The sequence below is a fragment of the Argiope bruennichi genome, chromosome 1 (assembly GCF_947563725.1).
Source record: "Argiope bruennichi chromosome 1, qqArgBrue1.1, whole genome shotgun sequence".
Taxonomy (NCBI): domain Eukaryota; kingdom Metazoa; phylum Arthropoda; class Arachnida; order Araneae; family Araneidae; genus Argiope; species Argiope bruennichi.
Window position 1 is genome coordinate 1,330,604 of NC_079151.1, and position 72,089 is coordinate 1,402,692.

Consider the following 72,089-nt stretch of genomic DNA (forward strand, 5'->3'; position numbering starts at 1 on the left):
CATAGTAACAAGTGTCGCTACCCATTTTGTGAGAAAACTACGATGTGAATAGGCCGCATTGACAATGCAATGGTTTGTCTTTATATCATTACAATAGTCTTACTACTGAAAAGGGCTTCTGATGCTTGTCCGAAAAATAAACAACGTGTCGGTATCCTTATATAACATTCATCGTTACCAGAGAACTTCAGTGGAACATTTCTTTTATAAATGGCCATAAAATCTTTCCAATTTTGAGCTAACAACACGTGAAAATAGAAACTAAAACCCTTTCAAAATACAAAATGTACGCCAACAACCTATTTAGTGAATTCCTCCTCAACCCCTACCGCCCTAAGGCAGAGGGGAAACTACTGTGAAAAAGCCGCGATTGTCGAAGATAACGAGGACCTCATTGAGTGTTCAGTAGAGTAGCCTCTTTTAATACCCATCTCCCCTAAAACGGCTAACAGCCGCTCCAAACCGCCCCGCTGGAATCGAGAGGGTTAATCTCTCAAAATCAAAGTAGTTACGGTTTGAAATCTACTGTGCATTATCTATTTATCATATTGTTTATATTTGCAAGAATATCAACCATATTCATTAATTCAAATAGAATGAGTAATTGTGATTTTAAATTTTGAAACAACCTATTTTTAGATTGTAATTTTTGGAAAAATTTATTTTGTTTCAATATTGCTTTTAAAAAAACTTAGTTAAAAGAATATTAATTTAAACACTATGTATTTTTTTTCATCTAAACGATTTAAAAGAAAATGAACGAACAACAGTTATTGTTATAGACTATGAATCACCTGTATTGAATATGGAATGCATTTGTTAAAAACAATCTATTTAAAATTTAAGTCAAATATGACGTTAACTGCGACATTTGTAAGATATTAGACCAAAAGAAATTGCCTTCAAAATGCAAAGGTTTTTGAATTCTGAATTTTGTAATTATAGCTTTGTATGTTTTTATAATGAAATTATATTTATAAATATACATTTATGCACTCGTGAATGTTTTAATGCAATTGCTTAACTGTGCATGTTCAATGTTGAGGGAGTTCTATCCCTCTGATTCATGTCTCGATTCGACTTCTGACTCCGCCCCATCACTATCGTTCTTCGAGCGTTTCGGGGGATTCACCCACCACGACATTCCTTGTGACTGGGAACGAATCCTACAATGCTCGGCAGACCACAGTTTCTGTTCTTGCATCTCCGCTCAGCAAATGAAATGTATGCAATGAATATTCATCACATTTGCAGGGAATTGAACGGTATAGATTATTTTTCCCCTGCAGTCTTGGCCAAGAGTGGTGAAACATACACGATGGGGGGGGGGTAACTCAGAGGCGGCGGCAGAAGATAGTCTACGGTGGGGGGGGGGCACGATAAATCCAACAAGAGGGCAAGCTTATTTTCTCTTATTTCTCTTTAAAATAATTCATAATAATTCAATTTAGTTAATGGACATTAAATATTATTTGGCCTTTTTTTTTTAATTCAGATACTCAGATTCTTTTCTGCGGAAAATCTGCGGACCTGACGTCGTTGTCCAAAAAACGCCAACCAAAAATTATCGGTGATATCAAACGTCCAACCAAAGATTATCGATAAAAGCGACATCCTATTGATTTGACAGCTTATCAATTTGCCAAATGTAGTCTAACCTCTTAAACCTTATTCGGATGTTTCGATTGTATACAGTATATTAACTTTAAGATGGTTTTTAAATTGTTATAATCGTTAATACTCAGCTCTCCATAACCATTCTGAAATGATGGAACTCTTAAATTTCTCGCAGACGGGGAGAGGGAAGTGGTTGCCAACAGAGTAAATGCCCCCTTGCTAATGCCGCCTCTGTTAACTTAAAGCCAGTTTAACTTAATAATAATGGGATCGGGTTTAACTACTGTTTAACAATGAAATGTGTATCATAGCCGATAAATATGCAATCGCCCGAATTGTTTAAAATCGTGGGGGGGGGGCGGATGCAGGCATTTTGTTGTTCCAATAATAATTATAACCCCCTCATTAAAAACTAGCAAATTTAGTGAGACATTTAGCAGAACTTTTGACTTATCATTGTTAATTTTTTAAATAGCTTCGTGGCAATACATAGATTAATTTTTTGCCATCCAAACAACTCAGCTTTCACTAATTTTCGTGTTCAATTCAGAAGTCAATAGCTCAGTTTTATATGCATATTTTCTTAAAATTTCAGAACTGAATTATTCTAAAGACAGATATTTTGTTGAATAAAAAATATTTCGAGTTATTTTCTTTCAAAGGTTATATTTTAGATGTTGACCCTCATCATTCGGATGCTTATCCCTCATTTTCGCAGGTTGTAATTCAGTCAGTATTTTACTGCATCCCGTTATTTTTTTATCTTCATGTGCTTATCTTTTTTACTGTTACAGATTTGAATCGTATCATATCATTATCGGGTGCCATATAACAGCAGTTCCATTCTTTAAAAAATTGAATTTGTTAGCAAACGCAGCATTTAAATAGTGATTTTAAAAATGCGGCAGTAAGAAGGTTAAAGCTATATCAGATCAAAAGAACGAACTTTTATTATGAAGAAATAATAAATTTCAAACAAATGTAATTTTAAAAATTATTTTATAAGACTTGTAAAATTGAATATGCCATAACCAATTAATAATTAAGATTCAAATAATTATTCTCAACTTTATTTTATGATTTTAGGGATTTAGTGTTAACAAACATTATAGCCCTAATATTTTATAGTTCATGGAATTTATTCTTTTGACGAATTTATTTACAATGATGTATATTTTTAATAGACCTACCTGCATTCTGCCCCCCCCCCATCATTCCTGAAACTCAGCAATTCTAATCATTTGCCTAATTGAAAATCCGAATACTCGAAAAGGTATTGTACTAGAGCTTTAGAAAATTTATGACTTAGTATCAGAAGCTCTACTTCATTCATTTGTTATAAATAGTACATATCAGATTGCACCCTATTTAAAATAGCCTTCAACGTATTGGATAATTGTGGCTTTAATTAATATGATTTCAAAATGAATTCGGATTCAAAATTAATATTATAAAAGAACAAATTTTTGAATTTTAAACCGGCAGTTAATATTATCATTGATAAAAATGCGATGTCTTTCATCTTTAAGTACACAAGTCTTACTAGTGTACGAATGTGAATCACTTAATTAAGCTTTTATGTAGTTAAAGCACAATATTTGCCTGAAGAGGTCGGTAAACATGAAGCATATCAAATCGCATCACGCTTGTGTAAGAATGAAATGCTCACAAAAGTTTCCAGCTCTGGATTAAACACTTGATTATAAAATGGATTCAGATGTGGTTTTCATAGGTTGTGGAAAGGCTGCACCAACAGATTTTCGTTCTTTTAGAGGGAATGGAGTGTTAAAAATTCACCATCTTGCCAAGACTGTAGTTCCTGCATATGCTTTTTTTAGTGCTTGAATAAAATTTATATATTTTAAACAGATACAGTCTTCAGAAATTTTTTGTTGTACAATGAAGTTATGAAGCCAATTAAACTATAAAAAGCCTGAAAACTCACATCTCATTTCCATTCGTACTTGAAATGTTGTGAATTTTATTGTGTTCCATATTTCGAGTAGCAAAAATTTTGAGTGATGAGAAAAAAATGAGTTGAAGCTTTTTCAGTAAAAAAAAAGTTTGAAAAGACGAATAAATAGGAATGTCATTGCGTTTCTTAATCTGTCTCAGAACTAGCATTAGTTAAGCACTGGTTTTTACTTGTAAAATTTGGAGTTATTGCCTTTAAATAATACATCCTAATTAATACAATGCTCATGTTAGGGATAGCAATGACTCATCTCGATCGAATAAACGAATAACTTTTAAAAGAAATTGATTTTAGCGTATTGGGCGAGTCAGTATTGGAATTTCAATAACAGAAAGTTGCTGTAATGTGTATCAACAAAATATTATAGCCAACAGCTAGAGAGGTTGAAATATTTTATAGTAAATATTATAATCATTTGTAAAGAATTTTTGGGAAGTCTGAATTAAAATGAACCAAATCATTCGGTTTGAAATGAAGCATTGGAATTTTTCGGAAATTCATTCCATTCAGGTATTTGCGCTTGATATAATATGTACACATAGTTATTTCGTGGGAATTTGATAGTTGAATGATGTTTTCTCATGACATCTAAAATACCATAATCGAGTCACATCGTGCAGTTTGAAATTAATAGAATACGGAAAATGGATGCCAACTATTTTATTCACTTTTTAAATATTCATTTCAATCAGTTTTGAATAAAAACTTAAAATCTTCAAGTTACAAAGCAAAAAATGAGATTATAAAATATCGTTCTTTACGTTTGCCATTTATGTTATCTCATAGCAGTTCTGATTCATTTGTTACCATTCTAACAATGTATTTCGTATTGACGATTCAAAGCTTCATTTATACGTTTTCCTTTTTATAAATTTTCAGCTTTAATCTTGCTTCTCCTCGACTACTAAAGGAGAAATCTTTAATTCAATAATCGTAGACCAAATTGTCTAGTATTAATGTAAAAGATAATAAAGAAAAATGTAAAATTGCACCACTTTTATTCTAAGGACACTGCAGAATCTACTGAAAAACCTGGAACTCATTTTGTTTATCAGAACTCCAGTAAAAAAATATTAAATGCATTTATTCGATTTATTCTATTCAGTTTTACTTCTAAACACGGTATTAATATAAACATATTATTCTTAATACTTAGTTAGAATGTCAGACGATTAAGTTTTTTAAATCAAACGCTTATTTGTATGCATTTAAATCTCATGCATTAAGAACATAATAATTAATAAGCAAGATAAGCAATTTAAGTATGAATTTTCACTTTTATTAGCTTAACTATTTAATTTTAAAACCTATTCTCAATGCCAACTTGTAACATATTAGTATTATCTTAAAAATTCTTTATAATATATTAGAGTATCTTTATATATCAAAATATATTAGTAGTTAGTCTTTGTATTAATAAAATTAAATGCTTAATAATCAAAGTTAATTAAGCGTTTTAGTTTATACCAATCCGTTAAACGATGTACAGTATTTTATTGAAATTAGAAAACTGGTTTTCTTTCTGAAATTTAGAACATGGTAAAAAACAAACTTTATTTATTTTTTAATTAACGATTTGTTTGTGATTTTAAATAACGTAATTTGAAAAAATGTTTCTGGAAATAGCACAGAATTGAAATAACTAACCTCTCTCAGGTAACAATGCTAAGCTTTTCGAGCAATAATGTTTTAATCTATACTTATGATAAAGCTCAATGTGTGTGTGTGTGTGTTGGCGCTCTACAGGCCAGACCGTTTGACATACAGCTACCAAATTTGGTACATGTATACCTTGGAGGTTGGGAATGTGCACCTGGGGTTTCTTTTTTCGAATTTTTAATTAGAATTTTAATTATTAATTAAAAACTAACTTTCCCGCCAAAAAAATCTTCCATTTTCCCCACCGCCAACTTTTCCGCCAAAAAAATCTTCCATTATCCCCAGCGCCAAACGAGAAAGGCTTCAGTTTTTTTTCTCCCAACAGTAATGAGGCTAGGGTTAAAATTTTTCGGCGGATTATTTCAATCGGTTCTGTTTATTTTCTTAATGTTTGATGAATTTAAAATTAAACATTGTTAATGAATCAATCTTTCAGATTCATTCTGAAGTACTTTTGAATTAAAATAAAACAGAATAAAGGAAATTAAAAATTTCTAATCCGCATAGCGTTACCCCAACTGGCGTAGAAAAAAATCACGTATTTGCGTTACGTAACCGGCGAAGAAAATTCACGCATGCGCATTCTGTTCTGATTGTTGCCATGACAACGTTATCAATGGATTTAAATTATTTTTGGGTTAGTTGCATGCGTTTGTAAGTAAATTGTATTTATGTTAGTTATATATTTTTTGTATATACTTATAGTTTTAAGTACATCGTTTTTTAAGTAGTTTTTTTAAAACCTGTTTTCAACCGTTTATTTTAATCGATTCGTTTTATTTTCTTAGTGTTTGATGCATTTAAATTTAAACATTGTTAATTAATCGATCTGCTCATAATGAATCTAAGAAAATTTTGTTGACCAACTCTTGAGATATTACATAAATTAAAAAAGATATTCTTTAGTGCCCATAAAGTTTAAACGCTGAGTGACTCTATTTTCAGTAATCAGATTATAAAAAAATGCTTTGTTTCAGTAAAAAATATTATTATATTAATTGAAGATAAATTCTTTCCACTTTAATTTAAAGCATAAATTCTACGGGTGCTAACAGAAAATGAGATACATATTACGTTATGACTGAAGGCCTTTATAATATTATGAATGAATTATATGATAATCAAAATTTGAAGTTTTAAAATATTTTGATGAAGAAGCTATTAAAGTAGAAATTGCATAAAATATTTAATTATTAAAATTTTAACGGACATTAAGATTGGCGAACCTGCTGGTCGCCAAAGGCGGCTAGTAATAAATAAAATAAAATGATAAAAACTGAATATTATTAATTATCAATATGCTTCAAAATTTAATAGATGTAAGACCATCACTGGTCATTAATTAAATTAATCAAAATTATATAACAGTTAAATTATCAATGAGAATGCACAATATTTTTGATCATTCATGCTTATTATTAAATTAGGTGATGATATGTCTAATATACAATGTTTATTAGTGTCTTGTAAATTTTTTTAATAAGATTATGAAAGCACTCAGTTCAAATAAAATGTATTAAATGAGATCTTATAGCAGGAATATTAATCGCTTTCTGCTTATTTAATGTAACACGTAGATTTTTTAAAGTAAAATTTTCTAAATTATATAAATTAGAAATTAACTAAATTTAAATTGATAGTGTGAAAAAAAATTAAATTACGAAAAATTTTGAATTTTTCAAAAATATTGAAAAATCATTTAAAACTCTTTTAAATATATGTAGGATTTTTTTTAATATGGTGAAATATTGAAAAATAAAATTTTAAATTCCTTGCATTATTTCAAAAAATATAAATTTTTGAAGTGACTGTGCATTGACTTCTCAATCTAACGAATAGTCAAATATGTGCCAGCTGACAAGTTAGAAATATATATATTGACTTCGAAAGTATTCCACTATTTTCACTTTTTTCAGTTACGACAGTAAAATACATTATTAACCTTCTGACGTTGTACTAAATATTGATTTACATTTAGAATGACTGTTATCTACAACTAAATTTTTTCAAGCCTCGTGTAATATTTTAGATGATATCATTAAATTGAGTCTTTAAAAAATCTTTAAAATTATTGTCTATATTCTTACACAAAAACTTGGTCTAAATTCTTAGTTTAAAATAGTGGGCGATGTTTATTTGTTTTATTTATGTACAGAACCTGCCTATTCGAAGTTATATTAAAGAAAAATCGAATCAAATTCATGAAAATCATGGCGGAATGGTTTAATTAATGAATATGACAAAGTTTTAATCAAAATGCATTATTTGGATTCTTATTTTTTGATACGTTTATATGTTTTTAATTCTTTGATGGAGAGGTTATTCTCTCTGATCTGAAGTTTGAGATTAAAACAAAATCTTACCTCGTTTCGGAAACTCTTACATGCATTGCAATTTTGAATTCGTATTTTTTATAGCCTGCATAACTCCTGTTTTTTGTGCTATCTCCTCGGGGTATAATAATTTAGACATGTTCATTGGATGGATACGTGAAATAATGTGTTGTGTAGAAGATAAAATATATAAATTTTATTTATATATTTTAAGCTTTGTTTCCATTCTGATAAATTAATATTTTGATGCTTTAGTTGACGAGCTTCGAAAATTTTCGTATTTCTTCAATTGAAATTTAAATCTGTCCGGAATAAAAAGAATAAATTATAATTTTTTGGTTAAAGTTCAGTAAAGTAAATTCAGTTTTTCTGCCCCACTGAATCTTTTGATGTTAAATAAAAATATTGAAGAGAAATAAACGTTGCTTCTTGTTTTCTTGAAAATGTAAATCTAAGGGATCTTCTGTTCTCTTTAGTAGATGCTTTAAACTGGAGTTTGAAATGGGAATTGTTTTAGATTTTGTTTTAGATGTTATGCCTTCGTGAAAATTGTTTTTCTTTGGTGTATAATTGTCAGGCATCGAGATGATGATTTGTAAGGCCTTGTCACTTAATGATAATGTTTTATTCCTTTGCTTGAATTATGTGCACATTTTTCGAAATGATGTCGTTGCAAAGTTTAAACATGCAACCATAATCACTTTGGTTTTTTAAATTTTATTTTTGATTTGATTCATTTCTTGCGTTTACTTCAGTTCTTTTTTGCCATTGAACAACATGAGCTCGAAAGTAATGCTCCGTTCATTTACAATTCGATTTGCTGTTCAACAGAAAATGTTCTTGTAGTGATCTAGATTCTTTTTCCATTTCAGAATATTTATCAAAGTGAACATTTTGTATTTCCCAAAATTGTAGGGATAAAATTTCAAACATTTTCAGAAGTATTGAAATGTATGGCACTTGAATGGAATAGGTTATACTGATATGAGGTTAAAACCCACGATGAAAACGATTATGGAAAAGTATAATTCTTTCATAAGATTTTTTACATAATATCTTATTCCAGATGTTAATATATTTTTGTAGTTCAAAAACTATGACAATAACTTCTGTTCTAGCTTCGAAATTTAAGTCTTTCAAAAATGCTTCAATTAGGTATGATGCAATGCGAAACTTTCAAAAGAATTTCTTATACAACGTTCGTTTCTTATCTAAACTAATTTTTAGTATGGATATGTAGGCGAATTTCTGAGATTATTCTCAAGAGTAATTTGATTTTTCTGGAAATAGATTAATTGTGTATGCTGCCATTTTTGTTATTAATCTTTCCAGATGTTATGCTGTGAAAATTAGATAAAGATGTTTTAAAAATAACTGTTACCCCCAATTTAAAAAAAAATGCGATACTATTTTTCTTTGTGACATATCTATTGTTACCACCCACCTTCATTTTTAAGATAATTTTAAAGGTCGAATTCTACCTTTAAATTTGAAAGCATTAATGTGATGTCTTTTTAAAAATGTTATAATTATTCATGTTTGTTTAACTAGTCGAAAATCAGAATCGGTTTTATTTTTTAAAAACTGAAGGAACTCACACATGAATGTTACTAAATGATGTGCAAAATGATCAATGAGTTATAAATATCAGTTATTATGCGCAACTAAATTTAAGTGCAAAGAAAAACCCCTAAAATTGGTAACGTCCGATATTAAAATGCATGAATCATCAATTTAAATATATAAATAGTTAAAATGGGTCGTTCACGTTTTTATAGCAAATCCTTGAAAAAATTCTTTCCGTTTTTCGCAGTTTTAAAGTAACGCCTTACACGCTGACTGATATGTACCATACAGGCTTTGATCTGTGATTCGTTTTTGCACTTGCATGCATATAAATGATACCTTATAATGTCATAAACGAAAAAAAAAAATTAGATCTCTAAATAATTCTCAGCGGACTATAAAGATAGATATTCTTTACAGGGTGAATTAGACGCCGAAAGTATTAAATGCATTTAAAACTAATTTATTGTTTCAGAAACAAAAAGAAGTTTCACATGAGGGGGAATTAAAATCCTAAATTTTTTTAAATACCTAGATATGTGCAAAAGCAGATATTTGCGATTTCTTGACATTTTCGCTTCTGGCACTTCTTACATTTATCATCCTTAATGAATAAAATGAATTAAGCCACTAATATTTAATTTTTAATTTAAAAATATAATTTTTAAAATTATTTTACCTGGATATCTTACTTTTATTCATTTGAATTACTGTTAACTGGAAAGTACCATTTAGTGGAGTATTTTTGTATCCAGTAGAATGTCCATCAGTAATGCGTTTGGAAAATCTTATTTCTGTCTGTATTCAAACCTCTCATTGTCCCAGATTAGCTGAGAGAGTTCCGTTTTCCGATTCAATCTCTGCTTTTCCTTATTTTCCCTTATATCTAGAGTTTCCCCCTAATGATATTGAAAAGATCTTACCGTTTTATAGTGTAAATAACCCGAATAACAGTAGAAAATTCGAAAAGATAATTTTCAAGCATAGCCATTAACAGATATAAAAGCGTATTTTGACTAAGTGGAAAACTAAATAGATAACATGGTTCGCCTGAAATCCGACAAAGATTGAATACCTAACAAAATTCAAATAAAATGTACAGTTTTTCAATTTTATTATGGAAATTAAGATCATAATGAATAATTTAGGTATCAAGTTCATCACTAAAGACTCGATCCATTCCAAACCAAAATTTCGCGATCTTTAAAAAGAAAATTCTAAGAAAAGGTGTTTTCTGTTTTATTCCAAGAAACCTTTCTCAACATTTCCTTGGGAGTCTCTTGGGGGGAGAAGAAACTAGTTTTAGCTTCAATATTCATTTCATATATAAACCGGGTAAAAACGATATCGGATAGCAAAATATTAAGGATTGCGCATTGATAACAAAAATAAGTATTGAACTTAATAGAAATAGACTAGTACATTATAGACTTTCATAAGTCCTAGGTCCGAAATCTAATTTCTGACATATGTGGGCATGGTGACCTTGGACGACAGGTTTAACATCCACACCTACCTTCAAATCGTTGTGTTTGGAGGGGAATTTGCTCAGGTATCGTCCACGGCATCTGTTCACGATGTAGAATTACGAAATTTATTTCAAAATAATCCTTGTGTTCTTATGTAGGATATTATTATAAAGAAGAGCAGCAATTTCTCACTCCATCAAGACAATTAAAAATGCTAATAGTTCAATGATGAATGGTAGCATTGTTTCCCTTGAATTCAAGCGTATCTTTAAAAAGAAATAAACGCGCCTAAATGATCGGAACCGCTATATAATTATAATATATTTACTCAAAAAGACTTGCGAGCAACCTTTATTTTTCTTCATAGCTTTAATCTAAAAATGAAGAATCTTGTCAATACTGCAACCAATTACTAAAAGTCATGATTACTGTATAAAATATGGCGCATCTATATTTACTTTTAATTTTTATGGCTTCTTTTTCAACCATAAAATATATTTTAATCAAATTTTAGGAGAACAATTTCCCAACTACCGACCGATCGAAGTTATTGACTTCACGATACATGTTTTCCGTGAAACAGATAAAAAAAATAAGTCGAAGGCTATTCTAAGCAAGGAAATCTTACAAGGCTGCCAATGAATCTAAATATGTAATAGCAATTGCCTCCGTTGTGATTTTAGTGCAAAACTAAAACATTTCCATATTTGAAAAAAAAAATACGCAATTTAGTTTCTCATTAGTATGTTAATTCCATCACTTGATCGAACAAAGGTAATTCTCTTCTAATATCTAAATGACATCTTTTCAATTTGCCGTGTTTTCAAATCGCATTAGCAACGAAATCTTAAAAATATCAAATGTCGATGGGTTAATCATGAAAATACTGTAACTATTAGTTAACATGACTCATTTGTTAATTAAAGAAACGGTTCTGTTGTAAGTTTCGTCATATTTTCTTCAGTACATTAATGATTCTGCTCATGTGTATGTCAACCATTGATCAAATTTCTACAAATATAATTCTGCGATTTTCTAGCATCATATTTTTTTACAAGAAACTTAGATGACAGGATTTATACAACTAGAAAGGACGTATTATTTCATTGTAGTTTTAACGATTCTTGCCTGTCTAAATTCCTTTTCTGGTTTACTCATCAAGCATAGTAATTTTTTCTTAAAATTTTAATGTTAAGATGAATCTCGATATAGAAATTATTTTTTAACAGAACATTTTTTCGTCAATTGTTAATTTATAAAATTTTAAAGTCTAAAAAATCTGGATGGGACTCAATGATTTATATTATTACAATGATATATATTTAATATTTGGATGAATCTCAAAAATGAAATATGTGTAAATAATATACTTAAAGTATTCCTTTGTTAGTGATTTCATCTTCCCGAAATTTTATAGGCTGAAGTAATTCGCTGATGTGGATTATAAGAATTATTAACATTCATTTCCATGAAAATATCTCATTGAACGTATAATGGAACGTATTCGTATTTGATTTAAGAAAACGTTCGAAATTGTGGGAAATCTTATCATTATCAAGTTAACTAATGATAATCTTGAGCAATTTTTTTTGTACTTCTATTAGTTTTTGTATTTTAATTTGTGATCCTTACAAAATTTGGCTTAACTTCCAACAATTTATTCAATTTAGAATGTTCATCTGTTTTGTAACATTTTTGCAGTGAACTTCAGTATTTAATGCTAAACAAAGGCTATTTTACTATAATGGACTGTCTTCAAATTCATGTAATAGAATTGAAATTTTCTATGCTTATAAAATTTTCGACTGCCTTATTTTGAATTTGTGAGCAATTTTGTCGAGATGGATATAACGGAAATGTCTTGAAAATTAAATATGGTACATTTAATGCTGATGATAAATAGATCTCTTCAGTCATTACAGCAATAGGAAATACAATTTTAAGTCCCAGGAGACATCCTTAAATATAGGAATATAAAATTGCGGAAATGAATAGTGTGACAAAAATATGATTAGTAAGCTTAGGTGAGATTTTATTTTTGGTTTAAAATATCGGTTTCGAATTTATTGCAAAAAAAATGTGTTATCCTGAAAATTTTTCTCTATGATCACAATTTCATTTTTATGGATTATGGGAATGAATTAGCTCAAATATGAAATCTAAATTGCTAAAGAAAACAAATGTTTATTTGTTTGCTGCATTATTTCATTTTATAAGTACAAGCAGGTATGTTAAGACTTCATGAAATTGATTAAATATTCTTACAGCACATTAAAGAAGTTATTGATTGCTATTTATTATTATTAATTATGACTCGGTTAATAATAATTATAAATAATTCTATGCATTTTTAAAATTAATAATTGAAATTAGGACATTTGTCTCATGAAATGAATGCTAGTTTGCTCATGAAGTAGTAATAATTACGAAAGTTTACTTTTAAGAACTTTAAAAAGTGATTTTAGATATTAATATTTAAAATTAGTAATTGGATATAAAAATGTTAAAGAAACTTCTGATCTAATTTTTTAATTTTTTTTATTAAATGTTTTCTTGTATCTAATATTTTTTATTTGAAATTATTTTTTACTTAATGTATTTTGCACTATTAAATGTATATTGCACCAATTAAATGCATATTGTAAATGTATATTCCATAATTATTTGATCTAGAAATGCAAACTTATTGTAAATTTGAAAGTGGAAAAAATTATCAAAGTGTTTGTATCGATGAATGATATAAATTATATGTGTATGTTATGTGCGAAGCTTTACGTTTATAGTTTCTGCAATATTTTATGTTCGTTGAATTAGAGAATGTTATATGTATTAATTATATTACTGATTATATAATTATATTATGTGTAATTATTTTTCCTCGTACCATTGAGACTCCAAAAATATTATTTATAAAGGAAATTAAATTTACATTATAGTTTTTTGCACCAGTGCATTAAGCATTTCTATGAAGTTTCCGAAACATTGTCTTGAAATAAAAACTATTGTTTATCATAATTATACAAATAATATACAAAGGATATTTATCAAATGTGATTATTCCCCAGTAAAAAAAGATGTTTTTTTTTTGGAAATTCTGTTTATTTTATAGAAGGTGTTTGGTGATAAATAATTTTTTTAAATAAAAATAGCATTTCTAATAATTCAGATAACCAAATTTTAAGTTAAATACATGTGAAATGAATATAGTACTTTATATTTCTCTTTTAAAAATTGCAGCATCAAAATTGTTTCTGTATATTTCAAATGTTCAATTAAATGTACAAATTAGTTTCTGTTCTGCAATTGTATATATAACACTAAACTTATGATTTTTGCAAGTAGTAGTAAAACGATTATTGGAAAAGAACTCTCATTACTGTAAAGTTCTTCTTTGACTGCATCAGTGTACCTTACCAGTTATTCACCTACGGTAATGGAAATAAATTTGTCATGGTTACCAGTTAATTGTGACATGAACTGAACTTACGCCGCTAATGTTTTGTATTGATGCGTAGAAGTGATGCGCATGAGCATAATGTTTCAAAATTACCAGCTTTTCCACAAGTGAGCACGAACGAATATGCAACTTAAGAAGAGAAGGAAGGAAAAAACAAACACGATTTCGAATGTTATTCAGTACCACAAATACTACTTTCTTTACTTTCTTGTCTTCTCTTCAACTTATAATGCATTATGTGAGAAGGTTAGTGATATCAGATATATGAATTGGTGAAGGCTTTATTGGTTAATGGAATGTCCACCCATTATAAACTATATATCGAATATGTCGTGATCAAGTGATGATGGCTGTTGCAAGGGGAAAAAACCTCTTCCTTCGATTAACCATTGCAAGTAAAAAAAAAAAAAAAAACTTGCCTTTGATGAACTGTTGCAAATAAAATAAAAACTTGCCTTTGATGAACTGTTGCAAATAAAAAAAAAACTTGCCTTTGATGAACTGTTGCAAATAAAATAAAAACTTGCCTTTGATGAACTGTTGCAAATAAAATAAAAACTTGCCTTTGATGAACTGTTGCAAATAAAATAAAAACTTGCCTTTGATGAACTGTTGCAAATAAAATAAAAACTTGCCTTTGATGAACTGTTGCAAATAAAATAAAAACTTGCCTTTGATGAACTGTTGCAAATAAAATAAAAACTTGCCTTTGATGAACTGTTGCAAATAAAATAAAAACTTGCCTTTGATGAACTGTTGCAAATAAAATAAAAACTTGCCTTTGATGAACTGTTGCAAATAAAATAAAAACTTGCCTTTGATGAACTGTTGCAAATAAAATAAAAACTTGCCTTTGATGAACTGTTGCAAATAAAAAAAAAACTTGCCTTTGATGAACTGTTGCAAATAAATAAAAAAAAAACTTGCCTTTGATGAACTGTTGCAAATAAATAAAAAAAAAACTTGCCTTTGATAAACTGTTGCAAATAAAAAAAAAAAAAAACTTGCCTTTGATGAACTGTTGCAAATAAAAAAAAAAAAACTTGCCTTTGATGAACTGTTGCAAATAAAAAAAAAAAAACTTGCCTTTGATGAACTGTTGCAAATAAAAAAAAAAAAAACTTGCCTTTGATGAACTGTTGCAAATAAAAAAAAAAAAACTTGCCTTTGATGAACTGTTGCAAATAAAAAAAAAAAAAACTTGCCTTTGATGAACTGTTGCAAATAAAAAAAAAACTTGCCTTTGATGAACTGTTGCAAATAAAAAAAAAAACTTGCCTTTGATGAACTGTTGCAAATAAAAAAAAAACTTGCCTTTGATGAACTGTTGCAAATAAAAAAAAACTTGCCTTTGATGAACTGTTGCAAATAAAAAAAAACTTGCCTTTGATGAACTGTTGCAAATAAAAAAAAACTTGCCTTTGATGAACTGTTGCAAATAAAAAAAACTTGCCTTTGATGAACTGTTGCAAATAAAAAACAAACAAACTTGCCTTTGATGAGTTGTTGCAACTGAAAAAGAAAAAAAAACTCTTGCCTTCGCTGAACTGTTGCAAGTGAAAAACTGTTGGCTCTAATAAACTGTTGCAAATAAAAAAAAATCTTGCAAGAAGAAACTAAAAAATCTTTGTCTACAATTAAAAATAAATCCTCTTGCACAGCTGCAAAAAAAAAAAAAAAAAAAAAAAAAAAAGACTACTTTAATGTAAAGGAAAGAAACTGCTGCATGAATAAAATCTACTGCAGATAAGTTTCCAGGCTCAAGACTGATTCTTCACAGTTAAATCTTCTCTTAATTCATCTGGGAACTCTAAAAGCCATCCTCTCAGGTCAACATCCATAATCTATTTCTACGTGTATGTAGAAATAAATCGGCCTTCTTTCACCAGCAGATGATCAGTCTTAAAATTACAAGTTTGAACTTCTCAACTAGTTGACGAAATTGCCTGTAAATTAGAATCCTTTAAGCGGAAACGGCGAGAAAAAACTATTCTTGAAAAGAAAGACGGGCAATTTGGTGGGAGGCAACTGTTAATGCCACATCTTTCTGCTATTCATTAGTCGAATGCATTGTATCGACCACTGAACGTTTGTGAAGTGAAATGATTCTGAACGCTTAAAATTGCATTATCAAAACGAAAGCGTTGCATCGAAAATTTATTTATGCATCCGTTGAAAATGCTATTTTTCAATCTCTTCAAAAAATATATGTTCCATCATTACGGACAAATTAATCGCACTTTTCCATGCTTGTGGAGTGGACTTGGCACACTAGCAGTCTCATAAAGTAGTTCTTCTTTTTGCATTATTTAGTTGAATGCTGCAGTGTTCAACCTAGTATTGTAGACTGTAAAAGATGTTTTCTGTGAACATTGCTTCTTCGAATAATTTTGCTCTGCTTGTATAAATATTGCTGATTTATGTGCGATAATGACCATATCATATATTCATAGTATTTATACTTGTTGACCATATTATATATTTATGATGCTGCAATTTCGGATGAATACTATGTGTAATAGCGTAATAATGATTTTATAAAATAATTTGCTATAAACTCGTAATAAAAAAAATATTTTTAGCATAGAATTAGTATGAAATTGAAAGAAAATGTTCGTTAAAATATTCTTAATATTGGGAGATAATACTTGAAAAATGCAGTTGTATTGCGCTGGTGCAACAAATAACTCCGATGTCTGTTTAATTCGAAAAGAATTAATCTGTTTTACATAATGAACATTTCAGCAAATGTTTTTCTGAAAATGAAAAAAAAAAATCATTTTATGATACTTTCTTTGATAAATTTTATATATTTTTAAGTAATCATTTAAAAAAATCTAGTATGTAATATTAAAATCATTAATTAAATATTTTTTTAACTGTTCACAAAGTTAACCGACTTTTTACTATGTATATCTGCTCAAGTCATAATCTATAAAACCTATTCCAGCCGATTTATACTTTGGAATTTTAATTCGTTTCCAAAACTTACCATTTAGGGGAAATGCAAGATATTAAGAATCTTTGCATGTTTTGGAGTCTCAGTCTCAAATCAACATTAATTTCAAACATGTGCAAGTGACATGAACATCTTTTAATGTTGCCTGTTCAAACGGACTGCATGGGACAGGCCAGAATTTTAGGCTTGTTTATAATCTTGCATTTAAAATATTTCCTTTTAATAAAACAGGAAATACTTTAATTGATATCGAAGTTTATTCTATTCGAATTATATTGAAATTTATTAATTCTATTAACATTCATTTTCATAGAGGGCTTCTAATAAAATTAAAAAAAGAAACTTCTAGATATTTCAGAAAATTTCTCTTTTCCTGAATTTCATTGTTTTTTCATTATGTATTTCCTGCAAGTCAGAAATACGTTTATAAATCGATAAAAATATTTGAATGAAAAGTTGCATTGAAAATTAAAATCATGCAGGACAGCTAAACTAAAATAAAAACATTATTCCTAGAAATCTGACCACATTATTTCCCATTTTATTGTAAATGGTAATGATTTGTGTTCAGATTAATGAAATATTATTTATTAAAATTCATATATTAACCCTATATTGCATAATTATTTACATTATTTAAAATTTTTCATTCATTTATATTTTTATTATGATTTTAAAAAATTTGTTACATTTTAAATTAGGTGTAGGGAATCTTATATACAAAGAAATCTTAGTTTAATTTATAAGAATTTGAGTTCGTTTTGCTTTAAAAAATCAATTTTAAATAACTAAGCCGACAAGTTAATATTTGCAATGTATTCTAACTATTCATTTACATTTGTTTACACAGTTGTGATTGAAAAAATAAATTGTGCAATATGGGGTAAAACTTTGTCACGTTACTTGTGGAAGAATCTAATATAAATGTAGTTATTTCGTAGCTGTTATTGTGCATTTCTAACTTGTATTTATGATGTTTAAGGGGGAAATGAGAAATATTCAAAAAATATAAAAAAAAGAAAGAAAATTTTAAAAAAATGAAAGAAAAAAGAAAAAAATGAAAGAAAAGAAAAAGAAAAGAAAAAAAAGAAAGAAAAAAGAAATTTAAAAAAAATGCAAAAAAAAAAATGATCATTAGAAAAAGAAAATAAAAAATGAAAAAGAAAATTCCATTCCCTCTTCTTTAAAATGCTTATACTTGTAACCAGTGTATTTTGATATTTCCTTTATGTTTCATAAATTTTGTGCTTAGTTTATAAAACATACTATATATTTATATTCTTTTTATAACAATTTCAAGTTCATGACGCTTGTAGCACATTGACTGCCACGAAAATTTTGCGGAAATGGATGTAAAAATATTGAATAACTCTTTATAATTACTATAATCTGAAGACTATTATAATCGAATCAGAAGACTATGTATTTCAACATGTTCAAATGATCTAATGTATGGAAACCTGAGTTACAATGTTTTTTATGCTAAAATTGTGATTTTTGCTATTTGAAATGATAATTCTTTGTTTAATGAAATGGTGCAAATATACAAGTATTCATTGTTGGATTTTGAGGCATTAAGGCTATCAATCTATTAATTGTTTGAACCAAAAATCAATCATTTCAGTTTTCAATAATTAATGCGATTTTTACAATTTAAACTGTCTAAACAGTGATTCAGGAAAAAATTGCCTTTATTGCATATTTTTAATGTCTTGTTATATAGCGTTATTTTTTTGCACATGATGCAGTGTGTGCACTTTCTTTAAATATATAAATTTTATTATTAGTAATACTTTTACAATAATTAAAAATTGAAAAAATACTGATGTGCTAAATTTTATTAAACGAAATAATTTAACTTTTAAATGCATCACTATTATAAAAATGTCTAGTTTGGAATGATAGGAAGTTTTTTGTTACTAAATTTTATTATCAATATGACATTAAGCTTTCAGAACTTTTTGAGCAAACTGGATTTTCTGTAAATTAACAATATTTATTAAATTATTATATATGTGACACGAATCTTATTTTTGTTTCATAATGTGCTGTAAGTAATAATAAACTGTTCTCTTCAGTCTTATTTGACAAAGATAAGGCTGAATTGTATTACTGTTCGTTTCAGTATTCTGAGACGACTATTATTCGATGATTCTATCTCACTAAGGGGTTAGACGCAAAATGATGTGCGCATTTCCAGAATTTACTTTATTGTTAAATATCATCCTCCTTTCTTTTCACCTCTATTTTGTCGAATTAAACCCATCCTAACGCATGCGCAAAAGCACGGAGGATTTTAGAATCCGTTGGTAAACAATGTTTTTATTTGAAAGGCGACTTAAAACAAACTAGCTGTTTATAATCATAAATTTAAAGAAGTTTATCGATCATAATTGTAGAAAAAAATCTCATAAATTTAATAATATTCAGGATTCTTCAAAGCTTGGATAAATATATTTTCTAATAAAATTTAAACACCTTCGAACGTCAAATATTTAATCTATTGTTTTAAATATCGCAGGAATTTTTCAGTTTAATTCACTGCAAAAATGTGATATGTGTGCCAATTGCTTGAGACTACCGTTAATACAACTAACCTTCTTTCTGTCTTTTTAAATTCATGTTGCGAAATTATTAGTCACTAATTAACCAAATTTTCCATCGAAATATTATTTTGCTTTAGTAGATTTGAATGATAGAATAATACTTAAAATGAGTCCCATCTTAATATTTGCGATTACTTCTTGTTCTATTTTAATCAGTTTCTTTCGCGCTGTATATTGAAGAGCAAAATTTGCGAAAAAATCATTATTCATCTTTTTTAATGCAAGACCAGGCCGAATCAATTGTGAATTAGACAAACAATTGACTTGAAACTTCTTAATAATCTTCAAAATAAATAAAAAATAAATAAAAAAAAAACCTTGAAAATTCCTTTAAAGGTTTAAAAAAAGTTTTTTTTAATAATATAAATTACCTGTCTGTAGTTGAATACACAACCGGATAAGTGATATGAATTTTTGTAATTGAACTGTCGAGAGGTGGTTTTTACCGTATTTGCATAGTTGAAAGTTTACATCTTAGATTACTAAAGCATTGACTTCCATACTATTCTTGTACATGACTATATTGATTAAGTTGCCAAGATTTGCGAAATTGAGAATTTTATTTTAGTATTTTCCTGATTAGCCCATGGAATAATTTCAGAATTTGGATATTCTATTGTCAATTTAATCCACTACTTATTGTGCATTATGTTATATACCTAACAATGTTTTATCGCATGAAAGCTGAAGCCAGTTAAATTTGTTTTTGTATTTTGATCGCATACAAATCTTTTGCAATATAATACAGTGCCTAATTAAAAAAAAATGTTGTTCTGATTCAAACAATTTTCTTCAGATTACTCGCAATAAAAATATTTAATCGATAATCTTTATTGTTCGGAATGTTTTTTATTTTAATTGGACCACAACTGAATTGCAGTTGATGATTTAATTATTCATTGGCAGACGATTTGGTTTTTTTTATTCGACTTCGTTGCAGGAACTAAATGATAGTTTCGCACTTAAATGGTGCTCACAAATTTAAATTAATAAATAGTTTTTCATTAGTCGAAATGGATGCTCTTTTAGTTGCTTAAAGCATTTGCGACTCCATTTATAATATAAAATGCTTAAATTAGAATAGGAAGATATTTTAAAACATGTAATTGTGCTAAACTTGTAGTATCGAAGTTGGACATAAGGAAAAAAATTGGGTAAATACAACGAAGATATATTTTTGGGGGGATGTTTCAGCGAAACGTTAATTATTAGGCCTAAATATGCACGAGTCTGCCTATAATTGTGCGGAAATTTTTTAAGAGAATGATACTTTCAAAATAAGGCTATTTTTAGTATTCTTTTTATCTTAAAATTCTTCGAAAATTCTAAACTATTTCATATTATCCTTTCTACAGATTACGAGTGTTCAATATTCAACATTAATAGTACGTAAATTTAGCAAAGTAATTCATATATATTTTTAAAAGTTTTTTTCTGTTGCTGCCTTGTATGAACTTAACGAAAAAAGTAAATTTTTTTAGATCTACAATATACTTAAAAACTACAAGTTGGTTTCTTGTTCTAAAATCATTTTCATCTCATGAATTTTAGAAATGGAATTTCAGTTATTAAATCATTGATAATTTGCAGAAATTTACAGGAAAAATAGTGTTTAAAAATTTTACAGAATAGTAAATATAAAACTTGTGATAGAACAGTTTATATCTATTATAACCCATATTCTCTCATACCCGAAATTTGAATCGAGCAGACAACAATAAAGCCGTGAATGTAACTTTTGAATTGAAAATGCGTCAATCCGAATGATTCGATGTATTGCAGTTCCACAATTCATATATTGAAGTGTTTTAACGTATAAATTTAACCGTTAATTTTTTTTGCTCATAATTTTTAAATCGATCAATAATAAAGAAAGCACGGGGGAAGCAGTTTCTCTTCATATAGGTAAAAGTATTTCGTAGAACTTTATTTTGCTGTCCTAACTTCTATCTACTTGGCATGCTAACAATACGTGGACTTGCTCCCCATCATATGGTTTGAAATAATTTTTGAAATGCACTGCACCACATATGAGGCTGCTAGTATGTTTTCTCGAACAATTCGAAAATATTGAAGGCGATAAAAGTTGATCAATGATAAATATTTTTAAAGATATTATTGTATAAATAAAATTCTTGCAAATATATACGAAAATTTTCCCACGCGAACATTATAATTCTAAAATTTTTTTTTGTTCAATCCCAGTTCTGCTATTGAGTGAAAACGAGTAAGAAACGCAGGGGAAATAATTTAGAAAATTTGTTTTAATGATTTTTTAGGTTAAAAATGAATGATTTCTTAATTAAAACACCTCAAAGAAAGACTTGGGTATATCGGATTCAAAATCTAATTTCCATTAATTTATTGCTAAATTATTCAAAATTGAGAGGTAAGCTCATGTTATATAAAAATGCAGAACTAAGCAATGCTGTGCAAGTTATGAATATAAAAAAAAATTGCATCATATCCAGCAAGATAAAAATATTTTACTTATTGAAATTTTTAAAAACAACTATAATCCATAATTTTTCGTTTCTGTGAGAATATTTGATCAAAGTATGGAAATACGAGACACATATCAAAGTTACGAATTGTACGCAAAAATAATAAAGATATTTACCTAATTTTTGTTTTCCACGGCTTTTCATTCATTTCGAAGAAATTTTCCTCAAATAACTCATTCTCCTTCATTCAAAATTAAAATTTGCATATTTTAGGAAAATAAAATGGTGTTAAAAGCCACAAAAAAGACTTATTTTACAAAATATGAAACGACCTCGTGATTCTATTTGAACTTCTGTTTATATTTAAAATAAAATTAAAATTCTGATTTGAATATCACTTTTGAAATTCCACTGCTTGGCAAGAGCTATGCAAAGTATCTTATTTTCTAAATATTTTAAAAAATAGAATAACAAAAATAGTTTCCACGAGCTTTAAATGATATTCAATTATTATTATTTTTTTCATTTTGAATTCTTATTAAAATCTGAAGATCTGAAATGAAGCATTTGAACTTATGTTCATGGTTTAGTTTAGTATTTCATCTATAGAGAAATGCGAGGAAGTGGCAATTTATTTTGGAAGATGAAACAAAAACAATTCCGATATTTGGATGAATGATTCGGCTTGAGAGCGAAGATAACCGAAGATTATTCCTGAGTGCTTGATCAAATGTGGTTTTAGGTTACCAGCACTACAAAAGTAAAGATTTAAACATTCCTGTTTGTGCCTTTTTGAGAAAACTGTTGTTTTTCTATAATTTTGGAAAATAAATAAGACATTGAATGTATGTTAGAGAAAGTTTCTTGCTTCATATTTCCATGTTCAATGTTTACACGTTTGAAGTCCTGCATTTATCTAGAGAATTTCATCAATGACAAATTGTTTATGTCATTCTTCTTTCAACCAACTAAAATTCAGCTAGATCATTGTCACTTAACGGAATATAGAAGAAACATTTATTTAGCATGTAAATCAAATTGAAGAATTTTTTTTCAAGTGACTTGCTAACTCAAAATTGAAATTTCTTTTGAAAATGGTATGGGGTATGCTTTCCAAAAACATTTCTCATCTTATGAACTTGGGTAACTTTTTTAGTTATTCAAATACTTTCTCTTGAGGTAGTTATATCTTATTTAATATTTGTTTGGTTACGAATGAAGCAATCTGAAGTCCGCGTCATTGCTAATAGTCAAAAAAATTTTTTATTCCCACATATGGTAAGAAATTCTGTTTCTCAAAGGCTGTTCTGTATTGTTTATAAATGCATCCATTCATGATTTAGATTCAATATATGTGAATACTTTTTGATTCACAATGGTAGAACAGGTAATGGTTCTCGTATTCTATTAACAACTGCTTTCGAGCTCATGTTTTCAAATACAATCGATTTTTTTCTCGTTTTCTTGGTCGATTTAGACTTTGTCGCTATTTTTTCACATTGATATTAGTACAAAATGCCTGTTTACAAAAAAAAAAAAAAAAATTGTTTGTAGATTTTCTGTGTTTGATAGTTTATATTAGCTCGGAATAGGATCCATTTTAGAGGTCAGATGACATTTTTCAGGTACTTCAATTATTCATTTACCATATGCGTAGAATTCCAAAAGGAATATTCATTTTGCAGTGCTTAGGAAATAATTGCCTTCTATCAAAACTTTGTTTTGTTATTTTCAAATATTTGCTCCATTGTTAATGTTTTCCGTAATGTATATTTTTATATTTATACGTTTTACAGTAATTTAAAATAAAGGAAACTCCTCTATTTCTAGGTTGTGGAGAACCGTCTCATAGAATATGTAATTTAATTAGAATTATCTCAAAGAAATAATTCTGATCATCGGTTTGTGATAAAATGACTGAAAATTAAATAGCATTTATGATTTTCTGAATGGTTAAGGAAAATAAAAAATTTCATTTTTACAGAAATAAAATATTTTTTCAATATTTTGCTCTCGCTTTAGCGTTGTCATTAAAATCATGAGCTCAAAAAACCGTTTCCCTAAATATCCGTCTTACATATGAGCCAGATGCATGTTAATAAAGTAATTTTGAAGGATTAGATGTATTTTTTTTTTTTTTACTTTTAAAATTTGTTAGTGCCCTCATAATGAATTATTTTACGTTTTGACTGTTTCTTATTTAACATCTGAGTTTTACAGTTATTTACTGAATTGCGTGCTTGAAAGTTCGTCTTTTGCGGATTTTACTGACTGTTCGTTCTTCTCTTTTCTCCATCTATATCCCATCGAAAAACAAAAGGAACTTTTACTGTGAAATTAACTTTTCACAAATCGCCGCTTCGGATTTGGACGTATGAAAATACTGGAAAATTGAGCTGTACATTTAACATGCTTCGAGGGAAAATTAACTAGCGTTTCAGGTGCAGTTGATTTGTTTCCTAGTCAGTCGAATCCATTAAGATATTTTACCACTCTTAAAATGGGTTTTTAATTAATCTGAGATTTAATATTAAATTTTCATGTAACTGTACCCGACGCGTATGAATTAAATAATTTTTCTGATAATAAACTCCTGAAATGTTAAGTTTCGTTGAAAATTTAACCAGCACTCTCAAATTAGGAATAATTTTCCTCATTATAATAAAATATCCTCATAATAATAATCATACTTTTATTTCTCTATTAAAATACGTATGACATTTACAGTTTAAATTTTTTTTCCCGTATATATTAATCGTATACTAAGAAACAATTTAAAATTTCTGTGGTAAAAACCAGCACAGAATGTTAAATATAAATCAAAATAATTTTGTATTGTATGTTAGTGTAATTGACATTGTGATAGTGGGTACCATGGTTATTTTTGAATAAAGAGATATTTTTAATATCTCGTTATTCAGATATCCCATACATGATCTTTTTTAGAAATCACTTTATCTTATCCTTCTGATCTCAAAAATAATCTGGAGATAAAAATTTCGAAAATTCTTTTAAAGCTTAAATTTTACATAGAAACAGAAACTGTTTCTAACCTTTTAATATTAATCTTGATCTTAATATTATACGTTTTCGGTTTCCTTCGTCATACTTTGGGATGTACGGTAGAAAAAGGTAATAAAACAATCCAACGGGCAATTGATTTATAGATTTTAATTCCGAATGGAAATGATAAGTTGAAGAAGCATAAATTTCTAAGTAATGCAGGATCATACGCTAAGAATAATATCTCTCAATAATAAGCTGTAAAGAAAAGGTTGAATAAATTTTTTCTGTATAAAGATTTAGAAAGTTTACATAAAATGATTAATGGTTATAAATTTATTATATTGATACAAAAAAAAAAAAAAAACCCGTTTCATAGTTCTGTAACATTAGTTCAATTTTCACTTCTTGGATATCTGACCTTCCAATATCTGATTACACTAAAAAACGCAAACATTAGTTCTGTGGAGCAACAATTAAATAAGGTATTTAATTCGTTTTTTATTAGTCTATCACTAGGAATACTGATGCCTGTTTATTTTAAAAAGAAATCCTGATTTTAAAAAAATAATACATGCTAGCAACATCTTAAAATAGAAAGTTAAATATGATTTTTTTTCTTTTCACTTCAGGTCAGTTAAAAAGAAGCTTGGTTTAAAATCAAATCCAATTAAATTAAATATTTATGAATGATGTTTCGCCATATTCAAAATATCCATAGGCCGCAGTGGCCTCGTGGTAAGATCTTGTTTTCGGGACTAAAGGGTTCCAGGTTCGAGACCCGATTACACCTAAGTGCAGTCATATAACTGAGTTTGGTGCACGTTAAATCCATCGGGGACAATAGTTCTCCCGCTGGTTTGGAAATTTCTAGATGTGGGGTGCCAGATCAAGTGTAAACCTCATCATCTCGCCTTGATTTAAAATGATGAGGTACGTCCCATAATAGCCCTAGTGTTGCTTTAAAACGAGACGTTAATATATGTAAACCAAACTAAACTCAAAGTACCCATTGGCTTCTTTTCGAATTTGTGAAATGAAACAAAATTCTAAAATCATAGGTATACCCAAGTGATAAACTTATGCTTAATATTCTGAAGAGGAATTTTGCTGCTTAAATCCTATTTACTTCTCATAATAGATTTTATTGCAATATTTTATTTATTGATGCCTTGTATTGTTATCTCTGGTGTGGCGACACATTTTCAATGTAGGCCCAAAGCTCAAGCGGAATTCTCCGCAACAATTTAGCAAATGAATGAAAATAATACTTTAGCGTCTTGTCAAAGTAGCCTCGATTGGAGCTGAATTCCTAACATCGCCACGCCTGGGAATATCATTGTTATCTTTTGTTAAATCAATGTGAATTTATCAAGCACTAAAGCAAGCCATAATCATCTGTTAAATAATTTCGGAATTGGTTTGTGTAGTTGTCAGTGACGTAGAGAGTCGACTATTATTATCTTTTTGCTTCTTCCCTTTTCATATTTGCCTTGGCTCAATTAATGTAATGAGCGGAATGATCCGCACAGTTCACCATGAATGTTCAATCATTACCAGGCAGGGAATAATATGCTCTCGCTTAATGTCAACTGCCGTTACACATTTCTTGAGCATATTACGAAAAATGTCCCAAGATTTAGGGCCGAAACGATTATCATACTAATTAAATAGATCATATTTTTGAGTATAATTCGAACCTTTGCCTTATTATTATTCAGAATTTATAAAACCATTAAAAAAGAAAGGGAAAAAAGAACTGTTATACAGCAAAACTCGTCGATACATGCCATTTATTTAATGAACATCCTTAATGAATAAAGTTTGAAACATAGTCGTGTCTCTGACGCAATAGTAAATATACTATAGTCAGTGGCAACTCAAGTTCTCAGTGCAGTGAAAAGTCGCATCTCATTACGCTCCGGTAAATATCCGGCACATATAGTATCCTCTCCTCTGTCCATCTTGCAGAATTGCAAAATCCATCACTAATAGTTTTATAGTCATTAAGTTGGTTATCTATAAACGTTTTTCAGTAATCTGAAATATATCAGATCAGTGAAGGATTAGTGATGCTTTTTGTGCGAAATATTATGTAGAAAAATTTACTATATTTGATGAGTATTACAAAATATAATACGAGTACGTTATTGGCTTCGTTACAAGATCACTGAAATTTGTATGCAATGACTAGTTTTCCATTTATAGCTTTCCATTTGTGTTTTTGAAAGACCGAGAGGGACCTGGTTATAAGAAATAACAATATTTATAATTTGTCGAAACTACATCACACTTCATCCGGGTCTCTCTATTCTGGATTGAACATTCGGTTATGTCTCATGCAGACAACGGAATCGCAATAACCCTATTTAAATTTGATATATTTAAAATATAATAGAATCATATACTGAACCATTTAATTGAAATTTAGAACATTTAATTTCACTCAACAGGAGTGCATAGAAAGTATAATAATGGAATTTTATATGAATTAGTTGTAAAAAATGGATATTGGTTTTCAGGCTGAAATGTGGGGATATATAAGCACAATTAGCATTTTAATATTTTTGTACAATTTTTCTATTATTGCACTTCATGATGCTAAAGGGATAATTTCGCTATAAATGATAATATATCTATCAAATAATATTCTCAGTCGAAATCTCAGCAGTATGTAGAAACGCCACATCAGTCACGCAATATTATGAAATACAAAGAGACGAAAAATATTAAACTAATGACCAACAAGGACAACTATTGAAATAATTAAACGTCAATCACCATTGACCCTTTTAAGACTAATGTATTAAGCCTTAAATGATTCATTAACTGCTTTCATAATTGAAGACTAAAAGGGATGAAGTAATAAAAGCTAAAAAGTTGGGGATCGCAACACGTAAGCAAATCACATTAGTGACGTCTGTATAATTAATCCAGTTTAACTAAATTTAAATGAAGAAGACTATCATTTACTGTTCACGTTTACAAACACAAGAACGACGTCAGTACTTTACTTTATTCGTTTTATTTTTTTCTTCTTGCGAAATGTTTAGAATAATTTTATTCATTTATTATTTTTAATTCTCAGCTCTTGCCACTGACTATAAATTGTCTTCACGACGCTTTTTTAAACAAATGCACCATGCAGATACAACCGGGCAGTAATCCTTCCTTTCTCTCTACGGCACTGACCGTTACCCTAAAAAAAATATCGTTCAAATACAATCCATTTGTACGCAATAAACATTCATCACATTTCATTTGATAAGCGGGGATGCACGAACAGAAACTGTGGCTTGCCGAACATTGTGGGATTCGTTCCCGGTCGCAAGGAATGTCGTGTCGGGTGAATCCCTCAAAACGCTCGAAGAACGATGGTGATGAGGCGGAGCCAGAAGTCGAATCGAGACGCTGATCAAAGGGGTGGAACCTCTCAGCATTCTACATGTACAGTTCGGTAACTGTGTTAAAAATTCATCGCTTGCATATGTATATTTAGAATATAATTTTATTATAAACATTTGAATTGTGATTACAAGATTTTGTCAATAATATACAGTAGACTCTCCTACAACGAGATTAACAAACCGCGTATTAATGACTACACGTTATGAGCAACTTGGTACTCTTTTTGTAAATGAATTTGTCTAACAGGGCGATTCCTTGTAATGAAACTTCTTAACTTCGTTGTAGAAGAGTCTACTATATAATGTATGATTCATAAATTTAGAAGGTAGGTTTTGTAATAGGAAACCAACTATCATTTAGCTTAGTTCCTTGTTTCAAAGCTACCTTAGATGAAAAAAATTGATACTGTAATGATGAAAATGTTCAAGGAGCATTTTCTCGGTAAGTTTGATTATATTTTCTTTAATCCATCGTGCCCTACTTTCATTAAACATTCTCATAGTGCTTTCCTTTCTATATCCTTTCCGTTTACAATAAAAATCAAGAAAACTGCTCTGGCTTAAAATATTTCATTAAAATTAACGGATGAACTTTATTTAAACTGAGTTACTTTTTAAGTTGTTAATTAATGTTTTTGCATTTTTAATTTTTCGCATTTGTTATTGGGACTAAATTTTCGGGTTAAAACAAGACTTGTGATAAGTTCTGAGAAGCCTGATTTAATGTTTTAAATGAAAACTATTTTATTTAGCCAATAACAATAATGGAAGTAGTTCAATAGGTAAATAAAAGTATATTTATTAATGAATTTGATTGACTAATATTTCATCAAGGCCAAATGTGTGAGTTTAAAGTGTCATTTTCTTTAAGAAATATATGGCTATAAAATTAAGTCATAATGTTGAGAGAGTTTTTATGTTGTGAGAACGCCGTTACTGTTACCTTCAACTTTTTAATTTTCTACTTAATTTATTTTTAATTAAAATATCTATAATCCTATCCATAAATCCGTCATTTTCTACTAGTGTTATTTAATGTAAGAGAATATTTTTGCTGTTACCCTTGTTAGACAGAATATAATGAATTTTCATAATGTTTTGAATAATCAATTATAATTTGCAAAATTCCTAATGATGCGTAATCGTTATTCAAATCACCACATCCACGCATCAATCGTAACGTAGAAATATCAGATGAAAGTTCATGGGAAAAAAAATGCGGACAAATCGGAACTGGATTATCAAAATGGTAAACTACTGCTTAAGAGCCCCCCCCCCCCCCCGACTTTCGGGAGGCTGAAAACCTCAGATTTTTTCTTTGGTATTTTCAGAGTATTCTAATTGTGTACCGTAATTTATTTTATGAGAATCGCGCATCACTCTCATAATCGTTCATCATCTTTTGAGAATCTGCCCCCCTCCCCCCCAAAAATCATTTACAGACTTGTGCGAATTTAGTTTTTTCCGTATTTGGTTCACTTACATACAACAGAATATATTTTGTTGTATAATATATAAATTTTCAAATATTTAATTATTTCACTATTTTATTTAAAATTATTTCTACATTTTTTATACGCTGTTAATTGAATCTCATTATTTTAAAAATGAGTTCTGAAGTTAAATAATTTATTTCGTTTAGTCAAATTTGTTAAACTTGTAGGCTATAATGGTTAAACTTGTAGGCTATAATTTCTGATATGTACATCGAATGATTGAATTTTTAGTAAATAAATCAATGTGTTACGTCATTTAAAACGCCAAAATCGCTTATTGTCTCAATATCTCAAGTGTCCTTCTTTATTATGGAGATTTAAATAACAATGTCTCAAATATGTATCATCTAATTAGGAGGTCAAATAAATACATAAATGCAAAGTTTAATGGCTGTTTATATTAAATTTAAAATCAATAATAAAATAAAATCTGATTTTGGTTCTTTGGAAGGAAACTTGCATTGTCTAAGGGCTCCTACACATTTGAATTCGGCCCTGTTACGAGTATATAATCTAAGTTAAAATAATTAGTATAAAAAATGTGTGGGATTGCGAATTTTTTCTAAATGCCAGTAAGAAAGAATTCGAAGTTGTCATTATTTGATGATACCGGCGAACAATGAAAGAATGAGAATTTTATTCTATTAAAAGATTCAAAGAAAATGGTTTTATAAACCAATTCAATGGAAGCATTGCTCGCAAACTTTAATTAGGTGATTAATTAAATGGTGATGATTAGGTGATTAAATGATGATGAATGATGATTAGGTGATTTAATTACTCAATAAATATAGAATGGGTAATTTTCTTCTACAAATAGTGGATGCGAATACATTGTGCAGATTCGAATTGATAACATAATTCGAGGAATTTAAAGCGCCTAATTTTCATAAGTATTTCTACTCAGATTTAGAAGTACGCAGAAATTCGAGTACGTAGGTTTTTGTTCTTTTTATTTGGCATCACTAATTTGCTATAAGTTATCATATTTATGAAAAAAATTCATATTTCAATATTTCTTTTATAGTTTGCGTTTGTTTTTAAATGACATTACAAATAAATTAATAGTAGACACATGACTGCTAGCAAATATCAAATTGGAAATTCTTTCCTTTCTATTTATAATTAGTTTTTATAATGTATAGTAAAAAAGCATAATATTTTTGTTATACTAAGTATAGAAAAAGTAATGTTATTGTGGCGAGTTGGTATAAGCGGGGATAGAACCTGGGACCTTGTGGTTCGCAGCCCAGTAACATAACCGCAATACAAAAACAACTGCTCGTGTAGCGTAGCTGTTAACTGGCTTATAAGCTATTCACTACATTATTTTAAACTATCCCGAGTTTTTGATGCATCTCCACGTTTTATTTTGACTTCCTTGTGGCCTAATATATCATTTTTGGAATGTTATTTGTCTGTGAACAAAATCACTCAAAACTTCATCGAGCTAAGTGAATGAAATTAGATATCTAAGTTCTATCAAGAGAGTTTAAATACTAATCCAGTTTTGGATCAAATCCGTCTAGGATTGGTAGTCTGTCGATCTGTGTATTTGTGGATGTAATAATTCAAAAACATACGAGAGTAATTTTGTTTTTTTATGAACTTAGTCAAAATTGTAAATGTTGGTAAAATTTTGGGGCCAGTCAATCAAAAGGAAAGAGTCCAAATGCGCTCTCAATGAAGATAAACACAAAATGCATCATATTTTTTACGTGTACTAGACAGTGTTCCAGCTTTTTATTCCCATAGAAAATTATAATCTTTATTTGGGTATCCTATCTACTAATGAATTTGATATGCCAAAGGGAAAAGGAATTACTGAAAAATTGAAAATTTCTACAGCCATAAATTATTGGGAGTGTTGAATATCTAGGATGTGACAATAGGCACCTGGTCTTGGTCTACCCAACGACCAGCCTACCCGAAAGAGTGTAAGACCTTGAAGGTTGCCGGGGAGAGAACCATTATTTATTGAAGAGCTTACAGTCAATGTCAAAACATTTAGAAGGCAATGATTTCGCTGACATTATAGAAGTAATGAAAGAACTTAAAAAGGTAACGACCGAGTACCCTTTACTCTTCTCACAGCTTAAAAAACTAAAAACCGCAAACACTTTTATGGAAAAACTGGACATACTCATGAAGGCATTCGATAACCCAAGTCAACCTGTCATTAACTAGTTTTCTCCTGCAATAGCCTTCGCATAGTCTACTGGAATGCAAATGGCATTAACAATAAAATAATTGACCTTCGTCATTTTGTAAATAAGTATAACCCCGATGTAATCCTACTGCAAGAAACCCACCTTAGGCCACAAAGAAAAATTTTCCTGGCAAACTGTTTCTCATATTACAGTTACAGAGCTAACCAGGCTGGCGGCGGTACTGCAATTTTAATTAGAAACGATTTACCTCACAGTGAGGTAGTGAGGTAGGTCCCCCCACCTTTACTACAACATGCAGAAGCAAGCGTGGTAAAATTAAATTTCAAAAATCAAGATCCAATAACCCTAATCTCTATTTATATCCCCCCTAGTGCAGATAATTAAAATTTTATTTTCGCCATTGAAAACCTGATGCAAACAGGACCTAATCAAATAATTTGCGGAGACTTTCAAGCTCACCACGTTAGTTGGGATTGTAAGCATAACTGCCCAAAAGGTAATTCCCTAAAATCATTCGCCCTTCAGGCCGGATTAGACATTATAGCACCCCCCCCACACACACACACACACTAGATTTGGACCCCAGTCAGCCAATACAATAAACCTCACCTTAAAGACTTCCTGTACCCATATGAAATTCACTACTTACCTGAACTTAGCTCTGATCATAATCCCATCTTACTAAATTTTTTTCATTAAATATTCCCTGCCCAATAATCTTACTAAACAAACTGGAATAATTTTAAATTAAGCATCAGTCAATCAAAAACCCCAAACATCGATGAATTTACAAACCCAGATAAACTTGATTATTTTGTTAACATCTTCGAATCGCAAATTATTAACAAAAAAAAATCTACCGTCAAGCCCCATTATAAATAGTCAAAATTTAATTCACCCCAAAATTAGAGACCTTATTAGGGATAGAAACTTTGGCAGGAAAATTTTTTAAAAAATCAGAGACCCAGTCTTCAAGAGACTAATGAACCAACTTAATAAGGAAATTTAAAAACTTAACAATAAAACCCAAAACAATGAATTTATAAACACAGATGACGGATCAATTTGGAAACTTGTCAAAACTTTTAAACGTAAAATACAAAAAATTCCGGCCCTTAAAGGCCCTGCTAGTATTGCAATAACTGATAAAGAAAAAGCAAACTGCTTGGCGGCTAGCCTTGAAAAACAATTTAAACTTAATGAATTGAGCGATTTCACCACACAACATAATGTAAATAATATAGTCAAAAGTTTTCTCGACTCACTGCTACAAAAATTTATTGATAAACCCCCTCCCTCAACTGATGAATTAAAAGATCATATTAAAAAAAACTTAATTTCAAAAACTCCCCTGGCCTTGACAATATTAACAACAAAATGTTAAACCACTTCCGGACAATTACTTAAAATTTTTAATATAATTCATTGTATTCTCAAATTAGGACATTTTCCCATGTTATGGAAAACAGCTGCAGTTATCCCCATATTGAAACCTGGAAAAGACCCAACTGATCCCTGCAGTTATAGACTCATATCCCCTCTGTCAGCAAAATTGCTGAACAGATAATTCTCAATAGATTAAATAATTACCTAGAAGAACATAATATACTAACTCCTGAACAATTTGGATTTCGTCGTAACCTATCTACAACCCACCAATTAATTAGAGCAGTAGAATTCATTGAGGAAGGTTTTGAAAATAAACAAAAAACGGCAGCATTTTTCCTTGACATTCAGAAAGCTTCTGACAGAGTGTGGCAAGATGGCCTTATTTACAAGCTAAATAATTACAACATACCCCCACACCTTATCAAAATTATAATTTCTTACCTTAGTGATAGATCCTTCAAAATCAAAATAAACAATGGATTTTTTTATGTAATACCTATTCTTGCAGGTGTACCTGAAGAGTCTAATATAGGGCCAATTTTATTTTCCTTGTTTATTATTGATATCCCCAAGCAATTTAACACTATGCTGTGTATGTACGCCGATAACACTGCAATACTAGGTAGAAACAAAAATCCAAATTTCATCACCATAGCTTTAAACAGACATATTAAATCTTTTGAGGACTGGTTCGTTGAATGGGAAATTGAAATAAATGCTAATAAAACTGAAGCTATAGTTTTTAATAAAAGTAACTGTAAAAAGAATCCCCCACCCTCAGTCAAAATTAAAAATCAAATTGCCCCGTGGTCTAATGAATGCAAATATTTAGGCGTTATCCTAGATAGGAAATTAAGTTGGAAACCCCACTTTATTTACACAGCTAAAAAGTTTCGAGACCTAACTCGTAAATTTTATCCATTAATTTCTCGAAACTCCAAAATGAGTAGACAAAATACACTGCCTACTTAAGTCCAGTATTAACTTATGGATGCCCTGTGTAGGGATATGCTGCCAAGGCTAATTTTAGACTTATTGAACGCCAGCAAAATAACTTAATTAGAAATTTCTGCAATATGAAATACTTCATGCCCAATACAAATATGTACCGATGCCTAGACTATCCCCTTCTTAAAAAATTCATTAAAAAAACTAGCTACTAACTTCTTTAAAAACATGGATAAGAATGAAGCAATAGTTAAAATCCCTAAATATAAACCAACTGCAAACTCTAGAAGACCCCGTAATATACTACTTTAATTTATCTGACCGCTCTAGTTTTTTCTTCCTAACTTTTATTATTTCAAACTGAAACTATATCTCAATAGCCAATTCTAGCTCACAAGCAGTAAAAACTCATTAAGCCCAACGGCAGCGTACCCCCGCACCCTCACACTTCTATCAGACAATCGCAATGACATTCGCCATCTCCAAATCTCATCGAAGACGGCCACGGCAAAATAGTGACAATAAAGCTCTGTGAAGTCTCTCCTTACCATGGATAATCCCCTGCCGGGGCTAGGCCATCCGTCAACCCAACCATTGACAAAACATGGGCGATAAATAAGGGTTCGTATATTTTATAGTTCATTTGACTAAAATGGAATATTTAAACTAAACAGTTAGCAAACCAATTCTGGGTTCAGGAGACTAAGTTCAAAAGTACGTGCAGAAAGCAATAACACACATAAGCATAAAAGAATCACAATGTCCAAAAGACGGAAGACGCAGTATACTGCACAGCAGTATCAAACAAGACACCTGGTGGTCACTAGTGGATTGATTAGTATTTTAGAAATCTATGTGGAAGCAAATGCAACTTTTTTTTAGTAAATATAAACAACAGGGCCATATATTTATAGATATATTAATATATGATTTATAATAGCTATTTATTTGTCTGGACACTTTCGAAAGTTTCATTTAACTTAGCTGCCCTTTTGGAGATGGTGAGCTTCGTTATGCTTATTTCTTTCATTATTTGTTATTATAATTTGATTTTTGAAATCCTGGACATTTTTTTAATATAAGAAATAAATTGAATGTATAAAAATCACGAGTATTATAAGCATTATTATTATTTGCATATCTGTAATGCCAATTTCAACTATTTGTTCCCAAAATATTTCACGAATGTATACTTGTGCTAAACTCGCCTCAAAATACCAATAAAGGAAAGAAAAACATGCAATTATTGACTGCAAGACTGCAATTATTTTCAGTCACTCCAAAGAACTGATAACTGATGAGTCATACAAAAGCTTTAAGATGTTATATATTTTTGAATTATTAAACTTTTTTATCTTATATAACAAATATTGGTGCAGGTGAATGATAATATGTTACTAATTCTTCCTTTTCAATTCTAAAATATGAAACTACGGAGGGTTGTATGTTGGAAGCTGGAGGCTGACTCAAGACTAAGAACACCTAAGTTAACCAAGAATTCCTCTGAAAAGTGTTCTCAGTGCACAGATGTTTCATCATGGTGGAAAATATCTGACTGCCTTAATTTCCTGTTGATACCACATTAAACCTTAACTTTCGTCCTGCTGTATCATTGGACAAATTTTCTTCGTCTACGAATGAGCTGAAAAAATTCCAAGGTAAAGAATTTTCATAATTCTAAATTTTTTCTTTTTTTTTTTATTTTCACTTTTCAATTGTTGTTCTACGACGGGTTCTTGTATAACTCGCATACTGATAAATGTGGGAAAAAAATTTGATTATCATACAGAATAAATTGTCCTATATTAAGTGTAAAATTTTTTAGGCTTTATTGTTTTACCTATCATAAATAACTTTTTAATTTTTACTTTTATAAATAAATAATTTTTTATAAAAATTGGCAGTTACAAATACATTAGTCACCTTTTAACGAACAGCTGGTTCGCGAAAAGTAATGCTTCTGAAATTTTCAAATATTTATGTGCCGTTGTCTCTTAATAAGCTTCTTTAGTAAAATACTTTTAAGCTTCAAAGTTATATGAATAGAACTCGTACTATTATAGAAGTCTTACGATATTTAGAACATTGTACTATATATTATCTCTCTAATTTTCTGTTAACTTACGCAAGATTTAAATTTAAAATGGAAGAGATAAAACCTCAATACATACATACTTTTTTCATGAATTGAAACGTATTTTTTTAAAACATAATAAAAGAAAATCTAATCTTTGAACGCTATAATCTTAAGTGTACCACAGAATATTTTTTAAAAAAATGTATGCAATATTTCCAAGAATTATTCAAAAAAGAAATTCTGATTCAATTTAAAATTCAGTTTATCTTCAATCTATAAATGTATTTCTGAAAATAATTATGATGTCCAAATTTTGTACAGTTCTTCGTTCCTCTAAATCCTATTCAGTAAAATGATCTTGGTAGTCTAACGTTTCAATTTTCTGAGATTGTCTTATCGAGTTATAGAATTTTTATTATCATTATTTTAGAACAATCAACGATGAAATTTTTTAGGCAATCAGTCTTGGTGAAAGTTCGTTCAAACCCTGAATGGGCGTATTTTTTTATCAAAACTGTGGACGGAGAGGTCTAAAATCACGCGTTCCCGGACTTTTTTTCTAAAGGTATTCCAATAAATTTTCGATGGAATTTATATCGAAGCTTTGGGGTGGAGTATTCATGACATAAGGACAATTATATAGAATTCAGGAAGGCGTTCGATAAATTTTGTTTCGGGGATCATTATTCTGATAAAATCACCACTTGTTGCCAAGAGAAAGTTTCCGCACACATTGTTGTAAATTTTTCTTTTAAATGTCTAAGTATATATTCTAAACCAATCTCCCTTCAATAAAATGCAAGGTTCCTGGGCCAGTAGCTGAAATTGAGCCCCAGACCACTACCGATCCACCAACATGCTTCACAGTTGCTTTCAATTTTTTTGAGAAATTCCTCGTTTAATTAAGACGTAAGGTTTGCCATTCAATCCAAAAATGTCGAATTTGCTTTCACCAGTAAATAAGTTATTTTTATAATAAAAAAAATCTGTTTTCACGTTCCTTACGAATTTAAGTCCTTATTTTGTAAATTTAAGTGTTAGATTTCGATTACTTATGTTAGGTTTTTTTGTCTGTATTTTTTCAATTTAATGTCTGGATTTTTTTACTATTAGTTCACACTCCCCCTGTATATATATATATATATATATATATATATATATATATATATATATATATATATATATATATATATATATATATATATATATATATATATATATATATATATATAATATACTTGCCGCCTTTGGCAACCAGCCGGTTCGCCAATCTTAATGTTCGTTAAAATTTTAATAATTAAATATTTTATGCAATTCCAACTCTAATAGATTCTTCAGAAAAATATTTTAAAACTTCAAATTTTGATAGTCATATAATTCACTCATAATATTATAAAGGTCTTCAGTCATAACGTGATATGTATCTCTCTAATTTTCTGTTACCCCTCATAGAATTTATGCTTTAAATTAAAGTGTAAATGATTAATCTGCAATTAATATAATATTTTTTACTGAAACAAAGCCTTTTTTTAAAAAATATGATTACTGATAAGTCACTGAGCATTTAAACTTTATGGCCACTAAAGAATATCTTTCTTAAATTATGTAATATCTCAAGAATTTGTCAACAAAATTTTCTGAGATTCATCATGAACAGATCGATTAATTAACAATGTTTAATTTTAAATGCATCAAACACTAAGAAAATAAAATGAATCGTTTAAAATAATCGGTCTAAAACAGGTTTAAAAAAACTACTTAAAAACGATGTACTTAAAACTATAAGCATATACAAAAAAAATATATAACATAAATACAATTTACTTACAAAAGCATGCAACTAACCTAAAAATAATTTAAATCATCCGTTGATAATGGTTGTCATGACAACAATCAGAACACAATGCGCATGCGTGAATTTTCTTCGCCAGTTACGGTAACGCAAATGCGTGAGTTTTTCTACGCCAGTTGGGGTAACGCTATGCAGATTATACATTTTTAATTTCCTTTATTCTGTGTTATTTTAATTCAAAAGTACTTCAGAATGAATCTGAAACATGGATTCATTAACAATGTTTAATTTTAAATGCATAAAACATTAAGAAAATGAACAGAATCGTTTGAAATAATCCGCCGAAAAATGTTAACCCTAGCCTCATTACTGTTCGGAGAAAAAAAAACTGAAGCCTTACTCATTTGGCGGTGGGGAAAATGGAAGATTATTTTGGCGGAAAAGTTGGCGGTGGAGGAAATGGAAGATTTTTTTGGCGGGAAAGTTAGTTTTTAATTAATAATTAAAATTCTAATTAAAATTTCAAAAAAAAGGGACCCCAGGTGCACATTTCCGACCTCTAAGGTATACACGTGCCAAATTTCGTAGCTGTTGGTCGAGCGGTCTGGCCTGTAGAGCGCCAACACACACACACACACGCATTGAGCTTTTATATATATATATATATATATATATATATATATAATATATATATATATATATATACGTGTTCAAATTTTCAATCGTTAATAAAATACTTTTTATTCAACTCAAGTTCAAATACATTTTTGTAAACTTGTAGTGGATGACACTTGATGTTAATACAGTTTTTTAAAAATATTAATTAAATTTGTCCAATAATTTCTATTGGGTCACCAAAATCGCCAAATCCGTCGTCATGTCGCCTAATGGTTCTGAGATTATTGACGTGAAACCCGATCATAAATATTATAAGATATAGATAAATAATATAAGAAAATAAGTTAGGATTCAATTAAAAAAAATTTGCCACTTAATATTGTAATTCTTTTATATATATATATATATATATTATATAATATTAATTGTAATTAATTAATAAAAAGAAACTAAAATAATAAAAAAAAAATTGTTGATCTAAGTAGGAATTGACTTAAAAAAAATTATATTACTTGTTTCCACTGAGATGTGTCTTATGGCGCACATTTTTTTTTAATTGTTGATGGGCTAAATTTTTTTCCTAATTCTTTTTTTTAGCATTAATAGATAGGTTTGGTACACTAAAAAAATGGATTTGCTTTTACTTTTCTGATTAAATATCGATCAATTGCTTCGTTGTAAATCTTATTCTGGGTTGTCTTAGGCTTATTTTCCACCTGATTATTGGTTTTAAAGCGTTTTATAATGTCATTAACCTTGAATGACTTCTGTCGGCAATCTGATATTTTTGGCACATACTTTCCATCTTTTAGTATGCTTAGTAATCAGTTTTCTTAACTCAATGCTCCTTTAGCCCCTTTGCCTTAATATTTTAATTAAATTAATATTTACTTGCAGTAAATGAGAATGACACAATTGAGAAATTCCCCTGATCAATTATAACGTTAACCATAAAGGCGGTAGTACTTTTTATCCAGGATTGCAACTATTTGGTGCTTAATTGTGAGATGTCCGAGTTTGGCTTACGGACTCTTTTTCACAAATTTTGCTTTTATGACTAAATTGTTAATTATAATTTATGAATTGGCGCTGTTTGGATTTGTTTTTAGATGTAAAATAAACTCAGTTTAAAAAAAATTTCTCGTTTTTTTCCAATTCATTTTAATTAATGTATCCTGGCAGAGAAAGTTATTTTCCTATGGTGTCTGAGTTTGGTTTGTAGCGACTTTATATTGAAAATTAATAAAGTTTTAGAAATTAGCTGCCTAGCCCTGATTAGAGCAGAATTCTGTATATATCAAACTATGTATGCCTTAAATATAACAGAATAGAATGAATGACGTAGCCATTTTAAAACGTCGCAGAAAACTATTTATATCGTTTTTATTTTTTAATAGAAGATGTATTTCATATTTATTTCATTTCTTACAAACACGTGCTGTAAATTGCGCTTTCATCGGTTTAGTTAGTATTAAACATTAATTTAATGTTTCTTTTTTAATTTCTGTCAACGTGATGGCAACGCACTGATAAAAGCTGACTTTTCCCCATGCATGCTTAAAAATGAAATTTTATTTTGCGCGAAATAAGTTGAAAAATATGGTTAAAATATAATTTTTAAATTCATTAAAAATTGAAATTTCATTTATAAGTTAAAACATTGGTATCATTAAATTGATAATTTTTTGAACTTTAACTTGATATAAAAATGATTTTTATACAATAATATTTTCGGAAGTCGTCAAGAAAAAAACGGCAAAATTTCGCTTACTTTTTAATTAAAAATCGCCGCGAGATGCACTTCGAAAGTATTAATGCTCGCTAAAAGTTTCAATTAAATATATTATGTAAAAGCTTCACATTTTTATATTCCTATAATTCAATTACACCGTCCTGTACTTGTACTCTGTAACTCCTTTCTGTGTGCTAATAAAAATATTTTTTTAATAGCTCACAGAAAATAAAAAAATAGTAAAAATTTCAGCAAAATGTTTTAAAACATTAATTCAACTTTAATTGCAATTTATTCCTTTGCACTTTAATGTAAACATTTTTTTCTTAAACTAAGCATATTTTTTTAAAAAAAACGAGTTCTGAAAATAGTCTGCACTACAGAATAATTTTCATAATTTATGTAACATCTCAAAGAATTATTCAACAGAAAACTTTTAGATTCCTCATAAAATTAAATTTTTAGTTTTACTGTCAAAAGAATTTGAATGACACCAATAATACTATTTTATTTTGTTTCGGTCTTATAAATATGCTTAAAAAATTATGAAACCTAAATTTTATGTAGTCTTTTGGTCCCAAAGAATCACAATCTGCCAAATATTCTTTACACTCCAACTTTTAAATAAATAAATGAACATTTCTGTCTTCTGTGATCAAATCTGCCCGATTTATGAAGTTAGAATATAACAGTTTTGAAACAATCAACATTTTCATAATTTAAAGCCAATCTTTTTAGAGAAACCATAAGCGTTAATTGGGTATTTTCTTTGAGCCGGTCAATGAAGTGGTTTAAAAATGAATAGTAATATTCAGATTTTCATAAATCAGTCAGTTTTAGTGATTGATTTAGTTAATTGGAATGTAACTCTTTTTTAAAATATTAGCGTCTCAAGAATATTTTGTTAAATACGAATCATAAACCATAGGATCTAGAAAAAAAATTTAAAATTCGCAATTCTTCAAGGCATTTATTGAATCAATTTACCTAAAACATAATGATTTATAAATAAATATCGTAAATTTTTCTTATATTTACATTTTAGAAAATAAATGTAAGGATATTACTTTCATATTTTATATGTATTTCTTTTCATACAAATACTTGTTGAAAATTATTTTCTTAAATTTAATTTGAAGTAATAATTGACTAACTCAAATTAAAAATAAGTGATTATGATGGCAGTAAGTGGATGAAAGAACTTTTTGCTATGCACGCCTAATGTGCTCGTGTTGGTTAAATATTGTTTTTGGAAAATAAATTGTGGCAAAATATGGTTAAAATAGACATATAAATAGATAAAATCCTTTAGCCATCGAAAGAGACATATTTGAACTAGCACTAATTCGTTCAATAATTTATGATCCATATAATACGATTACATATTTTGAGGAATATACCACCCATCTTGGTAGGAAAGACCGTTGAATTTCTGTTGGTATTATTAGTTTTATCATTAAATTTCGAAGTTGAAGAGATTGGACAGTAGAGTAAAACAAAAATGACTTAGATTTTAGTTTGATAATAGTGCGGAAATTGTGCGTTTTGGGTTAAAAAACAATATTTAAAAATTTGGCTGCAATGTTACATTATCTTGAGGTGCCGCAAAAAATTTGAAATCTGTAAAAAAAAATTGAAAAAAATAAAAAAAGGCCTTTAAAATTTTTTCTTACATTTTACTTTTGTAATAGTATGGAAAAGTTGCCTTTTAGGTTCAAAAACAATATTTAAAAATTTGCTTGCAAAATTACATTATCTTGAGACGCTGCAAAGAGCTTGAAATTTACAAAAAATTTGAAAAAATGAAGTTTTTAAAAAGGGCCTTTAAAAGATTTTCGTAGATTTTAGTTGGTAATAGAGCGGAAAAGTTGCCTTTTAGATTCAAAACGAATTTTAAAAAATTATGATTGCAATACAACAATATTTCGAGGTGCCGCAAAGCGCTTAAAGTTTGTAAAAAAATTGAAAGATTATAACGTTAATAAAATATTTTTATGAATTTTTCGTTCATATAATGTTACAAAAGATGATTTTAGTACATGTATAAGCATTACAATTTAAAAAAATATTAATTACAAAGTATAATAAATATAAGATATTTTTTATGTTCAATTTTGCGTTTCTTATTTCTGTATCCTTAATGATTACACATGTTACAGCTACAAAATGTTTGTTTCTATTTCACTGCAACATTAAACTGTTTTTAATTTTGAAAACGTCGGGGAAAGTCGATAACCGAGTCCCCTATACTATTTGGTTCAGCTTTGGATGCCTTCTGTATAAAGTTTTAACTTAAACCGCGCAGACACTTGGTAGTTTTATCTTTTCTTGTCTATTTGATGGATCTGGTTGGCTTGCCTCTTTTTGTAAAGAACGCCTTTGTTCTTCAGCGTTGTCATCGTCGTCAGCAATCTTTTCTGATACACTAGTATTGTTTGCCCGTTCATGATTAAACTTAACTATTCTCTGTAATTTTTTACTCTTTCTTGCTTCTTTCTTCGTCAGAGTGTTTGTGGTAGTAATATCATTATTACCTATAACGATTTTCTGTTGCAGCATTGATCGTTTAGAATCTTTTATTCCATAACTGGCATTTTTTTCTTCTTTTATACAAGTCATCAATATCAAATAAAAGTTTAGTTTCTTCTCTAAATTCTGTGAGGTTGGAATTAAACTGACCTGAACATGTTCTGCTTTGAGACTTCATCATGCTAAATACAGGAATTTATTTATATTTTATCATTTGTGAAATTCTTTTGCTAGAAACAACTGGTGTAGAAGCTCTTGACCATATTTGTTCTATTATGGGAACTAAAGTGTCCCACATTTCGCTTACAAAAGGATTCTTCTCTGAAGTAATTTGAGGTTATGTCTAATATAACAATAGTGCTAGGTTCGTCAGTAGTGCGTTCATCTTCAAGCAAATAATTTCTCAAAAATAGAACACTCCGATATTTGTCTGAGCCATTTCTACTCACAGCAGACACAAACTAACAAATTGGTTACTTTAATCAGTTACACAATAGACGGAGGAGAGAAGTCAACTGAACACGGCAAAGCTACTGATTTGAAACCAGCTTTGACCTTGTCACCGGACGCAGACAAATCTCCGCCTTACCTCAATAACAACCGCTCCGGCTACAGCTCAGTGACATGCTTGTGCAATAGTAAAACTGTTTTTATACTTTTATTCATATGGCAATGCCTAATGAAAGCTTTTTATTTCATAATAGAGGACTCAAAAATCCTTAAAGTTTCAAAAAGTGAGTGTTTTTATGAAACTTGAACGTCCTTGCGGCACCTGAAGACCTACTCCAATATTTTTCATATTTATAATTTATTGACGCTCTACAGATCAGACCGTTTGACCCCAGACTTAACAAACTTGGAACATGTATACTTGCAGATCAGGAATGTGCACCTCGGAGCAATTTTTTATTAGAATTTATTTAACTAAAAATCAGGTAAAATTTCAGTGTTTTACCTTCTGAACTTCCCAATTCTCCCTGTTAACTTCCGAAAATATTTGAGCATAAAACGGATTTTTACATTATCTTAAAGTTAAAAAAAAATGATCATATAAATGATACCATGGTTTTAACCTATAAATTAAGTTATTGTTTTTGATGGATTTTTAAAAAAATGGTTTAACTATTTTTCCCAACAACTTATTTCGCAGAAAACAAAAATAAGACCCGAACGAATGAAATTATATATATATATATACGTGTTATCATCGCATTGGCATAGCTCAAATTAAAAAAGTTAACTATTATTGCAAACTAAAACTAGAAATGTGAAAACTTGGAAATATTTCAGCTCATGTCTGCATGAAATGAAATAAGATATTTTCTAAAAAATAAATGCAAGAAAATGTATGTAACGTTTTAAAATAGCTATATTATTTATTCAGTAAATTAGTTTTATTTAAAGCAAATATGGTTTTATAATTTTTATAGGATATCCACTCTAATCAACGACCAACAGCTAATTTGTAAACTTTTATTAATAATCAGGCTAGGAGAAATGATGTAAATGAAGTAAATAATTATACTTTATATAACTTGTGGCAATAAATGTTCTGATCAATGACGAATTTCAAATCTATACTTAACTCTTCTGGTTGTGAAAAGTATTTAACAAAATAATCTTAGCACTAATATTTTAAATAGAGAATTGCACTCGAGTCATCTAAATCGGTCACTAAAACTGACTTATTTGCGTAAATTGAAATATCGCTATTTTGTAATAACGCACGATTTTCGACCTATTCTTCCACAATCTTAAAAATATATATATATATACTTCTATCAGTGCCCAGAGTTTCACCTAGGCTGTGTATGATAAGTAAAGGAATCTATATTTGCACGCGCGTGTGTGTTAGGGTTGTACATTCCGGAGCGTTTGACCTTGATCTAACAACTTGGCACATGCATATTTTGGAGGGTGGAAATGTAAATCTCGGTGCGATTTTTTTTTTTTTGGGGGGGGGGGGATTTTTAATTCGAGTTCTAATTATAAAGCAAGCGAAATTTTGGTGCTTTTCCGTGATAACTTCCGAAAATATTACTGCACAAAACTGATTTTTACATCAAGTTTAAGTTCAATTAATAATCCTTTCAATTGATATCAGTGTTTAAGCCTTTAAGTTAAGTTTCTATTTTTTAATAAATATTTTAATCATATTTTCCAATTTATTTATCAGAAAATGAACTTTAACCTGCAAGATCACGTTAAACCTTTAAAGGGCTATTTTTTTCTAGTCATATTATGTTAAAATATTTTTAGGCTTGAAATTAGAATAAGAAAAGGGATGCATTTAGATTATTAGATAAATTTAATTTTAATTAATTTGGTTCATTAATAATTAAGTGACAAACCAAGACAAATCATTTTGTGTCAGATAAAGAACTGAAGCATCTAAGTTTCTTTCTAAAAAAATTTATCAGAACTTATGCCAACCTACATAATTTCATACAGAGATTAATAAATTTGGTGGGAAGCATACTTCCCACGGCCTGCCTTAGAAAGGGTTAAGAGATCGTGGGAAATATTAGCTTTTACCAGCGCACTGCCATCACGTTGACTAAAAAAAAAAAAAGACAAACTTTGTAAGGAGCAAAATCAAATCTCAATTCTGCAAGCTGCATCTACCAGATGCCGGGTTGTTGTTGGAAAATAATTCAGTTTTCAATTAGAAAAATAAAGCATATTAATTTAGAGCAACCGCCGAGCTTACACTCGAGATTGCTTTGTTCTATTTACAAGTACATAATGGCGTAATGACAGACCAGTCAGATCGCCTCATCACACCCCTTCAACTTTCGTCGTAAGTGCTGAGACTTCACAGTTGCGATCCAACAGAAATAATGCAATGGTGTCGCAACATTCTCCAACTCTTTTGAGTGTATTGCAGTCACTCTAAAGCATGTATAACCTCATTGAACAATCCAAGTCTTTCAGATATCTTAACTAGTCTACCTGATCTAGTGACTTTATTTTTTATGATTTCATTACTATTCAATTTTTTATCAACACTAGATGTCACAATGGCATCGAATTTTACAATTTCGTCATAATTTACAAATAGTATTGTACAAGTGCAATAGTACAAGTGGATAAACACATTGAATTGGTCGGATTAGTTCAGAGTTCTTTCATTTTAATTTCAAAGTACGGTCTTTACCATCTCTACCAGGAAGCAGACTAATTACCTTTCCTAAAGGCCAAAATGCGTGTTTTTTGAATGGCTCTTCAATTATGACGATATCACCAACCTTGAAATTACGTGTACAACACATGCACCATATGAGCTTTTAGAAGCATCAACAAAAACATGAAGTTCAGAGGCTTCGTTTATAGCAATATATCGAGGCACAGTAAATTTTTAACAAATACATTTCATTTAACCACTTAATAAGTTTATTTACAATAGTTTTGGGCAATTCTGAATTCCAAAGCAGTTTTAATTTCCAAGTTTCTTGCAATAATAATTTGGGCGGCAATATAGCTGGTGATAACAACCCATTTACGTCAAAAACTTTTTGAACTGTTGACAAAATGAACCTTTTAGTAATTTTTGTTTCGCACATTAAAATTTCAGATTTTTTTTTTAAATCTCAAAGTATCTTTGTCTAAATTCCATATCGTGCTCAAAACGAAAGCATCTTCTGTATGTTGAGAAACATACTTACATGCTTCATTGCTTTGCCAACCTCGCAAGTTAAAACAACCTTTTGACTACAACACCTTTTTAGCTGTATCAATGAAATTTTCTTCATTTACATTATGTACATCAGATAAATAATTGTCAACATAAAATGAATACTTCAATTTCTCTACAACATCACTATACTAAAATGGTGCGTTACCCAATAGATGTTTTATAGATGTATTTAATAGGAAAGGAGAAGAATTTAAACCAAAAACAATTCGGCAACGCTTATACACCAATTATCCCTTCTTACTAGGAAAAAAGTATCGAAGATAGTCTATCTTTTGGGTCCACAGATAACATTAAAAAAAGCTTTCTCTATATATCTGCACTCAATCCTATCAGATAGTCTAAACCTGTCTAAAATATCAGATATTACTTTAAAAAGATTTATACCTTCATATAAACATTGGTTTAATGATGGTTACGAGGCGTCAAGGATACACAGAAAAATTAATACATATGTACTGTTTTAATACAGTAATGTATTATGTAATTACAAAAGCATAACTGTAAAACTACACCTTTTTGAAGAAATCAGTCATTTGTGTTTGCTTCTTGCTTTGGAAGCATTTTCTCTTTGCTTGGAAGCAAAAAAAAAAAAAAAAAAAAAAACTTAGTGTGGCAGGGGCGGATAACCCGCCCGCGGATAATCGGGAGTCTACTGCAAAAAGATCGTTTTAAACCACAAACCTCAATAGAAAACACACTGTGATGTTTAGGCTTCGTTTCGTTTCATCCCCTCCCCCCAACAGAGAATGAATAATGGCTTCCTCTCTGAGCGGAGTGGCCTTCAAACTATTCGTAACACTCGCTGATATAGTTATTTTCACACGCGGAATCAATGAGAACTCGAACCCTCATTTCCTGACCTTTGATCCGTATGAAAACGCAGAGATTTTCAAAGTAAATACAGTAGACTCTCGATTATCCGCGCCTGCCGCACTAAGTTTTTTTTTTTTTTTTTTTTTTGCTTCCAAGAAAAGAGAGAATGCTTCCAAAGCAAGAAGCAAACACAAATGACTGATTCCTTCAAAAAGGTGTAGTTTTACAGTTATGCTTTTGTAATTACATAATACATTACAGTATTAAAACAGTACATATGTATTAATTTTTCTGTGTATCCTTGACGCCTCTCGTAAGTACAAAGCACTTTTCTGTTTTCATTAACAAAATGCATTTTAGGTTAGTTTTGAGTGATTACTAAAATAGTAAGCGTTAAACATTTCCTGCTGTTTATTTTACGTTTTATTGTACATAAAACGATTTTTCAAAGTTGGAATGACTGTTTTCTCTTTTGCTATACCTGTTTTTAGCTTTTTTCGGATTATCCGCGATTTTTGTTATCCGCGGCGGCCACGCCACCCAATTCCGCGGATAATCGGGAGTGTACTGTACTTTCTTTTCTGTTGCAATTAGATAGAGAATTCTCCGATTTTATGGAACACTTTTGATCATAATTTTTATCCAATTTAGGGCGCATAATTTCAAAATGAGAATAATTACATTTAGAACAATTAATATTATTTTTAAATTCACAATTTTTACTCAAATGACCTGCTTTAAAACATATAAAACAAGCACCTTTTCTTCATAATAACTGTCGCTTTGCAATTAGGCATTTTTCTAGTAGTATAACATTTTTCACTTGGATGAAATTTATCACAAAAAATACAATTGTTGCCCTTCTTTCCTGTAGAATTTTCGGAGCTTACCAGGGCTGATGCGGTCATTGAATCATCAGGTTTAATCCGTTCAGTTGGGGGATCTCTCTTTCTAATATTAGTTCCCAAACCGGATTTATCCAGTTGCACCAACTTGTCCCCTCGTACTTCTAGGCGAAGGAAAGTCATTAAATGTTCTAAAGAACAAGATTCTTTGGCGTCCATTTTATTACTACATTTTCACTCCCGAGCAACCAGGACTTCCTCAGGTAAACAGGATTCCACCACCTGTTAAAAAGTCTCCATACTTTTCTTGGGTTTGTCCAAGGCTCTCTAATGACCGCAATTTACCTTCAAGTTTGTCGTACAAGGAGAGCAAATGCATTTTCGTTCTTCCCGCAACAGCATTCTTCATAACTAAACTTAAAAGTTATCGAAAATAAATTTGTACAAGCAAATCTTCGGGGCCAAATCTCTCCTTTTAGTTGTTGAACGGCCTTAGGATAGTTGTCTGCCGTTGCAGGAAATCTTAAAACTAATCGTTGTTTTCAATTTCGGTTCTATGGACTGCCATAAGTGTTGCATCTTATCTTCATCGGCAGTACTTTTATCCTTATGAATTTTCTGGAATTGACTCCAGAAGGCCAAAAAGTCTTCAGCTTCGCCGCTAAATTTTTTCAATTTTAGGCAGTTTAAAACTTTACCTTTTTAGTTTCGGTTGGAATAGCAGCTTCTTGTAATTTCAAATCCACTCGGGAACAAATTTCAATATAACGGTCTCGGTAGTTTACTGCTTCTTCCATATAATACAAATACAGTTGCTCAGCTTCTTTCGTTTCCAAGAATTGTGCAGAAACTTGATTCTGACAAGTGTCAAGTCTCTGAAATTTATCCATAATTTGTACTTTTAAAATCGAAACTAGGATAAAATCAATCGGTTCTTTCATAAGTTCGGTTTCAATCTTTTTTAGGCCAAGAGAAAATGCTGTTCTCAGCCTTTTTGAGCTTTCAAAGTACTCAAATCCATTGTTCAGTTCAAAGAATTCAAAATTCAATAGTTCAAAATCCAGTTGTTTAGAATGGAATTTTCGGATTCAGGTTCACTTCCAACACAACAACCCGTCCCGCCGAGGATACCACAATTATGTAAGGAACAAAATCAAATCTCAATTCTGCAAGTTGCATATACCAGATTGTTGTTGGAAAATAATTCAGTTTTCAATTAGAAAAATGAAGCATATTTATTTAGAATAACGCCGAGCTTACACTTGAGATTGCTTCGCTCTATTTACAAGTACATAATGACGTTATAATTTACAAGTACATAATAATCAAATCGCCTCATCATATCCCTTCAACTTTCGTCGCAAGGGCTGTGATGTCGCAGTTGCGATCCAAGGGAAATAATGCAATGGCATCGCAACAAACTTACTCTTACTACAAACTAAACCTAGGAAAATATAATGTTTAACACATGTATGTTTTAAATGGAATAAATATGAAACATGATATCTTTCTATTATGTAATTTTTTTATAAGCATTGCATTTTATTCGCTTTGTGACTGGTAGACAGCGAGTCACCTGACAGAAAACATTTCAGATTTTTTTACCAGTATTGTTTGAAACATTGAATAAAAATTAGTATTACTTCACAATAAATATTTATATTGCACTTGGCGGTGAAATGGGGACAGAAAGGGAAAAGTAAAGCTTTAATCAACACCAAGTCAACAGCAAATGAGTTGAAAACACTATTATTTGTTTGTGGTAACATTAATGAATAGCTTTCCAGTTTCTTTATCTTTTTCGAGTAATGAAAATTGTTCATCTCTCTGAACTGAACTGACAGAAAAGCAGAAGATGCATGTTTACCTTTAAAATATCTTGAATCAGTCGAGAAAAATGGAAATAAAACGGCCGAATGGCAAGAATAAATTCAAAGTTTTACTGAATTGAGTGAGATATTCCTCTCTCGGCTAAGAATCATCTGAATACTTAAGCTAAACACGTGTTCCTTTGTTTTAAAAAATTATTAATGATGTGTCTAAAGATATCAAATGAAGTGGGGAAAGAGCGAGAATCTGCTAATTTAAAAAAAGCTGATCCTGAAGCTGTTGTGTTAGCGTCAAAACATGAAAAATTGAAATAATATTTAGACATTGGAGATATGAGCAAAGAAAGTTCACGCTGTGGTTTCAGTTTTGAATCGTAAGTAGGTAAGTTTGAAAATTTTATTTTGTCCTCACGGAATGATTATTAATGGAATTATTAACTTTCAACACTGAACGAATGGCCAGTGAAGTTTAAAAACTTACTAAATGGAACTGACAAACATCGGGTACAGTATCGGACAATATCAGTGTTTACGAGCGAAAATAAGAAGGATTCGACCCCCCCCCCCTAGTTTCACATAAAAAATGAATGCGGGAAAAAGTTTTTTTGTGAAGTTTTAAAATACCAATATATTTATTACCAATAATATTCTATTTTATTTAAGGCACCCCTATCTTAATATATACAGACTATCCACTCTAATCAGGACCCAACAATTAATTTCTAAAACTTGATTAATAAACGTATATATCTAATAAAAATGTCTAAATGAAATAATTACATTTTATGTAGTTGGAATCAATAGTTAATCTGATGAATTACGAATTTTAAATTTTTATACAGATCCTTCTCTGCGAGTCATATTTAACAAAATATTCTTGAGGCACTAATATTTTTGAAGAAAAATTTTTGCAATTAAAACTAATTGAGTTATTAAAATTGGATTGTTTCTATTGTATAAAAGCGTGCGGTTTTGAACCTCACCATTGACCGTTTTGAAGAATCACGTTTTGACTTCCACTAAGACTGATTGTCTAAAATAATGAAATTGTTTATTCTCCTAAAATAATGGTGCTGAAAGCTGCTTTGTAACTTGATCAAGTTTGATCGCAGAAGATTGAAACGTTAATTATCGAGATAATTTTACTGAATATGATTGATAGGATCTAAGGATTTTATAAAATTTAGACTTCATAACTGTTTCAAGTATATTTATTGATTGAAATAAAATATTACCACATTTAAATCTTTTTTAAAGTAAAATTGTATTTCATGACGAATCAGAAAAAATTCTATTGAATAATTCTTGGAAGTTTTGTATAAATTATAATAGGAAATATTCTGTGATACACGTTAGATTACAATTCTGAAGATTCGATTTTCCGTAGTCATCTTTAAAAGATATGCTTGGTTTCAGCAATAACGCTTTCGCGTTGATTAAAGTTTTCTCTTCCATTTCAAATTCGAATTTAAATATTACGGAGACTGATAGAAAATTAGAGACATATTGTAAAATGTACTAAATGCAAGGTTTCTATAATAGTATAAGTTATATAACTATAAAAATTTGATGCTTAAAAATATTGTGCTGAAGAAGCTATTAAGAGACCAAGTTACATAGATATTTAATTATAAAATTTAGAAAGTACTACTCATGATGAACAGGCTGGTCGCCAAAGGCGGCTAGTATTTAATAATTTTAATAAAAATTTTAGGTTTTTGTCTTCAAAAAATTTTTTCTACTTCTCAAATTATTTTTTATGTTCATCGTAACAGCAAGACAACAAGAAACCGCAATGCAAAATTTCAGTGATTTCTGTTCAATAATTTCAGAGATATATAGTTAAATTCAAGAATATTTTTTAGTGCTGATGTTAATTCTCATTTCTAGAGTCTTTACAGTTTACCATATAAATTGAGGGGGAGGAAGGCGTTGAGTCACTAAAAGTTTGCTAGAAATAAAGTTCTTTGTTATTTTAAATTGATATTCTATTTATATAATTATTAATTCAAAAAGTACAGAAGCAACGGTCTATCGATTAATCTAACGGCTTTAATATGATTAATATTCGATAAAATAGTTCTGTGTAATAATGAAAGGAAATTTGTTGGGATTGCAAAAAGTTTCTCGAAATCTTAAATATTTTTACAAGGTAGGTTCAACTTAATGAGACTATAAAAATATAAATAAATAGCAAAGCGAAAGAATTCAAATAATAATTATATTAAAGATAATTAATACTTGTTTAAAATGCAATACTTTTTCGAAAATGAAATATAAATTAGAAGACCTTTAAATTTCTTTTTATTAGTGATTCTGTCTAGTTAAAAAGATTTGAATCTAAATCCTGTATTAAAAATTGTCAGGACTTATTTCCATTTTTATGAATAAATACTTTATTAATGAAACATTAATAAATTTAAGCTTTAGTAATGAATTTTTTTTTCTTAATAAAGAAGGCTTCAAACAAATCACCTAATCATAATTTTTCAGCTGTCTCTCTCCCCTCCCCCCCCATCCGAGTTAATGTAATGTAATACTCTATTTACTTAAATTAAAATTTCTTATATCGTAAAACACTGAAAACATCAACAGCTCCTTATGTGCAAAAGAAGCAACAAATAAAAATAAAATAATAGTAAAAATTTCCCTAATTTTACTTGCCGGTTCTAACACCTATTGAATCAAATTATAGTTAACAATGATTTTATTCGTGTCTTACAGTATAAACCTTAATACGTTCTTTTAAAATTTCAATATTTTAATGTTTCAGTCGCAGATGATTTTATTTAAACTGATCATATTTATTTGATATCGCCTTCTAATTACAAGGATTTTTTTTTCCTTTTTTAACTTAGTCAGTGTTTCTAAAACCATCCCCACAATTCACAGAATATTTTTCGATATGAATTTCGTTCATTTCATTTATAAATCTTCGTATAAAACAATCAACAAATAAATAGGAATTTTGACCAAATTATCGTAATATGAAAAGTATCAGCATATTTAATATATTATGTAAAATTTTAAAGGGCAATTTCTTTTATTAGGCAATCGAATTTAAACGATCTGCCGTTAATGATAATTTTATTTATTGAAAATGCGAATTCGAACTTATGTAAAAATCAAATTATAAATTGCTCTCTTACATCGTTAATTAATTCGGAAACTGGTTGCTTGAATTAGAAAATGAATCTGAATTAATCTTAGCTATTGAAATGTATCAGGATATTCGCATTATTTTTAACCAACATTCAAAGAACATTTAATACAAATGATGGATCTTCCGGTAAATGATTCAATCGTTTTTAATGTAATTTACGTAATCTCCTTGGGGCAATTAAATAGCGAAATCCAGGTTATATTTGGTGAGATGCCGTATAAAGAGATTTAAATATTTTCCCCTTGTTTTCTTTTTATAAATGAGCATTATAGAGTAATTTTTGATTGATTTTTTTTTTCAAAAATGTTATGATTCTGTGCAAAATTTTGTTGGAATGACAAAAGAGACGAATTTGCAATTTTAAGTTGAACTTAAGAAGTGTAAAAAAATTTTTTGGAAAAAAAACCCTTTTTTTACATAAATACGTATTGAGGCAAACTCTTGAGCTTTTTCTTCTAGCATATATCGGATTATTTTGCTTCTAAATATCTAAAATTTCGTGTTTTGAGGTTTGTTAAAAGTGAAATCATTTAAAAATTAACAATTAGTCTTGTCATTGGAGTATTTGAAAGTATGAAAATTTAATACCGTAAATGAATTAATTTAACTATTAAGTTGTTTGCTTCCAAAGGTTTCTTTGTCGGCGTTAAACTGTTTGTAAATACGATTTGCGTTTTTGGGGAGAAATTATATTAAATCTATATTACCTACTCTAAATACATGTAATAATTTCTAATTAATTTTCGTCCAAAAAATATTTTCTTGTCTCGATCTCTGGCTTTGCGGCAACTAAGTTGAGCTGACTATTTTCCTACTAAACCAAAATGCTGTGTGGGTAAATTCCCTTTCTAAAACTACATAAGTTCTGAATAATTTTTCAGTCTCTTTTTCTTGCTTACTATATTTCTAATCTGTAGCTGCCTTGTGCCTGATGATGCTTTTAAAAACAAACTTTGATGATAATTTTTTTTAAAAAATTGAACTAATTCTTAAAATTACGTTGTTGTTAAATTACGAATTGTAAAATCCGCGCCTGTTTCACCAAAGAATACTTTTACTTATATATTATTAATAATTTTTTGTTTTATTTTTAGGAATCTTCTGTTTCACATTAGGCTGATAACCGAGGGAAATAAATACGAGGCCTCCTCTTTAGACTGTCCTTCAACCCTTCACGAAGAGCAAGAGTTTCGCCTTGATATTGCTCTATTTCAATATCCAAGAGTGTACTCTAAACTGCAATGGTTAGTCTTGATGATTCTGGAAAGTTTCAAGCCTGCCGTTCTTGAACAACAATGGACAAAATAACCAGACATCATAAGCTTGTGCTGTACCTTTAACATATGGTTATGTATACAGATAAACAGCATGTTACTTGAAGAAAGAAAGAGCTTATGTCTGAAAGAAATACATTTACCAATGAAACAGCAATGTTTAGTCTGCATAAAAGTGCTGGACTGGTGGTCGAAGTACGGCTTGCCCATTTTCTAAAATTCGTTTAGTGTCCGCTTCATGCAATATTCAAAATTTTCCTTTTAATTTGCCACCTAAAATCTTGGTTTGTATTACGCAAACAAAAAAGTTTGGATAAATAACTTGAAAAAAAAAAGATATTATGGAGAAAAAAAAATGCGAAATCTATTTCCTGTCGTCATTTGTTAATAGTATGCCTTCATTTTACATTCCTTTTGTGATCATGTGAACTAATTTGCTGTAGTTAATGCTTTTACATTTTTCATTTTCACTGTAATATGTCATATTATTGAAAAGTAATGGAAAATATAAGTCTTAACAGCTATCATCTGAGACATCGAAATTTCGAACTATTGCCAGTTTTGGACGTTAATATGAGGAAATTAGTCATTGACAATTATTTAGATTTCTGTTGTATAAAAACTTTTTCTGGTTCTAGATCCTCAGTATTTGACTTTTTTTTTCCACCAAGGACATTACATTTTTATGAACTTTATAAATTATGGTTTGAATTTGATTCACTGTAAAAAGTAGCTCAAGCTATAGAAAATGCTATTATTATTGTAATTTTTGTTATATTTTTAATGATGTAAATGTTTTTTTTTCAGCAACTAGAAAATCATCTTCTGATGATAACTGAATAATACTGATTTAGTTCTCCCACAAAAGAAAAGGGAGTTTTTAAAGTAGCCAAAAAAGGCTGAAGGGACCCTAATCAATCGCATCCAGACGCCAAAAATTTTAGGAGCTGGCATGCGACTGCTTAGTGGTCAGAAAAGTAGGTTGTGTTATTTCTCTTTTTTTTTAAAAAAACTGAAGAACAAAAATCTAACCACTTTGCTGATATTCCACAGCCTCTATTAAATTTAAGCTTTCCAAAATTTAATATTTCGTATCATTATTCCTTATTAAAAACTCTTGGAAGTGTTTTTGTGAACAAGAACTTCTTTACCTATACGATTTGCTATAAATGTGCCGAGTGTGCTAAAAAAAAATGTTGAGAAAGTGTACTCGGAAATTTCATAATGTTAAAATTCAGTTCAGTTAAATAATTAAGAATACCCATTTTGTTTCCTTCATGAAAATATTTCAAGTATTTAACAAAAATTTCCTCCTTTTATCATAACGTTATCAAATTTTTCTGCCGCTGATCGAACTACGAAAAACGCAGAAGAAAGGTGGTGGCAAAAACAAAAGATAATGTATGTGTTTTGCTAATTTGCTTTGAAGCAGGGAAGGAGTTAGAAAATTTTGCTATTGTGTGCTTAAATTTTGAGTTAAACAGTTGCTTAGAAATGGTTAGTATCGGAGGGAAAATCACGATAATGGCAACTGCTGTAAATGTGTATTGAATAATAAGGTTGCTTTGGTGAATTGTTGGGTGAAGAAATTTAGCATAATTCTACAGGAAAGACAATTAAAATATGTATGAATATAATATGACTCAACTTAGAACTATATTTCGCTGAATATTCTGAGAATTAGGCTGAATTTTTAATCAGTTTGTCGAATATGGTAAATGTAATTGCTGAGTTTTAATGAGCCTTGGTTGTATGTTTAGTATCGACTTTTGCTTTTAGAATTTGCAATGTGAATGGTTTCTGATTAAATTTTTGTAGATGTAAAGTGTAGTAAATCTATGTAGTGGATTTAAAGATGGGTTCAGGGCTTCTATTATTATTATTATTATAAATAATAAGTGCTCTCATTTTAGTTGCATCATATTGGAATATCTGTGAAACCATATCGTGATGCAGAATTGCTTAGCCGAGTATACATCAGATTAAGTTCTAGTTCATTAGTTTATAAAACATTGCGCTCTGCTCTGTCGAACCGTTAAAATTACGCATCCTCGCTGTAGAATTGTGACATATAAATTTGTGTAGTAATGCTTTTATATTGAGGACATTAAGGATAGTTAAAATGGAAATTTTAAAGCAGGCCTTCTGTTAAGTAAGAGATTATTCGTGAAAAGTTAGCTTTTTGCTTAGTTTTTAAATGGATGTGAGGGTTTGTTCGATTCTTATAAGGAGCATAATTTACGAAATCGGTTAATGAAAGTTCGTACTGTCAGCTGCATTTACCAATTACGCTTCTTTTTTTAATGCGAGAAATAATACCTCGATCATTTCCGTTTTTAGAGTAGAAGCAAATTTGAATGGAATATTTTGTTGATGCATTGACTTACTTGCTCACTGTGAATTGCATTTCAAGGGAGGCAGGTTGGGTTATTGTAGCGGGGAAATAAAAATCTGCCCTGATGATAATTTTGGCAAATTTGCTGCTTGAATTCCGATTGGTAAGGAACTCCATGTTCTCAATTTTCTTGGATGAGTATTATGATTATTCCGGTTTCATTCGCCTGTTGGCGGCGTATATTATTGAAGTATCTAAAATCTCTCAATATGTGTATGGTTTTATTAGTTGAAACATATTTCTGGAATAGAACTGATTTATATTGAGCAACAAGTTTTGATATATTGTAATTCTGATTGAAAGAGTTTTGTTTCTTGTCTACAGCTGAGCGATAATATTTCACAAGAACTGTAGCCCCTCCCTTAATCTAGATTAATTCCTATGTGGTGTATAGTTTTTATAAAACCCCAAGTCTCGACTTCCATTTATTTGGAAACTTTTTGTTGTGTATTTATATTAGAAGAATAGGTATTTTCGGGTTAAAATAATTGGAAATTATTATTAATATTGATCAAAAATTGTAGATTCGCACGTGAAATAAACGACTTAAAATGGATTCCTTATTGAATGTAAGTGGAATTATGCAAAAGACAAATTTGCGTAATACTTATTTTAAACATGATATATAACATGCTTATTTAAAATGCATTTATATAAGGTCCATCTCGCGCGAGTTTATATTGCATTTTGGAAAAAATGACTTGGTATGTCCTGTAATACTAGTGTGTCGGAAGTGGACTTTCTAAACTCTAGTTGATTGTTTTATTGCTGTTATAAATTTTACTCTGACTGAATTTGTCAAAAAAAAAAAAAATCTCTATTTTCTAGCGCAGATGTTCTATATTTTATTATACTAACTTGTAGCGTTTCGTAGTATTTGCGTTCCCTAGCACCTGAATTGATCAATAGTCAGTCGTAGACAAATCCAAAATTTTGTAGATTTTAAAGTTTTTTTTTTCTACAAATTTCACTTCGATTTTTTTTCCATTGAATTTTTTAAGATATGTGCACATAGCTGCAAAATTTAATTTAAAATATGGATTTAGAGGAATGTTGAAGGAAATGAATCTGTCAAAAATTCGGTGGTTTAATTTTTATAGTATTAAGTTAAAACTGAATTTTAGTCTTAATGATTAAATATCTTTGTAATAAACGTGGGGAAAAAAGGTGGCGTTTGTTTTAAATTTAATAAATATATTCATAGTCTGGAAAAAATTAAATTGCAATTTGTACTCTATAGATTAATTATACTTCTTAAGAAGCGAATTCATTTTTAACAGATTTTTAAATTTGTACTCATTTCAAGGAATGCGATTCCCTCTAAGAATTTAATCCTCTTGTGAAAGAGGATTAAATTGCCAAATTATTCGTCAGAATTCTACTCATCAATAGGATAATTACTTTTTTTTTACTTTACTTTTTAAGAATCCTTACATTTTCAATTTCATTAATGTATGATATCAGTTCGAGAAATTGCTGGTAAAAGTCTAATATTTAAGAACAATCGCGGATATTGTTCCTATAAGATAATTTGCATGGAATTTTTGCAGAAGTTATCTGTAATAGATCTAAAGCTTCGTATTTTCTTTGTTTGCTAATGAAGTTTAGAAAGATGCAAGCTTGCGATCAGAATTGGAAACTTAAAAAACGTAAATTATTTTTGAATGGATTTTCGCGAAACACCGGATCATTAATTTGTTAGTTTTTGTCGCGAATTATACCATGGGAGTAGTTGCAGCGCTAAGTAGATGCTTCTCGTCCCTGATTTTTTATTATGCCAATTAGTAAATATTCAAAAAAAAAAAAAAAAAACTCATGAAAGCTAAAAGTGTCCGATTTGCGGTTAAAAATATTCTGTTTGTTGGCTATTTTTCAATTCGGAAACGGCTATTTTTATTTTGCAGCTTAAGGTATACGTACACACTTGAAACTTCGAAAATCGTTCAAAATATCGAATATTTTTTATTGCTTCAAAATGTTCTCTGATTCTATAGCTTTCAAAGGATACCAAAATGTTGTCAATATTCGGAATATTTTGTCGAGTTCTAATTATTTTTTCTTGAGGTACTTTCACTAAAAACTCTAGTTTCGGTGTTTTTAAACTCATTTTTTGAAGAATGATATTTTTCCACTTGTTGCTTCATTCAAACAATTGTAACTCAACAAGAAATTAACCAAATACAATTATTTTTATATCAAAATAATCTGTAGGAAACAGTTGATGTTTTTTGCTTCAATCAAAGTTATATTTATAGAAACAAATTTTTAATATCTATTTAAAAGTTAAAATGACAGAAAAAATCTCGTTTTTTCTATTCATGGTTGAGGAAAAAATTGTTAAAAAAATATATATTTTTTTATAACTTGATTCAGACAGACAACATGAAGACTTATATTAGGCATCATTTCCAACTAGAAATGTGTGTCTGTACAAATTAGAATTTAAGGTATCATGTTTCAAAAAATATGCTAATTAGCTCATTAATTATTATTTAATTAATTAATAATTAGTGCAACATGGTTTTTTCCTCACTGAAATCAGTTTAAACATATATTAATGACCTACTGTGAAAAAACTGGATTTTTAAAGTTAAAAAATAAATCTTCTAGTGTTTACGTGTAAATTAGGAGCAAGTTTTCAGAGGTTTACAAATGTGTGTTGGTTTTTGTTTATGGCTAATATTGTCATAATTTCAGAATACATGTTAGTGATAGCTTGTCAGTTCAGAAACTAGCAGTACTGCAAAATATATTTATCAAAGTATTTGCATTAAAAAAAAAAGAACTGCTCTACCCATAAGTAGCCTAAAACTTTTAAATCCACAGATGAGATTTCTTGCATTTTAAACTTATTCAATGATCGGTATAAAAATTCTTTAAAATTTTTCGCAACAGAAAGTTGTGTAATAATTCAGCAGATAAAAGGATGGGTCTTCATTCCCGCATAGTCCTTATTCTAGTCAGCTAATTTTCTTCAAAAATGAATATGGCATAAGATATGCATTCAATTATCCGCAGCGTTAATGTTTTTTTAATCTACTGATTAAGTCTTTGTATTCAAGAGGTGACTCATAATCACCATTCAAGACGTTGCATCATTTGAACGTTTTATTTATTTGTTTTTCAATTTCGATTGTTAAAAATTCCTATAGAATGGTAAAGAGATGTGAATTAACTTTTAGAAAAAATTCAACTTGAAACACATATATATATTTATTTTTCGGAATGATAAACAAGCTTCGTATTGGGTGAATAATTTTGTAACGAATTACTTTTCCGAGTACAAAGGGTTAATATTTATGGATCGCTCACAGAAATGTGTATCTGAAGAACACTTTTAAAAACCTCATACTTTTTTCAAAAATCAATTTCTGGCAAAAGAATATGAATGACCAATAAAGCAGACGTGTTTCTATCGAGGCATTGAGAATCGAAAGCAATTTATTAATATCTGACGAGATAAAAATCAATAACAAAGGCGAATGAGAAGGGGGGAAAAAATGACTAGCCATCCACGCCGCTGCTGATTGTAGGTGCATCTCCTCTAAATTCAGACGATGAAAAGGGTCACTTGTTTATTTAAATCAATCGATTTTTCACACAAGGCACTTGCATGAACTGCGCCGATCTGCATTTTTCTTTCTTGTTGGTTCATTCCCCACCTTATTTTTACTTTTTTTTTATTGCTTTCGTTGATCACCAGTCTATCAGGGCTGACAGAATAAGCAAAGAACATCCAACACTCTAGATAAAATAAAGAATTCGATAAAAAAAAAATTTACTTTTGAAGATAAGCTAAGTGGATAATGCAGCAGTAATAGATGAATTGTCATTGATGTAGGCATAAACATAATGTTTCTTGCTTTGTGTAAGCTTTTGATAAATAGGAGAACAATTATGGTCCGAACCGCGACTTTTCTTATCGGTTTAATTATAGGAAATTAATATAATGATTGTTATATAATGAATAAATAATTCATATCAAATATTATAATGAATTGAAGGAGCTAGTCCATTTTTCTAAATTATTAGAAGCTCTTTTTTTTTTTCTCATGGGAAACTTCTGTCGATACTTGCATATTTATTTGCCCTAAATAAGTGAATAATCTGCTCAAAGCATTGAAAATTATCAGCATATGTTGTTATTAATTAAAAGAAGTTGAATAAAAGAGATGAATATTGATAATATAATAATTTTTGTCTTGGAGTTGGGTGACGTCTGAACTCTGTAAGCAACATCGTTTAATTTCTTGATCATCTTTCCAATTCTTTTACAGCTTCGAGCACGAATCTCTACCTCCAGGCTCTATCGCCATCCTTTATAATGAAATAATTTCGCAGGAACCGTTTTGAATCATAAATAAAGCTTAGCAAGAGACACTGCAGAACTATAGAATGAAATTTATAAAAATTCCGATCAGGTTTTTAAGACTGACCGTCATCATGTCAATCTGAGGGCAACGAACATACCCAACTGATACTCCTGTTGCATACTCTCATTTTCCTAATGTAAATTGTACTATTAAGGGAATTCATCCTCTTTATGCCTCACATTAACGCATAATTAAAATAATTGTTTGAATAGCATAAGGGAAAACTTCTAAAGGAAATACTAAAAGTATAGTTCTAGCCAAAAATCCGCATATCCCTGAAACACCGCACGTTTCTAAGATTCTTAATGTGTTTAACCATTCCTAGTTTCAAACAAAATGGGAATCTGTTCTAAAAGCACTAAGCTAATAATAGGAATGATTTCTGCAACTGTGTAAGATTTTGAAACTTAAAATTTATTGATATTTTGGAGTAAAATTTTAATTCTGAGGTGTAAGAGTTGGAAAAATTTCATAGTAACTAAACTTATATGGAAAATAATATTCAAAATAAATAAAAAGACAAAGAAAAATATACAAACCATTCCTCGGTTTCTAGACTCGAACTGAAGACCAGCAAAAACCAGTGAAAGAACTAGGGAGTGGAGTGGAATTTGGCGTTTATTGGCGCAAGAGCCATAACTGACTATACTGCGCCAGACACATGGTAAAAAGGTAGTCTTTGACTTTATTTAAATAATTTTAAAAACTGGATAGAACACTGATAACACTGATAAAATTTCAAAGCAGTACGTCTTAAAATTGTAAACAAGGTAAAAAGAAAAATGTTAAATAGTATGGTAAAATCCAGTTGCTTTTAAAAATTTAAAAAGGTTTTTGTGGGGATGTTCCCCCACAAGCATTTGCATATCCACTGATGAACCATTAAAAAATCTCAAACGATGATGATTAAAATTAGGACATTCAATTAAAAGGTGAAAAACCGTTAAAAACACTTGGCATTTTGAGCAGAAAGGAGCCCGTTCGCCGAATAAAAGATGTTTGTGGCTAAAACGTGTGTGGCCAATGCGGAGTCTAGCCAATTTGACATCTAACTCTCGCACTGGTAAACAAGGCCAGGAAGAAATAATCGGTTTTACAGAATGGAGTTTATTATTCGTCTGATTATTCCATGACTCTTGCCATAATGAGTATACACGACGCGTAAAGGCATTTTTTGCATCGTTGTATGGAATATCTTGCTGCAAAACCAAAGACGCATTTTTTGCTGCACTATCCGCCATCTCATTACCTATTATTCCAACATGGCTAGGAATCCAGCAAAAAAGTATTTGAAAATCCCTGTCTTGTAGAGTCCTTAAGAGTCTCAGGATTTCCAAGGCAACTGGATGAACCTGATTTTGGAGATTAGAAAGCATTTTCAATGAACTCATGCTGTCAGTATAAATGCAGAATTTGCGTTCAGGAGAGAGTGAAATCTTCTGAAGAGCATAAAAAACTGCTAATAATTCAGCAGATAGAACTGAAAGAGAAGTATCAAGACGGTAACTGAATGTATCGGCATCAAAAACAATACCGCAACCAACATGATCATTTGACTTCGAACCATCCGTAAAAATTTTTAAGTATTTTGCATACTGACAGCAATGAGCATTGAATAAATGCTGATAGACAATAGGAGCAGTACCCTGCTTCCCAAACCCAGAGAAGGGATTTAAAAACGAAATTTGGAGAATATCCCAAGGGGGAAAGCAAAAGAGATCAGTAGTTTGAATTACCCTACCATGGAGTTCAGAATCATGAAGGATAGATTTAGCTCTCTTGCAGAAGGGAAGGATGTGAGACGGTCGAGCATTATGAAGTCTCCGAAGACTATCCGGAAAAGTCATAGAAGACAAGGGGTGCTTCGGAAAAGACAAAACTCGAAAGTAGTACTGTACGGATAATTTTTCGCGTCGTAAACTAAGTGGTAATTGGTGACAGAGAACATACAAACTATTCACTGGTGAGGTGCGAAATGCTCCTGAACAAATTCTCAAAGCAGAATGGTGTATAGTGTCAAGTCTGCGTAAGATGGTAGAACGCGCAGTGCCATACACCATACATCCGTAATCAATACGAGATAAAAACAACTGCTTTATAAATTCGGAGCATGGAAGTACAATCTGCTCCCCAGGTGGTTCTAGAAAGTACCTTGAGTATATTTAATGACCTGTCACACTTCTTCCGTAGATGTAAAACGTGTGGAAGGAAAATGAGCTTATGGTCGAATATTATACCCAGAAATTTAGTTTGATTAACCACAGGGATGGTAGCGTTTCGAATACGGATTATAGGATCCAAATGAATACCCCGCTTCCTACAAAAGTGAACGCAGTGACTTTTCTCTGGAGAAATCGTATGTCCGTTTTCATTGCACCAATCTACGAGTTTATTAACAGTAACTTGCAATTCCTGCTCAATCAAGTGCATATTGCTCCCTTGGCAAGATATTTGAAGATCGTCTACATATAAAGTGCCTTGAATGGGTGGAGATAATACGTTTAGTATCTGACTAAAATGTAGGATAAAAAGGGTAACACTAAGGATACTTCCCTGCGGAACACCCTCAGCTTGGATAAAATTATTAGAATAAACGTTTCCTATGCGAACTTTAAATGTTCGACAAGATAAAAAGTTTTTTAAAAATATAGGTAAATTTCCCCTAAAACCAAGATTGAAAAGTGTTGAAAGTATGCCGTAACGCCATGTGCGGTCGTAAGCTTTTTCTATGTCAAAAAATATAGAAACAAGGTGGTTTCTCCTAACAAATGCGTTGCGGATTTGGGTTTCGAGAAGTATGAGATTGTCAAACGTTGACCGACCTCTACGGAAACCACTCTGCAACGGAGAGATGCATCCTTGTCTCTCTAATTCATACATAAAGCGAGCATTGACCATCCGTTCTAAAGTCTTACAGAGGCAACTCGTCAGAGCTATTGGCCGATACTTAAGAGGGTTGAATGAGTCTTTATCCGGTTTTAAGATCGGAATCACAATAGCTTCGCGACATTGTATTGGGTACTTCAGCTCTATCCAGATTCTGTTGAATAACAACAGTAGATTGGAAAGTGAAGTTTTATTCAAATGGCGAAGCATGCTGTACGTGATTCCATCTGGGCCGGGACTGGTATCGTGAGTTTGAGATAAGGCCCTTTCCAATTCAAACATCCTAAACTCGCAATTGTATGGAGAGGTACTTTGGTCATTGAAACACAACGGCAACTGTTCCGCGCGATTCTTAATTGCTAGAAAATCAGAGCTGTAAGAATCAACTGCGGAAACTCGTGCGAACGTTTGTCCGAGTACATTGGCTACGTCTGATGGGGCACTATGCATCAAATTTCCCGATTTCAAAACAGGAATAGAAAATTCGGTATAAATCCCATTTACGGCCTTCACCTTCTTCCATAGATGTTTACTGCAAGTAGAGGATGTAATAGACGATACAAATTTTATCCAGCATTCCCTTTAACTATTACGCCGTATGCGACGGGCTATGGCTTTCGCTCGTTTGAAGGCTACAAGGTTTTCGGTCGTAGGATATCTCCTGAAAATATTCCATCGCTTTTTCTGGTTTTTATAGCTATTTCGACAAGCATCATTCCACCATGGCCTTCGGAATTTTCTTGGACGCGATGAGCTCTTAGGGATACTATTATTAGCGGCATTCATTATGACATCAATTACATGTTGAACGGCCTCCGAAATGTCTTCGGAACTAACCATTTCCTGAGTGATAACTGCTAGTTTCGAGAAATTATCCCAGTTTGCCCGCTGAAATAAGAAACGCGGAGGCTGATTAACCACACCGCCTCTATCAGCATGGGTAACAATAACTGGGAAATGATCACTATCATATAATTCTTCGCAAACTTCGAAGGTTAAGAACGGCAACAATTCTGGAGAACATATAACAAGATCGAGACTATGGAAGGTGCGTGTGGGTTCGTGGAAGTATGTCGTTTCATCATTATTAAGTAGACAGAGATTGTTATTTGAAATTAACTGTTCAATCTGTCTTCCTCTAGAATTAGCATTCGCCGAACCCCACAAAGTACTGTGCCCATTAAAGTCACCAAGCATAATAAAAGGCGGAGGAAGTTGGTCTACCAAGCTGTCCAGATCATGTTGAAGAATGACATCATGAGGTGGTAAATATATGCAACAGACTGTGACCAATGTTCGTATGTGAATTTGTACAGCCACAGCCTGCAGAGATGTATGTAATGTGACAGTTGTGCTCGGATAAATATTAGATGTGAAGATACAGACTCCTCCAGAACTGCGAGATCCAGTGTCTGCATCTTTCCGAACGCAGTTATACCCGCGCAATTTGATGGTAATGTTAGGTGACAAGAAAGTTTCCTGAACACCGAAACAAATTGGATGAAACTGATTGAACATGGACTTGATGTCGTGAAGTTTTGAACGAATGCCGCGACAATTCCACGAAAGAAAAGTACCCATTAAGAAAGTTTATTTTGGGGAGAGGTATTTGAGACGGTAGTTGGAGAGTGCGTGGCATCGCAACTCATTTGAAGTTCTTCATCCTCCTCCTCAGACGGATGTAGCGTTATAAGGTCGGGGCTCTTGGACATGCCACCAAAAACAGACGCAAGGTCTCTATGGACCACACCCTGATTTGCAAGCCCCAGAGCAACAGAATTTTTGATTTTTTATTTTCTTAATTTTGCCTTTAATTTTTCTGAAATCGTTTTTTCTGGAATGTTAGATTTCGAAAGTTTCAGTTTAAGTGATCTCTGCGATTTGGATGATGTTTTCCGTTTTGTGGGTTTATCTGTGTCTGGAACACTATTTGAGGATGGTTCAGTTTCTGACTCTGATGTTTTTTCAACAATTTTTGTTTTGGTGGTAAATTTAATACAATTCATGCAGGAGCAGTTTGTACAGAAATTTCCCTGAACTGGAACTTTTGCAGCTGTAGCATAACTTAGACCTGGCTTAGGTGTTTGAGCGAGAATCTTTCTTTTTGCCTCTACATACGATATTTGTTCCTTAATCTTCAATGCAATGATATCTTTCTCCAACTGCCAACGCGGACAAGATCTAGAAAAAGATGTGTGATCGCCGCTGCAGTTAACACATTTTTCTTGAGCCGTACACTGCTGGCTGTCGTGTCCTTTCTCTGCACAACGGGCGCAAGTGGGTGTCCCGCGGCAGGAAATTTTAGAATGTCCAAATCGTTGGCACTGATAACATCGCAGAGGATTAGGAATAAAGGGTCGCACAGCCAATTTCATGTAGCCTGCTTTAACCTTTTCTGGCAAAGTTGGAGATTGGAAAGTGAGAATAAGGTGTTTTGTGGGGAGGAGTTGTCCATCTCGTCTGATAAAGATACGACGCACATGAGTTACTCCCTCAGATTTCAGGTCTTCCGTAATTTCTTCAATCGTAGAATGATACAACTCCCCACAGGTTATAACACCCTTTGAGGAATTAAGGGAAGAATGAGTGCTCACTTCAATAGGAATTGTAGCCAAAGCTTTCATTTTTAAAATTTGATGGGATTGTTTTTGAGTACCAACTTCCACAAGTAGGTCACCAGAACGAAGTTTACGGATGGATGGTACTTCTCCAATTACGCTCACAATAGCTTTCTCGACAAGGAATGGCGAAACTGTGTGAAATGTTTCCTTTGTGTCTGATAAACGCTTGATGACAAAAAAATGATCAAAATAGATTTGTTTAGTTTTTTTTTATTTCCGTTCGTTGCTGAAAGGTTTTAGGCCCCATGCGATATGAATATGGTTTCGGGTCCCGACGGCACCGCCCACCACGGAGTCCAACAAGGGAAGGCAGCCACCGGCTTTGGCCATTCCCAGCCTCAGCGCTTACCCTAGCGCTAATCGGTACCTATACGCTCAGAGTTACCCCCGGGGACAGTGACCACCCTTAACGCCAAGCCCAAGGAGTAACCCCTTCGCTTGATCCCTAGCAGACTAGTAACTCAGGTTGCTAGTTACCGGCCGATTGATACACCGGGGACCACAGTGCACCGCCCGTCTAATGGGTCGCCACGCACGGCAAACACGTGGGGGTATTTGCTGTCCATGAGAAGCAGGAAGTAAACAGAGTGGCGACAGCTTCTCATGGAGAAATCCCTCGCCTACCCTCGAGGGAAAGAAGAAAAAAGGAGACAGCAGAAGGCGCAGTGGAGAGTAAACATAAAGGGAGTATAGATCCCTGGGTACCTTGGGATTGGGACACCCCTACTCACCTATAGTAGGTGAGCCCCTGAGGGGGAAAGAACTAGGGATTGCAATACCGAATACCGGTATTCTGAGCCATTTGTACAATTTTGTAATACCGGTATTCACAAGTTTAAATACCGGTTTTTCGGTATTTACTAGAAATTTTTAAAATTGTCTCCACTATATGTTCAGGTATCGCGAACATAGCAAAATAGTATACGTTTTTGTTTTTATGTCTCCCTAACGGGTGAAATTTATTAGCCAATTAATGGCTTAAATCTAAATTAGCGAAACATGAATTATCTCTGAAAGAAAATATTGTATCTATAACGACTGATGGGGCAGGCAATAATTATGAAAAAAGTTGGAAAGTTTATTGGTGCAAATCAGCAGTTGTGCTATGCACATGGAATTCTATTAGGAGTAATAGATGTATTATACCAAAAAAATAAAGAACAGAAGAATCCAAATATAGAAATTTCGGATTCCAAATTTGAGGAGAGTGAGAGTGATATTGACAATGAAGATAATGATAATGCAATTGTTGAAGAAGATATTGCTAATGAGGATGAAATATTAGCCCATCAAGAATTGCTTACTATAATTTATAAAGTTCGAAAAATTGTTAAGATATTTAAACATTCCCCTATAAAAAATATATATATTACTAAAATATATACTAACTGAAAATAAAACAGAATATATGTTAATATTAGCTTCTAAAACACGTTGGAACAGTTTACTCCTAATGATGGAACGATTTTTGAAACTGAGAAATCCAATCCAAAAAGTAATAATCGACTTAAACCTGTAAATTAATTTTTCAGATAGTGAATTCGACTTAATATCCAGAACTGTATCAGCTCTACTTCCAATAAAACTGACTATTGAGGCGTTATGTCGATGAGATTCAAATTTATTAACAGGTAATGCAACAATAAATTTCATGTTGCAGTCACTGAAAGAACAGTATCATCCCTATCTGAAGAATTATGTATTACGTTGAAAAATCGCACAGAAGATAGGCATACCGAAATAAAAAATTTCTTATGGTATTTACATAATTATAATGATTTTAAAAATGGAAAAGAAAATAACCAATTCAAATCTGATTAAATTTTCTTAAAATTTTTTACCCACAAACCTATCTACATTCAGAAGAATTCGGTTCAATTATCGAAGATTATGATGTCATTACTGTCGATATTGAAAAGGAATTGTCTCTTGAACAAAAATTAGAATTAGCGATAAATAAAAAAATTTCAACGAACCAAAATACAATACAGAAATTAACTATATCCAAAACCTTCCGACGAAAAATCGATTTGTTTGAAGATAAGGGATTTAGAGGTAAATACTTGGAAAAAGTATATCACGCATTGCTAACTTTATCCCCAACTAGCGTAGATGCCTAAAGAGCGTTTTCGATAGCTAGTAATTTTTACACAAAATTACTTTTCAGGCTTAATGACAGTACAATTGATGATTATGTTTTGTAAGATCACATTTCAAAAATTTGTAATAGAATCACAGACTGAATAGTGATATTTGCACTTTTTTTGTGATTTAAAGATATTTCTTTACTTTTTTGTGATTATATACTGTTGTAATTTATAAATTACAAGTTATTTTTTGTGATATTTACACTCTCTAACAAAACTGGCAAATAAAACAAAGAAACCTATGTTTTCTTTCTTTTTCTAAAATTTCTAATACCGGTATTAAAATCGGTATCCCGGTATTAAGATTTAAAAAATACCGAATACCGGTATTGAAATTTTGGTCCGGTATTGCAATCCCTAGAAAGAACCTATTGTTATATCTACCAAACCTCACATCCCTGATCAATTTCTAAGATTCTTAATATGTTTAACCCTTATGAAATTCAAACACATTGGGAATCTGGTCTAAACGCATTTTGCTAAGAATAGGAATGGTTTATGTGCATGTGATTAAGATCTTGAATCTTTGAAGTAAAATTTTATTTTCATTGTTTACTGAAATGCAAAAAATATTCATTTACTGGAAAAGATAATTATTTAATAAACGAGTGCAAGACAGCTTTAAAACTCCTCTGATTTAATCATGTGAAAATAGTTTTTTTAAACTTAAATGGAAATTCTCCTAGCAGAAATTTTCTGAAAATGCGCCAACGACATTAATGAGAAAGAAGAAAGAGGAAAGGGAATCTTTACCGCAGAAAAACTAAAAAATATACTCAATGAAGCGATTCTTGAATAATGTTTTCTTGGCGAGATGCAGCGTAATGCAAATGTGCACAGAAATGAAACAGTTGCAAAAGGTTACATAATTAGATAGGAAAAAGCTATGAAACTAGCGAAATGAAAATTCATTTATAATTTTGTTTTAAAGGAGAGATGAATTTTTTAAAAAAAGCCTAATTTAGGTGATTTTGCTTTGGAATTAAGAATTTTTTTTAATTAAAAACGCAAAAACTTGAAGAGAATGCAAAGCGAATTAAACAATTTTTTGGTTTTCTATACATTTAAAATTATAAACAAAAAATATATTCTAAAGCTATTAAAAGTTTTTATTTACGAAATTATTTATTTTAAATTTGTAAAAGATATTTTTTCATTTCCTTGGCAACAATTTTTGAACAGGAATTTCAGAAAAAGTTTCATTTTTTTAAGTTCCTTTCGCTGCGAGCCTCTCCAACATAAAATGATAAATATTAGAAATGTACTTTTTAGATTATCTAAAATGAAAAATCAATAAAACTTTTTTCTTACGATTGTTTCAAAAATTAAATTTCAATCTGTCATTGTTGCTATTTTGAACTAACAGTGCTGATGAAATGTGAAATTATATAATTGAAAAAAATATATGGAAAGAAGAGAATTACCGACAAAAAACGTTAAGAAATTAAAATTACATAAGACTAATTATTTTAAAGGCAAACATTATAAATTTTCCCAAGTCAGAGTGATTTCAGATATTACAGGAAACTGGATATTTAATCTTTACATTACTGCAATAAATGTATTTTTTAATGTTGTTTTTTTTTTAACAAATATTGGAAAAATTTCAATAAAAACGAGTCATTATTTCATAAAGGAAAAAAAAGTGTAAACATTCAAGGACTTCTAGTTCTAACTGAAACATATATTAAATGTCTGAAGGATTTCATTAATAAATCTCGATCATTTTCCTTTTAAATTTATTTATATTTTTCAAGTTTTGCTTATTAATAAAACAATTACTATCTATGCATTACTACTACGAATTTTTTTTTTCTGCTAGCGATAATAGCATGCGGCCATCTTTAATTTTATTGTGATTACTTTTCTCTTGCACATGAAGTACGATGCTTTCAGAAAAAAAAGAAAAAAAAAAGGATACACAACATGGAGAGGGAAGAAATATGAACTCTGTTCTTACTTACAAAACTTGCCTAATTCATTTCTAGTTCTTACGCGTTAAAAACTCGAAATACTTAAATTACCCATACTTAAATATAGACATCTGCAATATTTTTTAAGCAGAAAAATTAACTCTGCATAGGAATATTTTGCTAAAATAATTTTATTGAAAATATTTTTGCACTGTATATTCATTTTCTTAAGCAAAAAAAAAAAAAAAAAAAAAAAAAAAAAAAAAGGAAGCTAGGGGCTGAATTCAAAATAATGAAAAATATTATAATGAAGAATATGAATATGACGGCAATATGATATTACTGCCATAATTTTTATACGTGTTTGTTTCATTCGAATGCAATATAACCGGTATGTTTTTTTTTTGCAACTGCGCCACTTTAAATGCTATGTTAGCGCAATTCTGCATTTTTTTTACTCCAACTATTTAGAATTTCTGTCCTTTTCATCTGCAATAGAATATCTAAAGAAAAATTCTGTGTATAGATAAATTTAATAATTAACATTGTTTTAATATTCTTTCTTTCATAAAAATTTGGAAAAGGGAAAACAAAAATTTTAAATAAAAACTTTTTTTATCTTATAATGTGAAAATATAAGCAATCAGAATTTTTGTCTTTATACTATTAGGAAAAATTAAATTTTTTCAAACGATCAATTAGATACACTTTTTCTTATTAAATAATTGGTAAATTAATTAATAAGAAATTCTATCATTAATTCATCAATGCATCGATGTCATTAAATCCTGAAAGCAAACAAATAATACGAATCATTCATTTATTTGCAGCGGAAATATATTTGTAGTGAGAGACGAGAACTGACAAAAGTCGTTTTTAGCAGACA